Source organism: Petromyzon marinus, unplaced genomic scaffold (assembly GCF_048934315.1).
Source record: "Petromyzon marinus isolate PM22_M1 ecotype Great Lakes invasive population unplaced genomic scaffold, UKy_Petmar_22M1.pri1.0 PM_Scaffold_24, whole genome shotgun sequence".
Taxonomy (NCBI): domain Eukaryota; kingdom Metazoa; phylum Chordata; class Hyperoartia; order Petromyzontiformes; family Petromyzontidae; genus Petromyzon; species Petromyzon marinus.
This window is the reverse complement of record NW_027423213.1, coordinates 1,234,303-1,306,391: the sequence shown is the minus strand read 5'-3', so window position 1 is coordinate 1,306,391 and position 72,089 is coordinate 1,234,303. Positions and strand designations below refer to the sequence as shown.

The window sequence follows — 72,089 nt, the reverse complement described above, 5'->3', positions numbered from 1 at the left end:
GTGCGGCCCGGTTCCTAACAGGCCACGGACCGGTACCGGTCCGCGGCCCGGGGGTTGGGGACCCCTGGTTTAGACCACAGACTCAAAGCGTTGAGAACACGTGGCCGTCCCAGCAACAGGCAGCAGTGAGACAAAGACAACTGTGGACCGGTTTCATCTAATTAGGACTCATTAGTGCAGGACGGTAATCGATAATTTCTCTTGTCATATGCCTCTGGCAGCCCCATATATGGAGATGACCTTTACACTATGGTGACCCCATACACAGTTGTCTAAAGGTAACAGTAATCAAATCTGTAAATGATGATAAAACCAATCACAACAAATATAAATTATGCAGGCTGGAAACAATAGATTTCACAATTGTATCAGTGAAAATAGTATACTTGTTTTTTTTACGGTAAAGTCACGTTTACACGTTCAGATACAAAAACACTCCGCATGTACCCTCCCCGAGCGAATCTAAGTAATTAAAATAAAACAAAAACAGCACCATGCATTACTTCTCTACTTTGTAGTCGCGAAAGTCTAGTGTGACAAGTCTTGATCAAATCGTGTTTATGCATATACACGTGCCTGAGTAAACATTTTAACGATGATAATCCTCTACAATTGAAAAAAAACATCGCATTAAGAAGATCTGTGTGTGGGAATATTTACAAGGCCTAAAAGTTGCACAGCGCATACGACTTAGGGGTCTACAGCTGTACGCACTGCCGTGCAGTTGAAATCCTTTAAATTGTGAGAAAAAATCACACGCGGACCGAGTTATTTATGGTTGGCGCACTGCTTTATGAACCACATATGTATTAGACAGTCACCCACAGAAGTGGATATAACAGAGCTACCTCTAATTACAAATGTAATTTTCTTCTTGATTTCCCTGCATCTGCCCTCATTCCCCTCCACCAAATAAAAAATTATTCTGCACGAGTTATTTTCAATCTCCCCTTTAATTCTCACACTTTGCCTCTCCTCCAACTCCAATGGCTTCTCGTTCACTACCGCTGTCTTTTAAAATACCTGTCGCTGGTCTTTAAACCTCTCCATGGACTTGCCCTACATAATTTTGCCTCTTTCATCTCCTTCCATGTCCTCTCTCGTCCTCTTTGTTCCCAATCTTCTGTCTCTGTCCCTCCTCTTTGTGCCAAACCTCATTTATGGTCCATCTACTTAACCTTCTTCCATTCCTCCCATAAATCCCCACCTCTTCTCCATTGCCCATTCTCTACCTCTTCTCTCCCCTTAAGCCTCCACTCCTTCTCGTCCCTACTCTTCTCCGATCCCATTACTGTCTATCGCTGTCACTTATTCCTCAAACTTTGTACACCCCTGCCATCTAAATCATTCCATTCTGTCACCGTCTTGTGCTTGTTATGTCAAGAGAGAAGGCACTCTATAAATATACACCAAAGCCACCACCGCCACCACCGTCACCACCGCCACCAAGAAAAGGAACAGATTTATTTGTTGGGTCTGGAAGTGGCCAAAGTGCAAGTCGGCCATGAAAAAAATTTACATTTAAAATTACACCGCCACTAATTAAAACATTAAACACAAACACAAAGGTTGTCTGTATAATCTCAACGGACTCTTGAGGCAAGTGCTTTTATCGAGCAACTATGAAAGCTAGCATGGTACACAATGGGGAAGGTGGCCAGCACCATGCCTGGCCGCCTTTATCTCCCGAGTAGTGATGTTTACACACCGCACCAGGTACTCATTGGAGGCTGAGTCGATCTCGGGTTAGCCCAAAACCACTTTAGTTCATCGGTACTGGTGTTGCCAAGTTCATCGCGCAATACGCGAAACACTATACAATTACCGGATAATACGCATACCCACACAGGCGTATGCATGTGTGGGTGGGTTATTTATACAGCAGTATGCAGCATGGCAGTCAGTCGGCACCTTCCGCAATGCACGTTTGTTATTCATGAGGGTGCACATCCTGATGTATTCATTGGCTGATCACCCGAAGCCACCGTGTGAGCTGAGAGTTTCTCGATCTTACCGGGTACTCGATAGAGCTGAGAAATGCACTGCGGTCAATACTCAGTCATCATTTAGACGTAGAGACCCAGAGATGAAGAGAATCCCTAGCAGCCCGTACATATTAATGGATAGCAGTGATGGTCCCAGCTGCTGACTTGTACACCAGGGGTGAAGAATTGAGACAAGGCTGTGGTCCCAAGATAATTTCACTCCTTCCATTTGTTTTGTATTGAGTGGCATCCTGACGGGCACGACACGGTTCAGACGCGGCCACCAGCTCAAAAAACACGTACAGAACAAACCCTGCGCAGAGAAGCATGCAGAGACGCGTGCTCGAAATCACACCAAGACAGAGGAACGCGCAGATGAGAGAACATACACAGAGGTAAGATCCCTCCTCATGTTGACCATGATGAGAAGGAAAGAGCAACACGCAGATGAAAACGTTTCTGGAAGTGACGATGGCTGATGATCAAGAGTAACTTGGAGGGGAGGAGGTGGGAAGCTCATGCACAGGAGGCGCTGGGGCCGATTGTCACAGCGCAGGCGTCACGAGAAGTGACGTTGGTTTGGGGAGGCCTTCATCAAACAGTGGATTTACCACTGGCGATGATGCCCATAATGATGATGAATGCATGGGCAGTCCACTCACATTCGTGCATAATCAGGTGCACGTCCACTTCCCTAGTCACCCCTCCACTAATCTCACTCCCCGAGTCACCCCTCCACTCACCTCACCCCCATTCCCCGAGTCACTCTCACCTCGACTTCTCCACTCTATCGCCAGTCGCCCTGAAGAGGCCCAACTCCGGAGCCTCCCCCAGTGCCACGTTCACTCTCAGCACGAACATCGTGTGGTGCCACCCCCTCCTCTGCTGCATCCCTCCAACTCTTCCTCCGCCATTGCGAGAATCGGCTCCACGAAGGGTCCCACGCTGTCCCCGTCCCTCAATGGACTCGTGTCCTTTGTTGATGAAGGCCATTTAATAAAATAATGACAATTAATTATGCACACACACAGGTCACCAAAGTAGCCTCAATAGACATGTTAGGGCAAGTTGTGGAGCCTTGTGCTGTGGAACACACGAGGGGGTGGTATGTATTTTGTATGTTGAACTTCTTTTGCACGGTACGTAGCCAACCGTGCTAATCGGAGGTGCAGGGGAAGGGCTCGCCAAAATCTGCTGTGGGGATGTGATGTGGCCAACACCATGCACGCGGCCACCTTTGTCTCTCCCAATTGCTGATGTTTATTATAGACACTGCACCAGGTACTCTTTAGAGGGTGAGTCGACCGAGGGAAGGTCGAGGACTGGGTCACACAGACACACACACAGAAAAAGATGCCCTATGTCAAATCCAGAGGCTTCTAAGAAAATGGAGGTGTAAGACGGACACAGCTATTACATGGATGAAGGTGTAATACAGATATTTGTGTTAAGGTGGTGCTGCTCACCTGAGAACAATAACAAAAATCCCAACACTCATTCATCTGTTTAATCTTTGATTGGAAAACGCTGGGCGAGACCTGCGACATTCGAGTGAGCTCACCTACTCGCTCACAAACACACAACACTCAACCCAGTCAATCAACATGTTACACACCCTAAATATGACCCGCCTTGTCCTGGGGAAGACCTGCAACATGCTACTGAGCTCACCTCTTCACTCACCTACTCACCCACTATTGCTATGTCATCCACACACACTCGCTTATCTTAACAGACCTCAATAATTGACATTTAGCTCCTGAAGATATTGCTACATGCAATAAAACGCGAGTGTGTGAGTGATTGAGTGATTGATTGAATGTGTAAGTGAGCGTCTGGTTGCGTGAATGAGTGAGCATGTGAGTGCGTGTGAGTGTGTAAGGTGAACGGTAGTGTATCGGCGAATGTGCTGTGCTACAAATCTGGTGATCCGAGTTCAAATCTCGCTCACCAGTCTTTGGGTCTCTGTGTAAGTTTTTACCTCTCTGTAAGTCTATGGGTCTCTGTGTAAGTCTATACCTCTCTGTAAGTCTATGCGTCTCTGTGAGTCTACGGTTCTGGTAAGTTTACTGGTCTCTGTGTGAGTCCATGGGTCTCAATGTGAGTTCATGGGTATCTGTTATCATCATCTGTGTTTGAATGAGTCGATGGCTCTGTGTGATTGACTCCAAGTCTCTCTGTTCGAGTGAGTTTATGGCTTTCTGTGCGAGTCTATGTCTGCGTGACTTTACCGAAATGACCAAAGAGTAATTCCTGCAGTCACGAAAGTGCCAAATCAAGTTTGAGTCTATATCTCTCTGTGTAAGTGAGTACAACATATCCTTGCTTAACGTGGGGGTTGCGTTGTCGAAAATTGCTGCTTAAAGCTATTTTACGTCAAGCAGAAAACTTTTCTAAAAGGAAAAACGGTAAAGGGGGAGGCTCCGTTTTAGCACAATGTAACTTTTATTATTATTTTTAATTGAGAGTACAGTACACTGTTTTCTATGTTTATTTTAAATGTGTTGTGTACATGTAGAAGATCTATCTTATAATCTTTATTTATACTGGAGGAATCTAAAAAGCCCTTTTTCACAGATTTCCAGTTGGGGTGATACAGAAAGTTACAAGAACAAACGATGCAAAAACACAATCGAAGTGAAAAGTATAGGAAAGGTTAGCAAATCACAAAAAAATAAAAATAAACTATTTTTATCTTACCTAGTAAAGCCCTCTAAGCTATTAGCTTCTATTTCAGAAGCGAACTGGCCACAAATGATAGATGAATGAAGTAGCTTATGACGTGGAAATTTATAGCAGCCAAATAATAATAAAAAAATGTGTTACATTCATCAATATACATACAAAGGACATGAAAGAGAGATATGATGAGTGAAAACTATAAGGGAGTGAGTGAGATGACACTACACACATGCTGGAACAAAGGCTGAGGAAGAGGATGACACGCCACGTAACACAGTGCGCACCGGTACAGCAACAGCTCCCAGCAATACAGAACAACGCTGCCAACACCCACACCACTCATAAGAGCAGTCCGTCATGTGCTACTCGAGTTATAGTGGGTGTGGTGTGCGCTAAGCGAAACACATTACATAAAAGACGAGGATGTACTGCATATAGTCCTCTACGTGAGTGAGTCTATGTCTCTCTGTGTGAGTCTGTGCGAGTGACTCTGTGGTTCTCTGTGTGGGTTAATCAATGGTTCTCTGTTTGAGTGAGTCTATGTGTCTCCATGTGAGTGAGTCTATGGCTCTGTGTCAGTGAGACGTTGGCTCTCTGTGTGAGTGCTCTCTCTGAGTGAGTCTATGGCTCTCTGTGGGAGTAAGTGGGTCTCTAAGGCCACCACCATCTTGCTCCCTGCCCAGTGCGTCCACCTGGTTGAGCTGCAGGAGTCTATTGTCCACCGCTCCAGACTGCACAGATATCCGACGTCCACCTCCAGCACAGACACCGGCAGATTCTTAAACCTGGTAGTGGAAGTAAGAACACGAGAGGGGTAATAGTCAACCACCATTACCACCATCAATACCACCATTACAACCACCAAAATCACCGCTATCGTTAACACCACCATCAATATCACCACCTCCACCACAACGATCACAATCAAAATTACAATCACAATACTCTTTGGTTCTTTCGGTAAAGTCACGTAGGTAGAAAAAATTAATAGATCACGACGTTTCGATCGCAACACAAGCAACCATCATCAGGTGAATAAATATAGCGAGAAAGCTGCTGATAGACGAAGTTATATTGGCTTGAGATAAGCTCAGCCCAAGGGTAAGTGGGCGGGGCTAGAGGTAGAATTTGCATGTAAAAACAACACCACATCGTGGAAAAGGAAAGAGAGACACAGACACCGAGAGACATCCACACACAGAGAGAGGCACACACAAAGAGACACACGAGAGATGCATATAGAGAAAAACACACCGGCAGAGAGAGACACCCACACAGACAGATGCAGAGAGAGATAGACACAGAGAGAATTACATAATTGCCCATGAATTACTATGGTGTGACAATGCCAATTACCAATGTCAAAGGGAACATCAATGAATGGTAAATGTGGGGTAATATCCCCAGAAGAGCATGTAGACTACATTAAAAAATAAAATAATCAGGCAATATAATATCACATATGGGTTCATTTTAAAGTTTACTTATGACAAATAATATTGAAATAATTGTGCTCCATAGATTATCTTAATGGTCAAGTTACATAAACATCACGGAATCACTTAAGCTGACCATTTAAAAAGACATTAATTCCAAGATGTTGAGGAAAGGAAATTGTTTGGAAGTTCATCTCACACCAAGTACATGTTACTATAAATCTAAATCTGCATAGTTCTCAATCAGCAAAGTCGCAAACATGTTTTACCACAAGCAAGGAGTTCAGTGTAAAGCTGTTAAGCAAATTAACCACTGCACACGGTTTTAAAGCGCTCTGCCTCAAAGACAGCACTCTACCAAGTGTCACGACGCAGCTGCACACGCCACATGACAATAGGCGGAGTGAGTGAATCTAAGTAGACACTGACCCTGTCAAAGGGGATCCCATGTCTAGAGTATTTGTGGCTGGTGCTACACATTTCTAACGTGATTAGCCATTTAGCTGATCTATCATTTGTGGACAGGTCGCTTCTGAAAAACAGCCACATAGCTCACTGGGTCTCACCTGGTAAAATAAAAATCGTTTACAGAGTTCGTTCTGCCTCAACGCGTGTTTTCATAACGCCATTTGGATATGGCACGATGGATGTATTAGGGAACACGTTTTATAACGCGGATGCTAAGTGGATATAACGCGATTGAGTTAACAGAACCACGTCGCGCGAGTAGGAATGTGCGGTTGTACGGCTTCCTGGGCACAGCGTCACACGAGGCATTGGGATGCTGCTGGATGCTTCCTGATGCTCCCCACGCGCCTCAGTCTTTGTTCAGCCGACACACGCATCTCACGCTGTTATCACGGACTGTGCTTTACCCTGTATTAGTCATTGTAACGAGGGAGTTTACACAACGCGGTGTTATTCAGCAACGCAACTACCGCGTTATAGAACACTGCAGTAAATATTGTCGCGGTGTGGAAGGAGCAATGAACGTCATCTTGTGGCATGGAAAGGCATCGCAGCCCTAGCGAGCAGCCAGAGACAAAGCCTGCACGCACGGCAAAGTTGTGATTGACCCGGGGACTATTAGCAAGTGACACGTATGGACTAATGGTTACTCTAAATGACGATGTTGACGTTGGTTAACGTGCTACAAATATACTGAACGCACATCGCATTAGTTCTGACTAATAGCGGACTTTTTTAAAAGTTATCGTTTACAATGGTTAATTTGTATATCATGCCAAGTGAGTAATTTGCGTGTGGACCCTGACAGCGGCACTCAATGTCCAACTCTTGCGAATGCTCTCAGGGGATCTTTACCGTGCGCTGCGTTCACTCACTCAGCCCCAATCTCCCTATCGTGAACTCACCACTCACCCACTCACTCACCTCACCCTTCAACTCACTCACCCTCCTCACCTATTAATTCTCCTCATTAACTCACTCACCCTGCAATCCACTCCCTCACCCCCCCCCCTCCATCACCCGGCACTCACCGCCTGTCCGTGACCACCTCTCCCGTGCCTACAACCACAAACACCACCACCACCTCTCCCGTGCCTACAACCACAAACACCACCACCACCTCTCCCGTGCCTACAACCACAAACACCACCACCACCTCTCCCGTGCCTACAACCACAAACACCACCACCACCTCTCCCGTGCCTACAACCACAAACACCACCACCACCACCTCTCCCGTGCCTACAACCACAAACACCACCACCACCACCTCCTGCTGCTGCTGCTGTCGCGGTCTCCGCGTGGCGCCGCGGGCCCAGGGGGAGGCCTCGCGGCCCAAGAGCGGCGCCACGGCTCCCCCCTCCCGCTCCTGGCCCCTCCCCCTCGTCCCTCCTGGCTCCTCCCCCTAGTCCCTCCTGGCCCCTCCCCCTCGTCCCTCCTGGCCCCTCCCCCTCGTCCCTCCTGGCCCCTCCCCCTCGTCCATCCTGGCCCCTCCCCCTCGTCCCTCCTGGCCCCTCCCCCTCGTCCCTCCTGGCCCCTCCCCCTCGTCCATCCTGGCCCCTCCCCCTAGTCCCTCCTGGCCCCTCTCCCTCGTCCTTCCTGGCCCCTCCCCCTCGTCCCTCCTGGCCCCTCCCCCTCGTCAATCCTCCTCCCGTTCGCGACGTGGAGTGAACTCAGCCCCGCCCCCCCCGCCCCCACCGCCCCCCCCCCTGCGCAGCCCCGCTGCCCATTGCAAGAATGGCGGGAAGCGGTCGCGGGGCCTACCGCGCGTCGCCTCTCGCGTGATTGGCTCGCTTCGCGTCACGTGGGGAATTGCGGAAGAGGAGTATGGGGGAGGAGCTGCGCAGTTAGGGGCGGGGCCGTGGAGTCACGTGGTTGGCAATGATTGACAATAAGAGGGCAGGGATGGCTGTACGTCAACGCGTACGTCACATCCGGTAAAGAAGTTATATAAATAACGCCCCTTCGTGACGTGCCTCACACTTGCTTCTGTCCCGCGTGCCATCAACGAGCTGAGCATGGCGCTGCTGATCGTTGGCGTTCTGGTCTTGGCCATGCTTGGGATGGAGATCTTCATTTATCTTCGTTTTACGCTTTCCATCTCAGACTTTCACCGCGAGACCACGACGCTGCAAACGGAGAGGATGGGCCAGCAGAATGTGGAGCTCTGTCAGGGGAACAAGACGCCCCATCTGAAGCTACAGCAGCAGGAGGAGTTGATGGAGAACCGAGAGGCTCTCCAGAGAGAAAACAGGGGCCTGGTTCAACAGCTTAAAGAGCGCCAGTTGGAGCTGGAGTCCACGAGAGTGCCTTACTGCGAGCGTGCGTCTCTCCGTGCGGATTTTCTCCGAGACTGCAATGCAGCACAGCGGCAAATGTCGCTGCGCTGTAAAAAGGAAGGTCTCCGTAGGTCGCTGCGCATCCACCTGAGGGAGTTGAACTTCCTGAATCCACAGAGAGGGCAGGAGCAGTTTAGGCTGCGCGGGAAGCTGGCGCGTCACGAGGAAAAGTGGCACGGCGAAGTGCAGATGCGCAAAGAGTGCCGGCATCTCAGTAGACAGCTGAAAGAGCTGAAATGCGCCATTTCTCAAATTTACAAAGATGCCACCACCACCAACGCCACTGCCACCGCCGCTGCCACAGCTGCCACCACCGCCACCAAGCCCAAGAAATGAAGAGATGTATTAATTGGGTCCGAAAATGGCTGAAACGCAAGTCAACCATTTAAAAACATTGGGGCAATTTAGAAAATGACACCGCCCCAATTAAAACATTATTCACAAAGACAAACGTTCCCCGTATAGATTCAAGAGACTATTGGGGCAAGTGCTATTAGCAAGGAGCAGCACCTAAGAAGGCCTCCACAATACAATCACAAGCACAAACACAAAGGTCCCCCATGTAGCCTCAACACACTGTTGGGGAAAGTGTTGTACAATATATATTTATCTATGTTTAACTTATTTTGCATCACATGTAGTCAACCATACCAATGGGAGATGTTGTTAATGAATAGTACAACTTTTGGATTCCATTACAGAGAATCGTTAGTGAGTCGAACAATTCATAAGTCTGAATAAAATAGTGTACTGTATTTAAATTCACATACTGGAAGTGTTGTAAAATGTATTACGGTTTAACAAAAATTTTGAAGCATTGTTAAAGTCATAACACGGAATATTATACATTTGCAAATAATACTGTAATAAATACTGTATGGTAAACAAAAAATAAAGTTACGTAAATAGGACAAAAAATATGTTTTTAATGTCACTTACCTTGAGTCTGGATGTGGGACCGTTTGTCGGGAGGGGGCATAATGAGTCCCCATAACTGCACACGGGAGGGTTGGGGGTGAACGCCCGCAAGCACACACACACAACAGCGACAGTCATCCCCCCGAATAGCCTAACCAGAATGTTGGGGCAAGTGCTGTTAGCCAGCAGCGCCTATGAAGGCTGGAATGTCGCACGAGGGGGTGCGTGGACAGCACCACGCCCGGCTGCCTTTGTCTCGCCAGTGGTGATATTTACACACCACACCAGGCACTTATTTGAGGCTGAGTCGATCGACGGAAAGCCCAGCAACCATTAATATAATCGTTAAAGGTGTTGGTCGTGAGTGGGAATCGAACTGGGATCGGTAGGATGGTAGACAGTGTTCACCATTGCACTATCTCTCCCCACACACACACTCACAGGGGTATATGCGTCCGTGCACACACGCACAACAAGAAGACAATAATCGCCGTTTGCCCCTAAGTGGCAGTGACATCACCACAGCGCTTTTGTGCGGTGCTTGGTGCATTTTGAGGTCACTTGAAGTGTCGAAGGATGGCTGGCAGGAAGTCATGAATAGACACAGGTACCATGGGTTGACTTAAGGTGATGACGGGCAGATGCAAAAGCCGTGCTCCCCACTGTGCCAAATTTCAGTGTTTCAGTCGTATAGCACTCTGCTCATTGTTATGAGTGTCGCTCCGCTGCCCTACGTTATTGCTGGAGGGCAACTGCCTCCACCTCCCCAGTAGAGTCTTTCATGAACCTCCTCCACATAGGCCTATCGCGACACTGCTGCTACCAGTCATCAGCAAGTTCAATCAGCTCCACATCCTTCTGTACCACATCAGTCCATCTCTACTGTAGCCCATGCCGCGCCTGTTTAGCATGATCTATCCGCCCAAATTGAAGCTGCTTGGGGATGCGGTGACAGTGCATATAGACTTCATGACCCAGCCAATGGAGCCTGACTTGCCGGAAGAGCCCACTGATGAGCCTTTGTCCAGATATTTCAGGAAATTTTGGCCTCCTCACAAAGTCCAGTCTGGTTAAACCCTGGATAGATCGTAGGCAGGCTAGACCAAATGTTTCAAACCATTGCAGATAATCCTATAGAGAGAAATAAGGGAAGGCATAACTGTGGTCCAGAAGACATGAAGGTTTGTATGGAGTAACAGATCAGGTAGCTTCCATACAATGTTACACACCTGATGAAAATATAATGCCGCTCGAAGGAATCGAAGTGAGACCTCGGCTCCCAAAACAGAGTTGGTCATGAGCACACTGCCCAAGTACGGAAATATCTCCACTCTCTCCACAACTGCCTCAAAATACCTGGGAAATTGAGGGAGGGGAGCATTTTGATGATGTAAAATACCCAGGGAGGTGATTTGATTTTGTGGGGCTGATGGTAACGGCCCATATTTTAGTAGCATGTTCCGTGTTTAGATGGAGTGTCTCCAACTCCTTAGAGTGGGCAGTAATCACCAGATCATCCGCATTCATAATATGGTTTAACTATAGAGAGCCATACCATGACTGGACTCGTGCATCGATCAGCCTCCCATTATATCTATACCAGATATAAATTCTACTGGTACATCCATGGAAATCGTCTCATTACTAAGTAGTCAAAGAAAATGTTAAGTCGTGTAGGGGCCAGAGGACATCCATGTCGCACATTACTCACATATTCTATCATCCCTTAACTCCATTATATCGATTTCCCATGAGACACAGCAGTTGTTTTTCTATTGTTTATATATGCTTTTCATTACTGTAACTCTGTGTTTTTATTTAGCTTTTGTTATTTTGGTGATCCAGGTCTCTCTTGCAAATGAGAATCATCCTAGTCTCTTTAGTTCTCGCCTGTTTTAACTAAATAAATTACTACTTACTCCATTATGAACTCACTCACTTCCCTTACTTTATGACTCACATAAATACGTCCTCTCCTTCCTCATGAGTCATATATTGACCTGATAACCCAGGCAACCACCTGAGCATTCACTGTGCCAACATCACTCACGCACTATTTCACAATCTCACCAATGACCTACTCATCCCATCACTCACTACCTTACTCACCATCCGCTTCCCTCATTGACCCACTGGTAAAATGGAAATACGCAGTCTAACACTCACGTGTTTAAAGAAGCTCCTTCGCAGGTTAGATTGTCTAGATGATTTATTTCACGATAACGTATTTACAACGCAAAAGTACGACTCACATGAACCTTCCCTCGTACAGTACCCTGCATCTGTTTCCACCCATCAACGCTGACACCACTATATCCTTTGCCATCTAAGAGAAAGGAAGTAGAGACGGTTGAGTCTGCTGGAAGAATGTACCAAGGAAACTGCTGGAAGCTGCCAGGGCGAGGCTGAGTGGGTAGAAAAGGGAGAGCGAGTCCCGCAATTGGGGCGCTAGCTCGGAGACTGAAGGACGACTGCAGGTGGATGACATCGGGGCCGACTGTTGTACATGGTGGAAACCATTAAGAAAGATTGTTCGAGATGAATGTAGTGGAAAACACTGGGGCTGCAGATAGTCATACCCTTGTGAAGCGTGTGAGTTGCACTCTCTTCTCAAAAATGGAACCTGCAAAGAAGCTTCTGGTGGCAGTGGTGGGATACAGTCTACAAGTTCAAGAAGGAAGACCCGCCGAAGAGCTCCTGCAGAGAACGAGTTATCAACCCTAAGCGCTCCAGGTTTTTCAGACTCGGCAAATGGCGGGAGTGAGAGCCGGACCCCGTTGGCAGCCAAGTTCCCGATGGAAGTGGATGCTCCGCCAAAGACCCAAGAACCAGCATCGCCGAACAAAGAAAATTGGCGGCAGCTGTTGGACAGGTTGGACCACCTTACCTCAGTGGTGGATCGACTGATAATTTCGATGATGAAGAAAAGAGAAGAGGAAGGAACTGGTAGTGCGCGGCTGAAGCCAGATCCATCTCCACCATGGACCGCAATGGCGAGGAGAAAGCGCCATAGGGCAGCAGCCATCGCTTCCCCCCGTCGAGCAGCAGGCGGGAACCAATCAAATGACTCAACCACAACTAGAAGCTGTTCAACAGACCTTGACCACCATGCATAAAAATACGGGAGGCGATTGTATTGCATTCATCAAAAGATTTGAAGCAGCTGTTAGAGTAAGCCGATTGATTGACGATGAAGTGCTACGACTGCTGCCTACGGTGTTGGATGACAGAGCACTATTGGCCTTCTTTATGATCCCGGAAAATCAACCTGCCACAACCCAACAAGGTTGTCAAGGGATGGCCGATTTTTCTGTCCTGCGTCCAGCGCAAGGCAGCAATTTTCATCCTGGAGAAGAGGAGATAGCGAGCCACTGATGGCTTATAGAAGTACCTTGCATGCGGTTGCAGATGTGGCATTTCCAAGGATGGACATGACAACCTGAGACGTGCTAGTGGCGGAGCGGCTACAAACTCTCCTCTATCAAAGTGGCATTACATTGCCGATTTTGCCAGAGAGTGAGCAAACTTCAATGTAGTTTGCTAAATGCCTCTGGGCACACACAGATCCCAGGGCACCATGTGAAGTAGCAGCCCATGTGACAAGGGTGATGGAGAATGGAGGAGCAGGAGGACCAATGGAGCCAACAGGGACAGCAACAACAGGGACCGCCGCAATGCCCAGCATGGAGGGTGATCTGCAGGCGACCTTGGAAGAGATGGCTGTGGCCATCCAGGGGTTCAACGATTCAAGGTGTCAACTACAGCATCAGCGACCATGGCACAACCACGGAGGAATTCAGGACCATGCGGTGATGTACTGCTACCACTGCGGGAGGTCGGGCCACATCGCGAGAGGTTGCCGAGGGGAAGTCATCCCGAGACAACCAAGAAACACCCAGGCGTGTCGCCTGTACACCCAGCCAGATCACACGTGCACCTCATTTCCAAAACCCTCATCACCAACATCACTAGCACACCACTCGATCACATCGACCTGGAGTGAAACAACAGGGAAAATTCGGCCAACATCTCGGGCTAAGTGGAAAAAGTTAGTGAGATCGGTCGTAGCAGCAGCGACAGGAGCAGCATGGTGTAAACCGACCCTCCCTGACTCGCCGAGACAGGTGATGTCAATAAACACAGCAACGATAGAAAATGATGTACCACCCACAGATCATGATCTTGGGCTGATAAGGACCGAATGAATCCGATTGCAAAAACAGGATGAAATTATACAGTCATTGGCTGCACAGGCAGCTGAATGTGCTCAAACTGGTCAAAATGGGGAGCCATTCATCCCATGGCGAGGACTCCTGATGAGGTGGGACATGAAGATGCAGCGTTGTTGCCTAGTGGTGCAAAAACCCTTGCAAAAACAGTTGCTACTAGAAGTGCACGCCAAACAACAAATCCACTTGGGCCACCGAAACACATTGCTCACACTGCAGGCTCGATATTTTTGGCCAGTGATGTGAAAAGATGTACGCGAGCGGGTAATCATTGTCAGGAGTGTGCAAAAAGGAAACCTGCTCCCCATCCTATACAGCCTCCACTGCAGTCGATCGCAGTGGTGAGGGTAAACGAACTAGTAGCGTTGGATATCCTGGGTGCATTTCCTAAAACAGCAAGGATAAAATAAATATTTGCTCGAGGGGATGGAGTATTGCACACACTGGCTCGTTGCATGGCCGATACATGACCAAACGGCTGCAATAATAGCAGAAGCCTTTCTCCATGGCTATGTATTGGACAAGGGCCCCACTGAGAAACGTCTAGCAGGCCAGGGTCAGAATTTTTCTACTAACCTGTTGCGAGAGGTTTGTAATATCGTGGGCACTAAGAAAAATTCGAACGCCACCATACCACCTGCATTGTGATGGACAAGTAGATAGGCTTAACCGCACGCTGTCCGCAATGTTGTGCCATGTTGTAAATGGTGATCAGATGGACTGGGACTTGCACATCCCAGGGGTCCTAGGGGCATATTGTAGAGTGCCACATGCATCGGCCGGGCTCTTCCCCTTCTTTTTGATGTATGGGAGAGACCCTGAGCCACCTATTGAGAACCAACTGGTGGCTTTCCCTGATAAAGTTGTGTCGTCACCAGCCTCCCTCAGACTGCCACTAAAAAAGCTCTGTGAAGCTCGTGAAGCCGCGATAGCAGAGTCAGGCAGATCGCAAATAGCAAACAAACGGTTGCGGAAATGAACAGAGACGCCTGTACCCTTTGAACAGGGTGATCGGGCCTGGTTACACTGTCCTGAGGTCCGGGTTAGAAAATCCGCCAAACTACACCATCCTTGGCAAAGCCCAGTGGAATTGTTAAAATCCTCTGCCCGCAAAGTGTTCGCATCCAAATGGGACGCCAGAGATGGGTGGTTAATCCGAGTCGCCCTAAACCATATAGAGAACTGACGTCACAAGGGATCGTTCAGGCTCACAAAGCGGTGTCCAGGGGCGTCGTGATGAATGCCAGGGAGGGGAGCATCCTCCTCACAGAAATACTGCCCCCGCACTCTCCTCTCAGGATCGACCGGAATGAAGATGGCCACGATGAGGGAGGCCGACGGACTAATTTAGAGAGGTGCCGAGAAGGAGTGTCACCGGGTCGAATGTGCTGCTCGACCACACCTACAGTACATATTGATGGCTTGTTGTAAATGTAGGGCTAATGATGTTGCGTATTGTTTGCCTAAGAATGTACACCTTCAATAGGGCAGCCCACGTAAGAGTTTGGTGATGATACTGAATGGTCAAGTTGGGTTGTAATGCCTTCCCCCCCTTGATTCAAGCGCCTATGTTAAGCAATAACCCAGAGGTTAAATGTGTTGTACTCCATGCCCACATCACTGAATCCCGTGTGCGATCCCATTGATTCCCACATAGAGTTCCCTATTACTGGTAGGAACGAAGTTGTAAACTGAGTGTACCAGCCTGCAATAGATGAGTGTACCAGCTTGCAATAGATTAATGCGTCCGTCCGTCCCCTTTCAATACTTTAACGAAGTGAAATCTCGTGCTATTGGGGTGTAAAAATAAAATTGCGCAAAATTCCAATGTTCCTACCAGCCCACCCTGCAGGGACCTGTTAAATTAGAGTTTTAGCCGGGACAGGTATTTTTATGGGCAGAAGAGGGTGATGTAGGGTACTGTACATGGCAAAAGTTATAGTGGTGTCAGTGGAGATGGGTGGAAACAGGTGTATGGTACCGTACGAGGGAAGGTTCGAGGTAGAAGACGGTAAAGTTTGCTGGAATAATCTTAAATTAAAGCTTTCATGAATGCAGGGATTCATACTCTTTGGTGGAGACGATAGCACAGAGTGGTGTACCTCCTTTATGATTCTGATATTTCCATCCTACCTGCCTATGTCAGCTGTTATTTCCGACTCTTTATGTCTCTCTCTATGCCTCTCTCTTAGCTCTCTCATGCTTACATGTCCTTTGGATTGCACTCTCATGCCTTTGGATTCCACCACTCTTCGATATTACTTTAACATGCTAATCTCTCACATTAACATGGCCACTTTGATGCCCTCTACGAGGAGGCCGCTCTCCGTTCTTACATTTACATGCTAATTTCTCACATTAACATCACTGGCCCCGCCCACTTATTTATGGCCCTTGGGCTACACCCATTTCAAACTATTTTAAACATTCTGCCTCAACAGCAGATCATGCTTTGCCATCTCATGACGGACGCTTGTGTTGCACCCAAAACGTCGTGATTTATTTTATTTTATACCTACGTGACTTTACCGAAAGAACCAAAGAGTATGGAAGATACCAAGTCAGCTTCATCCCCATGGTGGTGTTTAGGCGAAAGTTTATCTATGAGTATATATAGGCTGGCTAACAGGTATGAAGTTACTCCTTGGTGGTAATATACAACAAAAACAATAATAAATGTATAACCATTGTCATGGGTGAAGTCTTCCCATACTGGATCAGTCATGGAGATTGTTTCACCATACGCCATCATGCTTCTCAACGTGGGTTGATAACGAAAAGGCTCATGGCCAGTTTGTTTGATGTTAACTATAACCGAGAATCAAACTCAAGTGGACTGATTCATAGTGCAATGCACAAACCATTGTGACACCGTTCCACTCGTATGTACAAGTTAACAGGGAAATTAAAAAAACTATGCCATGTTTTTTGTTTACTGTCAATAAAATGAGAAATTAACATTGCCACGTTGGTCAACCCGTCGTCTGAAAATTACGAGATGTACAAGTCAAAAGTCTTAGGTATAATGCAGACAAGGGTTTTGGTAGTTGGACGATTTCAGAATGGGTTGCAGGTGACAATCCTAATCAAATGCCATTTTCAAGATCGTGTGCATAGGTCTGTTGTAGACAAAAACAACGGCCTGCTGATAAAGCATGTCCTGCATTCTTACATGTGTAAAGAAGCTCCTTCGCAGGTTTCATTTTCTAGATGATTTATTCCCGACAATAACATATTTACAAGGTGAGAGTACGACTCACACGTTGCACAAGGCTATGACTATCTGCAGTCCCGGTGGTTTCTAATAGAGTAGATTAATCTCGAACAGTCTTTCTTGATGGTTTCCACCATGTTGATTTCCAACAGTCGGCCCCGATGTCGTCCACCTGCAGTTGTTCTTCAGTCCCCAAGGCATCACCCCATTTGCGGGCCATGCTCCCCCTTATATACCCGCACGGCCACGCCCTGGTAACTTCCAGCAGTTTTCCCCGGTAGATTCTCTCAGCAGACTCTATTGTCTTCTACTTCACTTCTCTTGGATGGCAAAGTTTATAGTGGGGGCAGTGGAGATGGGTTGAAACAGGTACAGGTTACTGTACGGGGGAAGGTTCGTGTGAGTCATACTCTTGCGTTGTAAATACGTTATCGTGAAATAAATCATCTATCAAATGGAACCTGCAAAGGAGCTTCTTTACACATGTGAGTGTAAGCCTGAGTACAATCTCACGTGTTGGTGCTGTCGAGTATTTTAATTTTACCAGTGGGTCAATGAGGGAAGGGGATGATGATTTACGTAGTGATAGAATGGGTGGGTCATTCTTGAGAGCATGAAAAAGTGCGTGAGTGAGGTTGACACAGTAAATGATCGGGTGATTGTGTGATCAGGTAAATATATGACTCATGAGGAGAGAGAGGGAGTATTTACGTGAGTCATAGATTTAAGGAAGTGGGTGAGTTCATAATGGAGTGAGTACCAGTTTATTGAGTTGAACAAGGCGAGAACTAAAGCGACCAGGATGAGTCTCATTTGCAAGAGAGACCTGGATCACCCAAATTACCAAAGCTAAATAAAACACAGAGTTACAGTAATTAAAGCAAACATACTATTTTCTTCTTTCGATAAAGCATATATAAACAATAGAAAGACAACTGCCGTCTCATGAAAAATCGACGTAATGGAGCTAAGGGATGATAGAATGTGTGAGTAATGTGCGACATGGATGTCCTCTGCCCCCTACACGACTGAACATTTTCTTTGACTACGTAGTTTGAGACGATTTCCATGGATGTACCAGTAGAATTTATCTGGTATAGATATAATGGGAGGCTGATCGATGCCTGAGCCGGTCATGGTATGGCTCTCTATTGTTAAACCATATTATGAATGCGGATGATCTGGTGATTACTGCCCACTCTAAGGAGAAGTTGGAGACACTACAGCTAAACATGAAGCATGCTACTAAAATATGGGCCGTTACCATCAGCCCCACGAAAACAAATCACCTCCCTGGGTATTTTACATCATAAAAATGCTCCCTTCCTCAATTCCTCATGTATTTGGGGCACCTGAGGAGAGAGTGGAGTGGGCAGTGTGCTGATGATCAAGTCCGTTTTGGGAGCCGAGGTCTCATTTAAAATAATTCGAGCATTATATTTTCATCAACTGCTCAACAGTGTGGAAGCTACCTGGCATGTCACTCCATAAAAATCTTCATGTCTTCTCGGCCACAGTTATACCCTTCCTTATCTCTCTCGAAAGGAACATTAAGGTTAGCTTGCCCACGATCTATTCAGAGTTTAACCAGACTGGACTTTGTAAGCTCACAGATTCCTAGAATATCTGGACAAATGCCCATCTGTGGGCTCCTCCAGCAAGCGAGGCTGCGTTGATTGTGTCATGCAGTCCGTATGCAGTCACGGCATCCCCAAGCAGCTTCAATTTGGCTGGATAGATGGTGCTAAATGGGCGTGGTACGGGGTAGAGAAGAGATGGACTGATGTGGTGCAGAAGGATGTGGAGCTGATTGGACTTATTGATGACTGGTATCAGCAGTGTCATGATCGGCTTCTGTGGAGGAGGTTCATGAAAGGTGCTGCTGGGGAAGTGGAGGCAGTTGCCCTCCAGCAACAGCATAGGGCAGAGGAGCGAGGCTCAAAACAACGAGCAGAGCGCCAAACAACTGACACAAATAAAGTTGGCACAGTGGGGAGCACGGCTGTTGCATCTGCCCATCATCTTCCTAAGTCAATCCATGGCACCTGCGTCTATTACATGACCTCCTGCCAGCCAGCCTTCGACACTTCACGTGGCCTCAAAATGCACCGAGCATGGCACAAGTGCTGTGGTGATGTCACCGCCACTTAGGGGTGAACGACGGTTGTTGCGTTGTTGTTGTGCGTGTGTGCACGGACGCATGTACGCCTGTGAGTCTCGTGTATGGAGAGATAAAGAGAGGCAGCCGGGCAGGGTGCTGGCCATTCACCCCGTGTGCCATTCAGAGCTTCATAGGCGCTTGCCCCAACATTCTGGTAAGGCTATACAGCGGATGATTGTCGCTGTTGTGTGTGTGTATGGACGTTCACCCCCCTCCCACCGCCCCCGTGTGTGCAGGGACTCATTACGCCCCCTCCCGACAAGCAGACCGGCATCCGGACTAAAGGTAAGTGACAATAACAGATTTTTTTTCCACTTAAGTAACTTTATGTTTTGCTCACAATACAGTATTTATTAGAGTGTTGCATGCAAATGTACGATATTTTGTCTTATATATGACTTTGTTGATGTTCTATGGGGTATGTTTGTCTTTCTGAGTAATGTTTTAATTAGGGTGGTGTCATTTTCACAATTTCCCCAATATTTTTAAATGGCCGACTTGCGCTTCAGCAATTTTCGGAACCAATGGCTAAATCTCTTCATCTTCTTGGGCTTGGTGGTGGTGGCAGAAGTGGTGGTGGAAACGGTTGCGGTGGTGGAAGCTGTGGCAGCGGCGGTGGAAGTGGCGTCGGTGGTGGTGGCATCATTGTACATTTGAGACACGGTCCATATTAGCTCTTTCAGCTGGCTACGGAGATGCAGGTTCTCTTCTTGCAGCCTCTTTTCCCCATGCCACATGTCCTCGTGACGCACCAGCTTCCCGCGCAGCCTAAACTGTTCCTGCCCTCTCTGCGGATTCAGGAAGTTCAACTTCCTCAGGTGGGCGTGCAGCGACCTCCGGAGATCTTCGTTTTCACAGCGCAGCGACATTTGCCGCTGTGCTGCATTGCAGTCTCGGAGAAAATCCGCATGCAGAGACTTGCTCTCCCTGCAAGGCACTCTCGTGGGCTCCAGCTCCAACTGGCGCTCTTTAAGCTGTTGAACCAGGCTCCTGATCTCTCTCTGGAGAGTCTCTCGGTTCTCCATGAACTCCTCCAGCTGATGCTGTAGCTCCAGACGGAGCATCTTGCTCTTCTGACAGAGCTCCACATTCTGCAGGCCCATCCTCTCCGTAGACAGCGTCGTGGTCTCATGGTCAAAGTCTGAAATGGAAAGCGTAAAAAGAAGATATATGAAGATCCCCATCCCAAGCATGGCCAAGACCAGAACGCCAACGATCAGCAGCACCATGCTCAGTTCGAGTTGACGGCACGCGGGACAGAAGCAAGTGTGAGACACGTCACGAAGGGGAGTATTATTTATCGTGACGTCATTACCGGATGTGACGTACACTATGACGTAACAGCCATCTCTGCCCACTTATTGTCAATCATTGCCCACCACGTGACTCCACGGCCCTGCCCCTAACCACACAGCTCCTCCCCCATACTCTTCTTCCGCCTTCCCCACGTGACGCGAGCCAATCACGCGAGAGGCGGCGCGCGGTCGGCCCCGCGTCCGCTTCCCGCCATTCTTGCAATGGGCGGCGGGGCCGCTCAGGGTGGGGCGCGGGGCGCGGGGGCGAGTTCACTCCACGTCGCGAGTCGGGAGGAGGGACGAGGGGGAGGGGCCAGGAGGGACGAGGGGGAGGGGCCAGGAGGGACGAGGGGGAGGGGCCAGGAGCGGGAGGGGGGGGGAGCTGAGAGCTGCGAAAGTTTGGGGTACCACTACTTGAAAAATATACTGTACCACAGAAATGAGTTTATGTTTAGTTCGATTTAGAACATCTTTCCAATGGTTGCTTAATTTGAAACCAACTTCTCGGTTGAAATTGTGTCTGTGTTTGTAGATCTGAATTGCCTCGTGAACAAATCTCTGATAAAAACCCGTGGGTTTGCAAAGAACCTTGGTATCGGAGAAAATTATATCGTGATCACCCACATGGTTGTAACAGTGATCAGCAAAGAATTCGTTTTGCTGTGTTTCAAATCTGATTTGTGCTCGCGAATTCGGTCAGAGACATGTCGCTTTGTCTCCCCGATATAGCAATCACCGCAGGTACAACTCAATTTGTAAACCCCGGGGTACTGTAAGTCAGGAATGACATCCTTCACGGATGGGATCAGATCACGAATTTTGTGTACTGTATTGAACCGGACCTGGATCTTGTGTTTGTTTAGAATTTTTGAAATCTTTTTAGTAACGCCTGCTATATATGGTAGTGTGATGGTTTTGGCCGGAGTATCAAGTGGTTGTTTCTGTATGGAGGGAGAAACAGCTTGGCGGATGGTACGGTCAGAGTAACCATTCCTTTTGAGGGCCAGGTGTACATGTTTTAATTCACTGGTCAGGTGGTGTTGGTCCGAAATGCAATGAGCCCTATGGTATGAAGTTTTGATGAGAGAATTCTTTTGGGCTGGGTGGTGGTGGGAATCAGGTTTCAAGTAGGAATCTGTGTGGGTGGGTTTCCTGTAGACAGAATGCCCCAATGAGCCATCAGGTCTCCTCTCAAACAGAACATCTAAGAATGGTAGCTTTAACTTTAACATAGCCTTTTCTGTGACCAGTCACAAGCTAATCACTCAGCCATTTCAATGCAAAATTATATGTTAATTCCTTTGTCAAGGCGCTTTGTTTCTTCTCACACAGCTTAAAGATCGCGATCTCAGCGTGGCTTTCTCACTCCAGCGCTGTCCTCCAGACAGTCTCGTCCCCTTCACCTGATGAAGGCCGCTTGTATTGTGGCCGAAACGTCGTGAGAATATTATTGTGTTATTTTATTTTATCAATTTATTATTTTATTCTCATTCTACGTGACTTTACCGAAAGAACCAAAGAAAATGGTAGCTTACCATCTTTCTCCACTTCCATGGTCTTGTTCTTCTGACAGAGCTCCACATTCTGCAGGCCCATCCTCTCCGTTTGCAGCGTCGTGGTCTCGCGGTAAAAGTATGAGATGGAAAGCTTAAAACGAAGATAAATGAAGATCTCCATCCCAAGCATGGCCAAGAGCGGAACGCCAACGGTCAACAGCGCCATGCTGAGCTCGTGTTGACGGCACGCGGGACGGAAGGAAGTGTGAGGCACGTCACGAAGGGGCGTGTCCTATATCACCGGATGTGACGTACAGCCATCCCTGCCCACTTATTGGCAATCATTGCCCACCACGTGACTCCACGGCCCCGCCCCTTACCGCGCAGCTCCTCCCCCATACTCTTCTTCCGCCTTCCCCACGTGACGCGAAGCGAGCCAATCACGCGAGAGGCGGCGCGCGGTAGGCCCCGCGACCGCTTCCCGACATTCTTGCAATGGGCAGCGGGGCCGCGCAGGGGGGGGCGGTGGGGGCGGGGGGGGCGGGGCTGAGTTCACTCCACGTCGCGAACGGGAGGAGGATTGACGAGGGGGAGGGGCCAGGAGGGACGAGGGGGAGGGGCCAGGAAGGACGAGGGGGAGGGGCCTGGAGGGACGAGGGGGAGGGGCCAGGAGCGGGAGGGGGGGAGCCGTGGCGCCACTCTTGGGCCGCGAGGCCTCCCCCTGGACCCGCGGCGCCACGCGGAGACCGCGACAGCAGCAGTAGCAGGTGGTGGTGGTGGTGTTTGTGGTTGTAGGCACGGGAGAGGTGGTGGTGTTTGTGGTTGTAGGCACGGGAGAGGTGGTGGTGGTGTTTGTGGTTGTAGGCACGGGAGAGGTGGTGGTGGTGTTTGTGGTTGTAGGCACGGGAGAGGTGGTGGTGGTGTTTGTGGTTGTAGGCACGGGAGAGGTGGTGGTGGTGTTTGTGGTTGTAGGCACGGGAGAGGTGGTGGTGGTGTTTGTGGTTGTAGGCACGGGAGAGGTGGTGGTGGTGTTTGTGGTTGTAGGCACGGGAGAGGTGGTCACGGACAGGCGGTGAGTGCCGGGTGATGGAGGGGGGGGTGAGGGAGTGGATTGCAGGGTGAGTGAGTTAATGAGGAGAATTAATAGGTGAGGAGGGTGAGTGAGTTGAAGGGTGAGGTGAGTGAGTGGGTGAGTGGTGAGTTCACGACAGGGAGATTGGGGCTGAGTGAGTGAACGCAGCGCACGGTAAAGATCCCCTGAGAGCATTCGCAAGAGTTGGACATTGAGTGCCGCTGTCAGGGTCCACACGCAAATTACTCACTTGGCATGATATACAAATTAACCATTGTAAACGATAACTTTAAAAAAGTCCGCTATTTGTCAGAGCTAATGCGATGTGCGTTTTGCATATTTGTAGCACGTTATAACCATCGTCAACATCGTCATTTAGAGTAACCATTAGTCCATACGTGTCACTTGCTAATAGTCCCCGGGTCAATCACAACTTTGCCGTGCGTGCAGGCTTTGTCTCTGGCTGCTCGCTAGGGCTGCGATGCCTTTCCATGCCACAAGATGACGTTCATTGCTCCTTCCACACCGCGACAATATTTACTGCAGTGTTCTATAACGCGGCAGTTGCGTTGCTGAATAACACCGCGTTGTGTAAACTCCCTCGTTACAATGACTAATACAGGGTAAAGCACAGTCCGTGATAACAGCGTGAGATGCGTGTGTCGGCTGAACAAAGACTGAGGCGCGTGGGGAGCATCAGGAAGCATCCAGCAGCATCCCAATGCCTCGTGTGACGCTGTGCCCAGGCAGCCGTACAACCGCACATTCCTACTCGCGCGACGTGGTTCTGTTGACTCAATCGCGTTATATCCATTTAGCATCTGCGTTATAAAACGTGTTCCCTATTACATCCATCGTGCCATATCCAAATGGCGTTATGAAAACACGCGTTGAGGCAGAACGAACTCTATAAACTATTTTTATTTTACCAGGTGAGACCCACTGAGCTATGTGGCTGTTTTCCAGAAGCGACCTTTCCACAAATGATAGATCAGCTAAATGGCTAATCACGTTAGAAATGTGTAGCACCAGCCACAAATACTCTAGACATGGGATCCCCTTTGACAGGGTCAGTGTCTACTTAGATTCACTCACTCCGCCTATTGTCATGCGGCATCCGCAGCTGCGTCGCGACACTTGGTAGAGTGCTGTCTTTGAGGCAGAGAGCTTTACAACCGTGTGCAGTGGTTAATTTGCTTAACAGCTTTACACCGAACTCCTTGCTTGTGGTAAAACATGTTTGCGACTTTGCTGATCGAGAACTATGCAGATTTAGATTTATAGTAACATGTACTTAGTGTGAGATGAACTTCCAAACAATTTCCTTTGCTCAACATCTTGCAATTAATGTCTTTTTAAATGGTCAGCTTAAGTGATTCCGTGATGGTTATGTAACTTGACCATTAAGATAATCTATGGAGCACAATTATTTCAGTATTATTTGTCATAAGTAAACTTTAAACTGAACCCATATGTGATATTATATTGATTGATTATTTTATTTTTTAATGTAGTCTACATGCTCTTCTGGGGATATTACCCCACATTTACCATTCATTGATGTTCCCTTTGACATTGGTAATTGGCATTGTCACACCATAGTAATTCATGGGCAATTATGTAATTCCCTCTGTGTCTATCTCTCTCTGCATCTGTCTGTGTGGGTGTCTCTCTCTGCCGGTGTGTTTTTCTCTATATGCGTCTCTCGTGTGTCTCTTTGTGTGTGCCTCTCTCTGTGTGTGGATGTCTCTCGGTGTCTGTGTCTCTCTTTCCTTTTCCACGATGTGGTGTTGTATTTACATGCAAATTCTACCTCTAGCCCCGCCCACTTACCCTTGGGCTGAGCTTATCTCAAGCCAATATAACTTTGTGTTTCAGCAGCTTTCTCGCTATATTTTTTCACCTGATGATGGTTGCTTGTGTTGCGATCGAAACGTCGTGATCTATTATTTTTTTCTACCTACGTGACTTTACCTAAAGAACCAAAGAGTATTGTGATTTTGATAGTGATCGTTGTGGTGGAGGTGGTGATATTGATGGTGGTGTTAACGATAGCGGTGATTTTGGTGGTTGTAATGGTGGTATTGATGGTGGTAATGGTGGTTGACTATTACCCCTCTCGTGTCCTTACTTCCACAACCAGGTTTAAGAATCTGCTGGTGTCTGTGCTGGAGGTGGACGTCGGATATCTGTGCGGTCTGGAGCGGTGGACAATAGACTCCTGCAGCTCAACCAGGTGGACGCACTGGGCAGGGGGCAAGATGGTTGTGGCCTTAGAGACCCACTTACTCCCACAGAGAGCCATAGACTCACTCACAGAGTACACTCACACAGAGAGCCAAAGTCTCACTGACACAGAGCCATAGGCTCACTCACATGGAGACACATAGACTCACTCACACAGAGAACCATTGATTAACTCATTGGTTTTTTCGGTAAAGTCACGTATGTAGAAATACCATAAAATTATATTAAAATAAATCAATCACGACGTTTCGACCGCAACACAAGCGATCTTCATCAGGTGTAAAAACAAATAGCACATAGGGTGACATCAGCGCAACACATAGAGAGCGTTAAACTGCACGGAGGTAAATACAACAAGAAGATGAGAGACGAGAATTCAAAAAACCTAAGAAAAATTTACGTGATGCAAAACCAGTCGGCCAACGACACAGTTAGACACCTGCCTGGCAGACCACGAATTTCAGAAGAGTGCTAAATTTCGTGTTCATCCTCTGGGTTGAACATACCAGCATAGACAGAGTGAACAAATACGAGGTATAAGATAGCAGAAATACATATACAGGGACACAAGAGGTAAGAAGAGGAAAGACGGACAGAGAAGCAAGAAAAAAGGGGCCGGAGGGATGAACAGACAGAGGCTTAAAATAAGTAGTAGAGGTGGGGGGAGGGGCGGAAGAAAGCAAGGGGCACCCCACCCACCCCACCCACCCCACCCACCCATCCCACCCATCCCCACCCATCCCCACCCATCCCCACCTCACCCACCCACCCCACCCCACCCACCCACCCCACCCCACCCACCCCACCCCACCCCTCCCACCCCTCCCACCGATCCTCCCCCCAACCCTCCCCTCAACGCTCCTTTCACTCCTCCCGTCACCCCTCCACCCCTCTCCTTTCTGCTGCGTCAGGGCCAGAGGCTGAGAGCACGGGAGAGGAGGCTACACGGGGAACTGGGCCGCGTCAGGGGCGAGAGACGCGGGGCGACTCGACACTTCACAGCGTGGGTGAGTGTGGGGAGTTCGTGGTGCATGGGGGACGGTGGGTGGTGTGGTCCAGAATATAAACCACCTGTGTAGGATACACGGGGGATTTTTGATTGGTGCTTAAATGTGTGTGTGTGGAAAATGGTGTAGTGTGTGAGTGTGTGTGCGGTGGGGGGTAGGGAGGTAAATGTGTGTGTAACGCAAATTAGTATCTGGGGCGGTGTGTAAACATCACACATTGGGGAGACAAAGGCGGTCCGGCGTGGTTCTGACCACTTACCATTTCGTGTACTATGCCAGCCTTCATAGGAGCTCAATAACAGCACTTGCCCCACCAGTCTGTGGAGCTCCATGGGGGATGTTTGTGTTGGAGCTCGTGCTGTAGGTGTAGACGACGCACGACCGTGGATCCTCTGTAGGGAGCGCGCGTCTGCTGTGGGTCGCATGGAGCTGCACAAGCGGACACCGCCGCAGCGATTCCCATACCGAGTCACGAGATAGGCGCTGGGAAACACCACCATGGTGTGCTTGCCTTGTATGGTCAGTCGTGTGACTGATTATTATAATATATTAATTCACACCTGTGCACCGTGTCATGGCAGTTTCTCTGTTTTCCTTCATTGCATTTTTATTTCAGAAATATTTCACCTGCAAAATAGATTGAGTTTGAATATCTCATGCGAAAGGGTGCCCAGGGCATGTGGGGTCGTCCAATTGCACAGTGTTTAGCGCACATCACTACACACCCATGGACTAAATCCAGAGGCGAGTGACAAATGAATCAGTTCTGCCCCCCTCGCTTCACCAACCCGCACTAGTCAGCATGGTGAAATATGGTAAAAAATCAACACGACCGACAGGGCATAGGGTGCCCATTATCCAGAAGTGCTTTACTTTATGATCACATCCACATCTAATGTGGATTTGGTTATTTTTCTTTAGTTTTCTTTGTTGCATAAATACAACTTGACAAGATGTGTACTGCTTCATTCTGGTACATTTACTGTTTTTCAGTGCATTTCAGCACTGGGTGTGTTTGTTGGATTTATTGTTTGTCACGTGAGGTTAAACACTAACAAAATATTTTATGAACCAGGCAAAGTTCACTAAGCTATTAGATTTTTCATTGAACTGACAGATGCTGTAACCTGGTCCCTTGGGTACCCAGGCCTTCCTATAGTATAACTCCAGGAATCGGCAGATTTTTATTTTATTGTACCAAGTAAGGTCCACTGAGCTATATAGCTGTTTTTCAAAAGCAACCTGGCCACAAATCGTAGCTCAACGAAGTGGCTTATCACGTGGAAATTTGTAGCAGCCAAATACTGTAAACGCATATTTCTAAATGTGGAGGGAAAAAAACTCGAGGATCCAGAGAAAAACCCACGCCACCACGGGGAGAATATGCAAACTCCAAATATCCAGGCGTCGGGGTTGGAATCGAACCGACGACCTCCTGCATTCCAGGCGAAGGGGATAACTTGTTGCCACCACTGAGCCCCTTGTTAATCTGATGTGGTATACTGGTACAGCCCCTGGTGGCCTCGGAAACTTTACTGACCTTTGCACCATTGTGTAGTCGGTTAAATTGAGTCGCAGACATACTCTTTGGAGGCAACAAATTTATTTATACCAACACGAAGGGGTAACTTCCCTTTTACCAGATAACAACCTATGGTGGTGGACCACCAGGCTATCTGCGCTAACACTCTGGGATAGCTACAATGAGCAGGACTCCAGCTTGAGTCCTGCCCATGTGTTGGTGACTCTTCACGGACGTTGAATGTAGATCTTTCAGAAGACAACAGCAAAGCTGAACCCCGGTCCCTCTGGGGACCCGGTTTATATGCTCACTAGTCGTGGCCGGCTCTGCCCTTGGCCACGACTACCTTCTCGATTCCTATTGCAAGATCTCGCCCTGATACGTGACTACCCACTAGCCCCAACTTGGGGCCCCTGTGTAGACTTTACCCGTCATGTACCTTCCAGGGTCAACCAGAGTGCAATGGCCCACATTAACCTCATTCATGGTTGACACTTTCACACCCCTCCTATAGAGAACAGCACTGCACGCCACACGTGGTGCCACTCAGCGCCATGACTCAGCGCTCACCAAGCCCCACTAGGGCTGGTACTACACCCACATATATGGGGTGTCGGTGATGTAATTACATCGCACGCCGTGCCTCTCAGGCCGGCACTACACAGTGGCATTCCCGATGTCACTACATTACCCCCCCCCCCCCCCCCATTCGTAGCATTCAGCCGTCCTGGCTGTCAACTCCCCCTTAAAACTAACCAAGTGAATAAGTTCTAGATTTGAAGCTTTCGTGACTGCAAGGATCCATACTCTTTGGTTCTATTCGGTAAAGTCACGTAGGTAAAAAAAAAAACAACAAAAATCATGACGTTTCTTCCACAACACAAGTGGCCTTCATCAGGTGAAGGGGACCGTACTGTCATGAGGACAGCGTTAGAGTGAAGACAGTCCATCCCAGGTCGCGTCCTTTTAAGCTGTGTGGGAGGAAACAAAATGCTTTGACAAAGGAATTAGCATAAAATGACCGTAACGCACAAGAGGACCGGCACGGAGGGGGGGAGGGGGTGTGAATTGGAACGTAGAGGACCGGCATGGGGCGGGGGGGGGAGTTTACAAATGTAGGTGTGAAGTGAAATAAGCTTCTATGAAAGTTTGGTATATCACTATTTGGATAAATACCATTGAAAATTAGTTTAATGTTTGGTATGATTTAGAACATCTTTCCAATGGTTGCTTAAGTGAATAAGGTGAAAAAAGCGAGTAAAAGTGACTAAACGCTATGTGTGCCTCAATAACAATAACAAATAGCATATAAATAACCAAGCCCACCTATACAATATATACACTAGCTGCAAATGTACAGAACAACACGAGAAAATATAAAACGCGAATGCACGGAATCCCCTCCATCACCAACAACTCCCATCCTCACCGTGTAACAATACCCATAAGCACAACAAAGGCTAGGTTCAGCCAATAACCGATATGGCCTACTGAGTGTGACAAGCAACTGATGGTGTGGGAGCGTGTGTGCATGGGTGTCACAAAATCCGAAGAGTTTTTGAGCGAGTCCTCGTGGCTGGGCCTCCAGTGGAGGTGGGCTCACTCTCCCTGGAGGTCCCAGGGGGAATATGCAACTGTCCAGTCGAATCCGGCTCCTCACGAAGAGCAGTAGGCCGGGTCGACGGGTTCTCCTCTCTCGAATCAAGTGAAGACAGCGCAGGCGGCGGCTCGGGGGACATCAGGCGCGCGGCACCTGAGGGAGGAAGCACACGACTCCGCTGAGGACCAACCTCAACGTGCACACATGCCAGCTCGCCGGACACATCTGTCCCTCGGCGCCCACAGTGTGGAGATGGAACAAACTCACAGGGAGCAATAAAGGGCTTAGGGCAAGAGGAGTGTACAAATCAACTCCGCCGCCCCAAGCGGATCTGGACACACTGCGGTCGAATGACCCGAATCACATCAACCAGCCCTCTCCAGGGTTTGAGCAATTTGGGCGATGTACCCACCGGTACCTGTGGACAGTGCAACCAAGCTCTGTCCCCAGGTGCCCATTCATGTTTTTGAAGTACGGAAGCCCCTCAGCCATTCATTGGCCAATCGGCACGAATCAGAATTTACCCTGGAAGTCTCCCGCACTTCTGAATGCTTTTGAAGGGTACAGCACACGGAGTCAGAGATTTAAGATTTAGCCTTGTTGGGTGCGGCTTGTAACTGAACATGAATCAGGGGGTCGTGTTCTCGCTGACCTGATGACTCAACATGGAGGTCAGAGTTCTGTGCAGCCACCTCAACCATACCATCCATCTGCGGATTGTGCGGTGACATGCGTACTTTCTTGGTTCACAACTAATGCACACCTCTTGCAATAATTTTGAAGAAAATGTTTTGCCCTGATTGTTCAGAAGACGTTCGGGAGCACTCTTGTCCATTATGTAGTGGGTAATAAACTGGAGGAAGCTTACTCTGAGGCAACACATTTATTATAACATTAACAGGTTATTACACAATGGGGTAATGGCCCCTTTCACCCGATACTCTATGGAGGTAGTCCCTCCAGACTAGCTTGCCTCTCACTGGCTATCACGACATCTATACTGCTGGGGCTTGAGTCTTCGCTTGAGTCTTCACTGGTTATCAGCTGGAGCTTTCACTGGTACAAGCTCGAGCCGACCCTAGCCAGGGGTTCGGCTCTGCCCATTGGGCTCTACTCTTCAGGGCTCCAGGATGCTCTTCAGTCTTCGGCCGGACAACAACTGCTGGGACCGCTCAGGGACCTGACTTATATATAGGCTCCTGGCTCACTCCGCCCCTGGCCACGCCTTCCTTCTAGGACCGTCTCCGAGGGTCTGGAGAATGACATCATCTCCCCAGCCCCCTTCCCGGGATCTGGGGTCCCGACCGTTGGTCACGATGCTCCCCTAGGGATTGCCTTGGCCAACGGCCCGTCATCATTAATCCAGCAGGTTCAGCCTCCCCTCTGCTCCCTACTGACACAAGCTAGTACTGCCGGCTATGATTAGTGGCGATCATGTTCAACCATGCCACTACAATTACATAGCCATTGAGGAATGCCTCAGTGATCTTTGCCGCCAACTGTTTGGGAAGCGGCCAGGCCACAGGCCATCATGAGAAATACTCGACTCCCACCAGAAAATATTTATTCCCACGAGCGGCTTCTACCGCGTGTACTGCACACACCCCTTCAACAAATTAGCAGCATCCTCAGCCATGCCAGGCCAGAAGAAATCCGACTTACGTGTGGCCAATGCTAGTTTATGCACACCCAAGTGCAACAGACGCTCGTGCACCGCCCAAATGACCTTACCCCGCAGGGCGGTGGGCACAACAATGTTGGAACATCGCATCTCTCCGTCCCAATGCATGAGCAATCCACCTCTGAGAATGAAAGAGGCGACACCCCATCGATCCTCTCCCCCATCAGTCTCTCTGACTCCGCATCGCAATTTAAGCAGGGAAGCGTCCTCAACCTGGAGGCGCCCCCATTCTTCGTGGTCCAATCCAATGACAGCATCACGCGCCACTGGATCCCCAGCTCCCTCAGATGTTACAACCTCGGCCGATGCCGTAAGGGTAGGGGGCGAGTGTTCGTTGCGCGGCTTACAGCGACCGGAGCCCGAAAAACTTGCGCAACTCTCGTTCGTGGGTAATCGCGAGAGGGCGTCCGCGTTCGTGTGATGGGAGCCTTTGCGATAGGTAACCTGAAAAGAGTAGTCACGGAGGACCTCCAACCAGCGTGAAAGTTCGCCAGATGGCTGGTCAACCTGCAGCGCGTACTGCAGCACCGCGTGGTCCGAGCGCACCTCAAAGTCTCTCCCATACAAATATGGAAGATACTGTTGCAAGAAAAACACGATAGCTAACAGTTATCAGCGTGTGACACAGTACCGCTGTTCAGCCGGAGACAGCACTCTGCTTCCTTATGCGATAACACTCTCGATGCCATTGACAACTAGAGACAGAACAGCTCCAATGCCAGTGTTACTAGCATCTGTATCAAGGACAAACGGCAAGGAAAAGTCGGGGTAGTGGAGGGGAGGGGCGTTCACCAAGCCATCTTGGAGTGCAACAAATGCGGCCTCCTCATGGGTGGTGCCGATGTCACAAGTCGAGTAGACTGAAGTGCTGTGACAAAAGGGCCATTGCCTGAATCGTCTCTTACTATAAACATTTCATTTCAAAGCGGTGTTATCGAAGAAGTTTTTTTGGAAGATAAATAACATCGCGATGGGGGGAGGGGGAGATAGCGGGATTGAGGGGGAGCGATTAGGGGGGTTATAGAGGTGGGTGTTGAGTAAAATAGTATCAGTGTCTTGTGCTTGAGCCTAGGGGCTATGCCAAGGGGCTAGGACATTGAGAACACGGATTCGAATGAACGTCTCATCTTGCCACATGCTTTTTTTACTATCTCCATCAGTAACAAAATCAATCTACAAAGCAACGCTGCTTCTAAAATGGGTATAGTACTCTGAAGCATGTAAAAATGGTAATGTACTGTCAATCGTACTTTAACAGGAGCATTGTCTCTTTAAAGGTCACGGTTTTTGTTGTTGACATGAACTCTATTGGCTTCCACCTCCCTGTTCACAGAGATCGTCAATAGAGGCTGAAGTCTGTTACTCGCGCACAGTCAGTCGAGGGAGTGATAGCCCTCACTGTGCCCTTCAGCCCGTGGCGTTGCCTATGGGACTCATTGTCCCGTAACATCCCGAGTTCACAATGTCGATTAAAGCGACACCTTTGTTTAATAACGATCCATGAAATTAGTGGGACTTTATATAGTGTGACAGTCTTGTCTTTGGTAATACTGTACTCATGTTTGTTTCTGTTGCCTGGTTTTTAATTGGTAAAGCTGTGATCGTGTTTGATCCCTCCACTGGTATCCGATTAATTTCTGCATCAAGCACAATATCCCCTTTGCTGTCTTCAAGTTCCACCATGGACACGCTCCTGCTTGCCTCTCCCATCATCTTATTCCCCTCCCAATGTTCTCCTATATCGTCCCTACCATCTCGCTTTACTCCCCTTCACTCATTCTCCGCCCAGCAACCAAGGCTTCCTGTTGGAACTTCTAATCAACCTTTACTCATTCGGAGGTCACTCATTCCCTTTTCTTTTGATGCAATTATTTGGGCCTGTCACTTACCATCCACAGATTTCTCCTGTGATCATCACTTTATGTTCTCTCTTTAGAAATGTAGGCTGAATGTACACCTCCTTGTTCCCAATGATGATTGTATCTCACTGATGTGCACATCACCTTGACAGAGGCTCTTTTTAAAGGCACTCTAATTGATTATTTCTCATTTCACAGCCTCAACTACACTACTCAGCAGATTATACCCCACTTTGTTCGTCAAGACTTGCTTGAGGCAAATATAAGTATGGTCCAACAACTTCTATGACTGACACGGCACGAGTAAGACTGCCTGCAGTCCAACCAAAAAGGCTGCATCATTGAAAGCTGGTTTCAAGCCTGCCCTCCACGTGTGTTAAAAGATCTTACTCACCCATGTGATGATAGTTGAGCCTCTGGGTGTCAGCATTTCTGCTCTGATATTGCAAGTGTTGGATACTAGTGATTTCTTTCATTTTTCTTAGGGTACCTCTCACTTTATACTCAAATGGCTCAATGCAGAAGGTGTAGGTTCTTTGGTTGCTGTGGCTTGCATGAGCTCTTCAAAGGGATATGACGAAGAGCGATTCTGCATTTGGGAGCATAATTACTTCTAGCATGCTAGTTTCCGCCTTCAACTGCTGAGGAGCTTGCCACTGGCATTTGTAATTGCGCAGGAAATATTAAAGTAGGCTCCCCTGAGCTGACTGAAGTTTGCAAAGTCATCCTTTATTTGACTGAGAGTTATTATTCAACTGCTGCAGCTTTTCCATCAGGCCCCCTCTGTTCATGCCAGATCTGAGTTTTGCATTGCCTTCTTAGGCCCTTGTAGCAGTTTTTACGTTCGTTTTTCAATTAAACACCACGTTTAATCACTAATCCATTCATTTCCAATATTGCAACAGGTTGTTGGGCTGGTCTTGGCGGCGTTGTTTACATAATCTTGAAATTGTCCCAAACTGTTGGTTCCTCATTAGACAGGAGCGTGCATTACCACTGCCCACCTCCACATTACAACCATCCCCACCATAAGAATTATATCCAGTATGAGCTGGAGAAGCTTTTGTTGAACTTCGAGAGTACTACTAAGAAATGGGGTTTACGTTCATCCCCACATAAAACAAAGCACCTGCCTGGGTATTCTGTCATCGTATTCTCCCATCCCTCCACTCCCCATGAGCAGTGGGGCAGTTTTGGACAGAGCAGAACAATTTTCCATACCTGGAAAGGGTGCATGTGACTAGCTCCAGTTTGGCAGCAGAGGTCATGCTCCGAATCGGTTGAACATAATTATCTCAGCTGCGTAACACACTGTGAATGCTACATTGCCTGTCGCTCCATGTAAAGCTCTGGGTCTTCTCAGCCAGATATCCCCTCCCTTCTCTACATTTGAGAAATTTGGATCCCTTTTAAAGGAACATCCACACTGGTTTTGCATATTCAAGTTGTCTACGATCCACCGTGGGCTTAACAAACTAGATTATGTGAGCAGCTTAGATCCTTGAATGATCTGGACAAATGCCCATCAGTGAGATACTAAGGCAGGTGAGGCAGCATTGGCTGGGTCATGTAGCCCAAATGCCCAGTCACTGTGTACCCAAACAGCTTCTGTTTGTCCAGATATAAGGGGCTTATCGCTATAGGCAAGAGTTTGACTGCAGTGTAACAGAAGGATGGTGGAGCTGTTTGGGCTTGCCAACAGCTCGACCAGTGGTTTCAAGATCAGCGTCTCTGGAGGAGTTTTGTGAAGGATGTCCGCCTCCAGCAATAACGGAGGGCGGAGGAGTGATGCTCACAACAACGAGCGGAGTGCAGAATGAGTAAAATGCAGCAAGGTGGAACAGTAGGGAGCACAGGTGGTAGATCTGCCAGTCATCCCTGTCACTCAACCCATGACACCTTTATCTATCCTGTAACCTACTGCCCATGAGCCTTCGGCAGTCCACATGACCTCAATGTGCACTTAGCCTGGCACAAACACTTTTTTGACGTCACCAATTTTGAGTGGCGAATGGCTTTTATTGTTATTGTGTTTATGTATCCACCCCTTCATGTGTCGTACTGGCCTTCTTAGGTGCTCGCTAGCAGAACTAATCCCAATAATGTAAAAAACGATATGGGAGATTTTTCTCATTTGTATCTTGTATGTTTGTGTACATCGCCTATGTGTGTTTGTGGCGAGCCATGCTGCACAACAAACTCAGCCACAGTTATCAATAGCACGTGATATCTACACTGGTTTTGGGTCCTCTAGGTTGTGTCTGCATTAAATGAGTGCCTGGTACAATGGGTAATCAGTATAACCTATGAGACAAACGTGGCCAGGTGTGGTGCTGGCCATTTCTACCCCACTTTGCGTGCAGGTCTTCAAAGGGGCTCACTAACAGCACTTGACCCACCAGTCTGTGGAGCTACATGGGGGATGTTTGTGTTGAAGCTCGTTCTGTCGGCGTAGAAGACGCTCGACAGTTTATCCTCTGTAGGGAGCACGCGTCTGCTGTGTGTAGCGTGGAGCTGCACGATAGTGAAACCAATAGAGTTGTTGCGCCTTGGGCGTAAACATCAATGTATGTCCATTTGCCAGGTGTTATTTTTTTCATTTCCTGTGGAGATGTGTGCTGTATGAGAGAAAAAGCGACTAAGCCCACGCCCTCACCCCCTTCTCCCTATTGCATTATCTCCTCGTACTATTTGACTACTCATAAAATCATACGTATATAGTGACACCCCAGGGATAAATTAATATTGCTTGTTATAGCACCTTCTTGTAGAAAGAACGCTGGTTAAGTCAGACCGGCCTGTATATGTACAGTATAGATATTTAGTTTGCAGCAATGCAATACACACAGCTCAATACACAAAGAGTTAAATGTATAAATATCTCATACTAAAGAATGGATTACTTGGGTTTACAAACATGATGTACAAAACTCGTTATAGTCTCATGCTCTGCATGCTGTTGTAAATGCACGTGGTGCATACTCACTGACCAGATGCTTCGTTATTATTGATACTAATAAAAAATGTTAAATTAAGAATTTTCTTCATCAATTTCTCACGTTAAACAAATATAGGGAGGCGTTCATCCAGCGGTAGAGAGACAATGGCTGCTGATTATGATGTAACGTGCCGCTAATTTTGAAGAATTTCTAAGAGACAGTGCAAGTGGAGATTCAAAGGCATAGGAAGGTGGTTGCACAGACACCTGGACCACTGCTGTCCTGTATAAGTGATTTATTTAACATAATGAACATTACAGTAACATTGACGTTGCCTCATGTGTGTACTTTAAGTTTTGGCTTCCCCACACAAACACACTACCTCCACAAAAGGTCATGTTTACTCATTTCTGTGAAGCGTATTCAAGTTTAATTTATTAGGTATAGCCCTGTGAGCCATGCGGCTCTTAAGTCGGGTGCAAACGCAACAAACAAAATATGAATCTACATTGCAGAAAACTATTGAACCACAACCAGACCAAAATAAAGCTACAAAAACAATGTAACAGCAGTAATCATAGGAACTGTGATTTTAAAATTAACAAACGATAAACATAACATGTACGACAAAACCTGCAGCCATAGCTGGCAGCACGACACTCCCAGTGTATGATGTGTGAGTGAGTCAGCAGCAGCGTGAGTGAGTGTATGATGTGCGAGTCAACGTATGATGTGTGAGTCAGCGTATGATGATCGAGTCAGTATTAGGTTGAGCGAGTACATGATGTGTGAGCCAGCGCATGATGAGTGAGTCAGTGTATGATGTGTGAGCGAGTCAGCGGCAGAGTGAGTGTATGATGTGCGAGTGAGCCAGCACACGATGAGTGAACCTGTGTATGATGAGTGAATGGGTCAGTGGTTGTTCGAGTGTATGATGTGTGAGTGAGTAAGCGCATGATGAGCGAGTCAGTGCATGATGTGTGAGCGAGTCAGTGCATGATGTGTGAGTGAGTCAGTGCATGATGTGTGAGTGAGTCAGTGCATGACGTGAATGAGTCAGTGTATGATGTATGAGAAAGTCAGTGTCGGCTCCCTCTGCCCGCGCTGTCGCCCCCCCCTCCCCCCGGCTCCGTCGCCCCCCCCCCCCGGCTCCCCCGCCCCGTCGGCCTCCTGGCTCCATCGGCTCCCTCCGTCGGCTCCCCCGGCCCCCTCACAAATGGCCCCGCCAGCCGCTGCTGGGAGCGCGGTATGTGACGTCATACCACTGCTAGACAACCTCAGAGCACCCTCTACCCATACATTGAGAGCATGGGAGTGCCCACTACATAGGGACTACCCAAGATCAAACCTGGCTCCCACCCTCTAATCGTCACTCAACTAGAGGTGACGCTATCCCGATCATTGCACATTACAACGCAATTTGCCGTCTGCGTGGCATCACGATGGTCGAGGCAGTGAGCACGTGGTGTCACGCAGCTGCTTAATCTGCTAAACCTGTGTGGTGTTTTGAATTAGGTTTACATTTTACTTTTCTTTATCGTAGTGTTGTGTTCATGTGAATGTTCAAATGCTTGCACTGAAGAGTGTTTTGAGATGCCTAAAGTGTTTCGATGCAATTGTATGTATTTCTATATATTCCAATGACAATTTTTAAGCTTTCATTACAATTTAAATAACTCAATGTATTCACAATCAAATACCTAAAGTCACAATTGTACCTAACCGAGACCTCTCAGATTTTAGTAGCAACATTTTATTTTTATAATTATTATTCTTTCCCGTACCTGTCTAAAATTACACGACTATGCTTACAGGTGACACATGATTTGTTTTCATTTTCTTCAGGTGACTCGATGCATTTGTCGTGATGGCATCAAAAGTTTCTGCATGTGAGAGCATTAAAACTAACAAAGTGAATCTGCAGAAATACCTCCAGGCGAAGTCTTCAGAAGTGCTTGACTATTCCTATCAAACAGGGATAGTCCTGGACAGTGTATATGCGTCCCTCAAAAGCGAGAATAACCCCATGGCACGAACACGGGACCTGGTTGACCTGGTGCTCAACAATGGAGAAGAAGTGTGCATGAGATTCCTTAAAGATGTGCTGGTGCCACTGAGATCCGAGATCCCTCTCTTGGGTCAGTGGATATCACAGCATGAGCAGCAGCTCAACGTGATGGGTGTCGATCTGAGCACAACTGCGGGTAAAGCCATCCCTGGAGCAGCTTCTCGTGAGTGATGCTAAACTTCACGTAACCATTCGCATGTCTCTGGCAAGTTTAAGCGAAGGAATTGCTTTGAACTGATATGAACTGTCATTTGATATTCGCAAACTGCACAACTCTTGCATAACAACATCCCTCTCAGGAGGAGGACATTCATATTCCATTCCATAGCAGGGTATGTACAAGGGATCAGAAATTTGGAGGAAAGGATGGATGGATAATGGAAATGTGTGTCAGTATCAAAACATTGCATCCACACTGTACCCCAACATTCCTGAATTTCTGTCCTATCCTACACCTCCCTTTCCTTGCAAATGACTTAAACATGGTGATTTTCTCTCACCTCTTCAGACACAGGCATTTTATTTGAGCTGGAAGAATATAATGAGCTATGAAGCTCTCTTTCAAGTGTCAAGCCCAATATGTTTGGCCATGGCAGCAAACCCATCAGCTGCCTTGGTCTCCATGACTTGGTACAATCTGGATTCCACCAAGGCCATTTCGTTGAAACTGTTTCCCTATTGAGGGTGAATGACCACCTCTCTTAAATTATGGAAGCTGCTTCTAGTTCTTGACTTTTGGGCTGCTTTGGATACCACACACCACTCCATCCTATTGAATCGGCATGGCTACGCAGGCATCTCTCACACTTCCCCATTGCTTCTGCTTCCCCTCTAAAAGTGAGCCCTATTTTTGCAAGCAAGGACTGCCTTCTGTTCAGAAGTCCCAATTATATGGTGTTCCACGTGGCTCGGTCCTTGGCTATCTGCTCTTCTCAGTATAATGTCTCCTCCTTTGTGGACATTGTTTACTCCTAATTTTTTTATATTGACTAGCTATGACTGCTATTCTCTTTGGTTCTATTCAGTAAAGTCACGTAGGTAAAAAATAAAACAACAAAAATCACGACGTTTCGGCCACAACACAAGTGGCCTTCATCAGGTGAAGGGACCAGGCTGTCTCGAGGACAGCGCTGGAGTGAAACACAGCCACGCTCAGACCGCGACCTTTAAGCTGTGTGCGAGGAAACAAGGTGCCTTGACAAAGGAATTAGCATAAAAATTTGCATTTGATTGGCCGACTTAGCATGATGAACGGCGTAGAGGTGGTGTACATGCGGGTGCACATGCCGGTTGGCGCGGAGGGGGAGTTTACCTATTGATGGTGTGAAAAGGAAATTTTTAAGAGCTCATTGCATTTCGGACCAACACCACCTGACCCGTGAATTAAAACATGTACACCTGGCCCTCAAAAGGAATGGATACTCTGACCGTACCATCCGCCAAGCTGTTTCTCCCTCCATACAGAAACAACCACTTGATACTCCGGTGAAAACCATCACACTACCATATATAGCAGGCGTTACTAAAAAGATTTCCAAAATTCTAAACAAACACAAGATCCAGGTCCGGTTCAATACAGTACACAAAATTCGTGATCTGATCCCATCCGTGAAGGATGTCATTCCTGACTTACAGTACCCCGGGGTTTACAAATTGAGTTTTACCTGCGGTGCTTGCTATATCGGGGAGACAAAGCGACATGTCTCTGACCGAATTCGCGAGCACAAATCAGATTTGAAACACGGCAGAACGAATTATTCTGCCGTAGCTGATCACTGTTACAACGCTGTGGGTGATCACGATATAATTTTCTCCGATACCAAGGTTCTTTGCAAACCCACGGGTTTTTATCAGAAATTTGTTTACGAGGCAATTCAGATCTACAAACACAGACACAATTTCAACCGAGAAGATGGTTTCAAATTAAGCAACCATTGGAAAGATGTTGTAAATCGAACCAAACATTAATCTAATTTTCAATGGTACAGTATATTTTTCAAGTAGTGGTACCCCAAACTTTCGCAGCTCTTAAAAATTCCTTTTTCACACCATCAATAGGTAAACTCCCCCTCCCCCCCCACGCCAACCGGAATGTGCACCCGCATGTAAACCACCTCTACACCGTTCATCATGCTAAGTCGGCCAATCAAATGCTAATTTTTATGCTAATTCCTTTGTCAAGGCACCTTGTTCCCTTGCACACAGCTTAAAGGTCGCGGTCTGAGCGTGGCTGTGTTTCACTCCAGCGCTGTCCTCGAGACAGCCTGGTCCCTTCACCTGATGAAGGCCGCTTGTGTTGTGGCCGAAACGTCGTGATTTTTGTTGTTTTATTTTTTACTAACGTGACTTTACCGAATAGAACCAGAATATGGATCCTTGCAGTCACGAAAGCTTTAAATCTAGAAATGACTGCTATTTCTAATGACACCCCGCCTTTTAATGCCATTGACTCATGAAACGGAACCTACTCTCTCCTCTTAACTCTTGAAAAATGTTGATACTCCTACTGATACTCCTGCTGTTATGGAGTGACTCATGCAGAAAGCTATGGCTGCAAAGTTTGGTAGTACATGTTACGTGTATCTTTTATTGTAAAATTTAAATTAGTTCCTATGATCACTGTTACATTGCTTTTATAGCTTTATTTTAGTGATTTCTAAAACGTTTTGGTTTAGCCATATTTATTTGTTGTAGTACAGAGTTAGACTGATAACTTTAATCTAAATTGTCTTATGGTTGTAATTGTTTGGCTCGCATCCCACTGGGATGTTTGCACACAGCATTGATATACGGTGCTTTTTCCGGAAGACTTTGCTGTTTTTTCCTGGATTTTTCTGTTTGCGCGTAGTCACTTTAAGATGTTTCTTGTTCCTGGTTTTGTTTGTTGCAGTTGCACCCGATTCAAGAGCCGAATGGCTCACAGGGCTATACAAAATAAATGAAACTGAAACTGGATTGGTTATACTTCACTCCAGATTCAACGTCAAATTTGTAGACCTCGTCATTTGTAAAAAAGTCCACGGGAGATAATGACTCCGAATATATGATTCCCGAGAAATTAAAATAAGATCAGATACAGAGGGATCAGGCTACTCATGGTCACCATTGCCCAAGTGGTGAGAGACTGGGTTCAATGTTTCCTTGGAAAGCTGATGGAAGTTGTTGAGCAAATTTGTCATTGGAAATCGACACTCTCCACAATGTAGTGGCTGCCACAGTGTTTGCTGATGATGCAGTAGCCAGATTAGTTGAAGTTCAAGTGAACCTACGATGTATCACGTGGGATGCTACGAGTGTTGTGATTCATGTGTCTGTTCTTGTGGAAGTGACAGCACTTCATCTTCTCTGCTGCTAGGACCGTGGCTGGTGTACTGCACTCCACCAGTGTAGCCCCCGTGCTACGTGATGTAGGCCAGCTTGAGATGGGAGAGGAAACACAGCCCCAATACCAGTGAAATATAAAAAAAATCAACATCCTAGACAAAAAAAAAATCGATAATTGTAGGATAAGGCAAGCAGTGCATTTTACACACAGATTGATAGAATTAGGTTGTGATGATGCTGATGTACACGGTAATGCTAAATGTGGTACTATCTTTTTCACAGGCAAAACAAACAAGACACATGGTGGTAGCATTTTTGTTATGATAAAACATATTTTTTTACAAAAGGTACAGTGTTTATAAAAATTGCATTTGGAGAATACACATCGTGAAAACTTCCACACAATAATTCATGATGTACATGATGTTGCTGCATTATCCATGGTGAATGAATTCGCTACGCTTTTTTTACATAGTTTATTTTAAACATATTTGTCTGCTATAGGAATATGTTTTTTATTGTAAGTGAAACTGATCTGCTCGTTAAATTATTTGTGTCATTTAGATAAGCCTGGTGATGATTTCAGAGAATTATTGCTGAAGCTGACATCATTAACACGAAACTACGACGCACGACCTGGAGAACCTGCAGTGTTTTTGCTGGAGAGGATGGTGAAGCCAATTCTGGTTCCCTACTACCGCCATCAAGAAACCAAGGAGCACGAGTTACTAGCGAGAGGCAAGCAGCACGAGGAGCTGATGAAGAGAGCACAGAGAGAAGGGATTACTTACAAGAAGCTCTTTGATCACATTGGAAAAAAAACACACCCCCGACTGGTTATTGTAGTGGGGACTCCAGGCAGCGGTAAAACCATGTTGAGCAAATTCATTGTGCACAGCTTGCTGTCAGGTGAGAAAGTATTTGCACGACGCTTTGAGCACATCGTGCTCATAAGGTTCAGGGAGATAAATGATATTGGAGAGGTGTCACTGGCAGAGCTGTTTTCTAAGCTGCACTCATGTTTGGGAAACAAAGCGGATGAGGTTTTCGCAAACCAAGAGAGAACCCATTTTGTTATGGACGGGTTGGACGAGTTTGGAAAGCGCCTTGACTATGCCAATGCGTGCACTGATCCACGTAAGACGGCAACAGTAGAAGCCATCATTGCTGCCCTAGTGAATGGAAATCTCTTGCCCAAGGCCTCGGTCTTGATAACGACCAGACCCATTGCCATGGAACAACTGAGTCAAGTGAATGTTGATCGAGCTGTTGAAATCACTGGGTTTTCCAACAAAGATAAAATAGCATTTTTTAACAAATTTTACCAAGATAGAAGTCTAGCAGAAAGGGCACTCAAGCTCCTGCAGGAAAATGAAACAGTGAATACATTGTCCCAGAACCCTTCATTCTGCCATATAGCAGCCATTACACTGAAGGAACATTTACAAAAGTCTGAACATTCTGAGATTATCCTCAAATCAATGACCGACCTCTTCACACAATACGTGTTTGGGCTCATAGTACACCATGGACGTGGCAGCTGCTGTGCCAAGGAAATTGTATCGTCTCTTGGCAATATGGCTCTGAAGGGGGTTCAGCAAAACATCCAGATGTTCAGCCAAAAAGATCTAGAAGAGTTTGTTGTTAGTTCTTCTGAACTAGGAAGTACATTCATCAACAAAGTGTTCACATGTGAGGGCATTAAACAAGGGAGTTGTTATTCATTTTCACACTTGACAATGCAGGAATTCTTTGCAGCGATAGCTCTGCATCTGTCACATTCAACATGGCCAGTGAATGACGTCATCAAGGCTATTAAGGACAGCAAAGATGGGAGGTTTGATGTGTTTCAGAGGTTTTTTTGTGGACTGGCATCAAGCACTCCATGGAAGTTCTTTGAGGGTATCTTGGATCCTCCATCTGCAGATTATCAAAAGGAAATAATCGAGTGGCTCAATCGCAGCATGAAGAATCGGATGGTTGACAAACACAGGCTCAACAGTCTCCTGCACTGCGTGCACGAGCTGCACGACCGCAAGTCCCTGAGTGATGTCACTCGGTCCATGACTGAGATAGACCTGTCATTCACAAGGCTGTCCCTGCCAGACTGCGCTGCCATCTCCTGGATCCTGCTGCAGCGAGAAGAACCTGTGGAGACACTCAACCTGTTCGGCTGTGGCATCGGCACCGAGGAAATGAAGAGGCTTCAGCGTGGACTGCACAGATGTAAACATCTAGTGTAAGACTGGCACACCTTGCATTCACTACTTCACAAATTGTGTGTGCATAATTGTGCGTGATATCAACTCAGTTTCAATTGAGCACCAGGTGCAGTGTGTAAAACATCGCTACTCGGGAGACAAAAGCAGCCGGGCGTGATACTGGCCACCCACTCCATCATATGCCATGCCGGCTTTCATAGGTGCTCCCTAACGGCACTTTCCCCAGCAGTCTGTTAAGGCTATACGGCAGATCTTTGTCTATAAGAATCCTCACTTATTAACTGTGCATACAGTACAATGTAACTCCATTCTCACGTAAACACTCGGTCTTGCGTAGCCCAAGCATGAACACAAATTTTGACAAATTCTTCCCCTTGCCACTGCCATCATTGTCCTCACTCACTTCACTCCTCTCCCCGCACGCCACGCTCACCCCTCCCTTGATACCTCCCATTAACCCCCAATCTGCACCTGCCTTCACTTTTTCCATAACCCATCCCCCACCCTTGCCCATACCTTCACTCTCCAGCCGCATACCCACTCCCACTCATCCACTGAGGGATGAGGTTCGGTGAGTGAGTGCGTGCCTGCTTGAGTTGGTGGGTGACTTGGTGGGTGGATCGATGAGTGAATATGTGGAGTTAAGTGAGGATGTGAGTGGCGTGTAAGTGGGTTGGTGAATGAGTGAATTAGTGTGTGAGTGGGTTGGTGAATGAGTGAATTAGTGTGAGTGGGTAAGTAAATGTACAGTGAGTAGGTGGGTCCACAGTGAATGCTGCACTCACTGTACGTTAAAGTACAAAAGGAAAAAAAAGTTATGCATATTCATGGATGCTGTAAAGTTTTCCATCATCTTCAGCAACATTTAATTAGCGATAATGATAGCCCTCACACTATATGCAGGGAGTGAGGTGACCTTAGGCCATACTGAGAAAATGTAGCCCTGATTGCGACTGCGGTGGAGAGTGAGGGTAACGGTTTGATCCACGTGTCCGATTCAAGCCCCTGGTTCACAGTGGATCATGGTCAGTGATTGTGCTCACCACTACAGAGACAGCTAATTGGTAATGGGTGTTAATCTTAGTTGTAAAGCATTAAAGAGACAATGATCCCCCAAGTAGCCCATATAAACTGGTGGGGAAAGTGAAGCCAGTGACAGGGAACAAGCACACACTATTACACTGCACTTTAGAGCACAAAGACAATCTCCCCGTGGAGCCTGCATACACTTTTGAGGCAAGTGCTGATCGCACTTCCCTGACCAGCACCGTCCTTGGCTGTCTTTCTCTCCCCATTGCTGATGTTGACACACCACCAGGTACTCATTTAAGGCAGAGTCACCCTACGGGAGTTCCAGGACCAGAATTTTTTTCATCACTCACCACTGATGCTGTTTACGGATATTGAACCCAGGTCACTTCGTTTGTAATGTAATGTGCCAACGACTTTCCCACCATTCCCCTAAACGCATATAAATACACAATCAAAGACACTCGTATATACACACAGACATGTACACACACAAACGTACACATAGTGTACATATAAACTCACACACTCCTACACATGTACAAGTACAGCCTTTGGTCAGTCTACTGCTGGATAAGGCACTCCCACACCATGCAGGTCTTGGGGGTTATTTGACCAGACATCACCAATCTTGTCAGTGTGGGTTGGTGTAGAGCATAGAGATGAATGTTGTTCCATTGCCATAACGCAGCTCCGCAGGCTACAACAACTGTTGTTATACATGTTAGTCTTGGGTAGAAGCACCATCCAGCCTCGAGCCTATTTAGATTTTCAGATTTATTAGACCTTACATGTGTAGTGTTCGATTTCACTCGGACAACTTTTGTCTTTCTTTGAACACCGTTTTATTTACAACTCTCAGCATGTCCTCAATATTTTACAGTATCCATGTCGCCACGGCTCGCTCGTTGTGCTTCACTCGACTCGCTCGCCACCTTTGTCTCTCCACTCCCCCACGATTACTTCGCTTACTCAGCCGCTAACTTCTTCATCTCTGCTCTCCTATATCACCGTCACTATGCTCTCTCCACTGCTAACTGCTTCGTCTCTGTTCAGCTTCGCTATCGCTACGCTCTCTCCACTGCTGGCTGCTTCTCTTCTTCAGCTCTGCTATCGCTACGCTCTCTCCACTGCTGGCTGCTTCTCTTCTTCAGCTCCGCTATCGCTACGCTGTTTCCAAGCTCTGTCTCCAACTCTGTCTCCCAAACTCTGTCTCTCCAACTCTCTGTCTCCAAGCTCTCCACACTTCAATTCCCCGCTGTTCACTCCAAGCTCTCCAACTTCAACAACCTTGCTCCAATTGCCGACCCCCCAATTTATCCCCGCTCTCATTACTCCCCAATTAATTAGTCCATGTCCCAACGACGCTCCGCATCGTTCGAACCTGTTTCTCCTCCAGACCTTTAGGTGCCACTCTAGCCTTGGCAACAGCTCCAGCCAATCACAGCCGTCCTTGGTTCACCCAGCTTAATTGCCCTAATATAACCTGCACTGTATTTGCCTTCGCTACAGGCTGACCCAACATAACCCGTAGTGTCTGTGTTATCATGTAATCACGCTGAACACATCTTTGAATTCAAAGGGAAACCCATGGAGACGCGACCGCTGCACAGGCGTTAGTTCAGGGTTTTGCATATATAGATCTCGCAACCAGTCCGGATCATCTCCATCACCCGGCAACATCTCACTCTGTCCCGTTGCCAAACACGCCTCCCCTTCCGGACCCGGCGCTGCCGTTGCATGCGCCAACGTTGTACCCTCCAGAATGACGACCGATTCGTGTCCCACGTTTACAATTTGTATTAAAGGGTCGCAATTTGCCGGTACAATAGTCAAAGCCCCTACCAAAGTGGGCATCCGTGATACAGCATTTGAGGGCGTCAGCAATATACCCTCCTGTTGCTCGCCGAAAGGCAACTGTTTTTTAAAGCGCAGCGGCACAAGCATCTGCGTGCCAGGCGGAACGCGAACGGTGCGGCTCACCACGGCCTGCACCACGGCATTCGCAACCGCAAGCTTAAAAGACGTTCCCAAAAATTTTAGACATTTTCCCGATGGCAATTCCAAACACCCCTTTCTCTATAGAAATTCTAAGTGGCATCCTTTGCAAATAATCCGTTCCCAACAAACACGGTACCGCCAAGGCCTTGGAAACCAAAATATTCCCCGTAACGCTCACTTCGCCAATTTGATTCGTCGCGACCATACAACCCATAATACCGAGACTGCCACCATTTGCTACTATGCACGGCCCATCAACCGGTTCTAGGGCCTGGGGCAAAGTTGGCAATAAGCAAAAAGTTTGTAACGAGATAAGGGTCGCAGAAGCCCCCGTGTCAACAATAACTCTGACCATCACCCCTTGAATAAGTGCCATCACATCCGACGACCCCGGCGCAGCTCCCAAAACACGATGCACCAACGCGCCCCACACGTCCTGACCGTGCGCAACATACGAATGAGATGTGAATGGGTGAGATGACGCAGATTGGTGATGTGGAAAGAGCGGCCGTGTATTGAATGTATCGCGACTCACCCGGAATCCTCGGTCCTGGGAGAATCCTCGGTTGTAGCTGGTCGGCGCCCTTGGAAGGCCGCCCCTGCGCCACCAGCAGTCGCGGGCAACATGTCCTCTCCGTCCGCACTCGTAGTACATCCATACACCGCGGGGCGACGCAGCATGCCCGCGGGTGGCACCCCGGCCGCCGCTGCAATCGGCGGTGCCTCGCCCACCGCCACCGCGCTCTCGGACGCGGCAGCGCTCAGCAACAGCAGCTGCGCACCCACCACCGCTGGCTCATCGCGGAGGTCCAGGTTGACTTTGATGTTCCTGGCGATCTGTAGAGACATGTCATCGTCGTTGTTGCTGTCAGGAAGCGAAAGGACGACTCGTAGCTCCTTGGCCAACTGCAAAAGCTTCTCCTGCAGCAAGGAATCCAGGGCCTCCTGGTCCATCGCCAGGTATGCTACTTGAGCGAGGGCCAACAGCGTGCTGCGGAATGCAAGAGGGGATTCCGTGCCCTCCCGCTTCCTTTGCTGGAATCTACGTTTGGCGACTGACCGCGGCTCGTACACCTTGCTCATTGCCGCGAATGCCCCGTCCAGTGTTGACCTGACGGTGGCAGGGAATCCATTAAATGTCGCCAAGGTATCATCATCGAGGGCCGTCGGCAGTGCCCGCAGGGCGGCACCCTCAGTCCACTCCAGAGATTGATAAGCCGCTCGGAACCGTCTTGTAAATGCCGTCCAATCCCCAACTTTGGCCTCGAACCGCTGCACATGAAGTCGCCGTGCTGTTCCCAACGGTGGAGCTTCATCGTCGTCGGATTTCTCCAATCGCTCCGACCCCGCGGCAACATCTGCTAGTCGACTTGACACCATCGGTTGCACCTGGTCCGATGTCACAAAGCGGTTAAACGCCTCCGTCAATGTCGCCATCCTGGCCTCCCACTGGGCCATGAGGACTCTCCAATCACCCGACGGTGCGGGGGTCTCGGCCTCGCTCGAACCGCTGTCTCATTCTCTAGACTCTCGTTCAACCAGGCCCTCCGGAGGAGTATCGGCCACTTGGCAGGACACGGGCAGCACGTCCTCGTCGTTGCTGTCGTCGGATGAGTCCACCGGAACGTTCTTCTTCTTGGCCGCCTTCCTTGACATCTCGGCATGGTTCGTAGTCACTCTGACACCCAATGTAGTGTTCGATTTCACTCGGACAACTTTTGTCTTTCTTCGAACACCGCTTTATTTACAACTTTCAGCATGTCCTCAATATTTTACAGTATCCATGTCGTCACGGCTCGCTCACCGTGCTTAACTCGACTCGCTCGCCACCTTTGTCTCTCCACTCCCCATGATTACTTCGCTTACTCTGCCGCTAACTTCTTCGTCTCCGCTCTCCGCTATCACCGTCACTATGCTCACTCCACTGCTAATTGCTTCGTCTCTGTTCACCGCTATCACCATCACTATGCTCTCTCCACTGCTAACTGCTTCGTCTCTGTTCAGCTTCGCTATCGCTATGCTCTCTCCACTGCTGGCTGCTTCTCTTCTTCAGCTCCGCCATCGCTACGCTCTCTCCACTGCTGGCTGCTTCTCTTCTTCAGCTCCGCTATCGCTATGCTGTTTCCAAGCTCCGTCTCCAACTCTGTCTCTCAAACTCTGTCTCTCCAACTCTGTCTCCAAGCTCTCCACACTTCAATTCCCTGCTGTTGACTCCAACTTCAATTCCCCACTGTTCACTCCAAGCTCTCCAACTTTAACAACCTCGCTCCAATTGCCGACCCCCCAATTTATCCCCGCTCTCATTACTCCCCAATTAATTAGTCCGCGTCCCAACCACGCTCCTCGTCGTTCGCACCTGCTTCTCCTCCAGACCTTTAGGCGCGACTCTAGCCTTGGCAACAGCTCCAGCCAATCACAGCCGTCCTTGGCTCACCCAGCTTAATTGCCCTAATATAACCTGCACTGTATTTGTCTTCGCTACAAGCTGACCCAACATAACCCGTACTGTCTGTGTTATGTAATCACGCTGTTTCCACTATGCACCTTCCTACTCCACTACACATGTACACTAATATACACACTCTCATATATGAATATACACACACTCACTCACATGTACACACTTTACACACCCCTGTTTGAGTCTGCAGTTTTAATGTGACAGTATTTTTTACGTGAAAATTAATGCAAGGAATCTTCATATAATAAGGATTCACATTCATGAGGCGCAATTCATCCAGTGATATGAGTGCGCCATGGACAAATTAGTGAATATACGCATGTATGTGCGTTATTTACTTTCGTTACTGTATGTGTATGTAGGTGTGTAGACGAGGAGCAGTAGTGTCGTGATTAGCGCTACGCTACGCTATGAACCCGGCGTCCCGGGTTCGATTCCCGCTCACGACCAACACCGGTGACGATTATCTGAACTGGACCTGGGCCTCCCTCTAGGTCGACTCAGCCTCAAATGAGGACCTGGTGCGGTGTGTAAACATTGCCACTAAGGAGACAAAGGCGGTCGGGCGTGGTGTATGTCACTGTTGTATATGTTGGTTGTGAAAATTTTGATGAAAATAATAAAAATTAAATGAAATTTGGAATTTACGTAATTATCCGCAATTATGTTAGGTGATGCAATTATGCGCATAAATTATGCTAATTCGAGATATAATCATATTCATTAATGCTCGTGTGTGTGATTATGCTAATGCAATCCGTTATTATGATTAGGCCCCGCCTCGCTGACGAGGGTCGGATTATCAATCGGAATAATACAATTCTTCGTATGAAGTTATGCAGGTGCTGTGAGCATGCCAGAGTCAGCTCGGCTTCCTTGTTTAACTTCGTATTATCGATCGGTATAATAAATTATTCTCGTTTTAACATTTTTCTGAGTGTATTAGTGTGTTTATGTCAGGTCTCCAAATTGAGATCTCAACGCAGAATACAGTTCTTATAAATAAGATTATTACGCACGAAATCAGGAAGGACACACGCAACCACTTCTGCGTTAATCAATTTTATTCTAAACAAAACTTTAACTTAAGGATATGCGAACTCTCAAGCTCGGAATTTTCAACACAGCATCAACACAGTAAACATCAACGATTGCGTTGTTTCACTTTGACAACTGCACATATCATTAATTCCACTGCGTAACGCGAGCTTAATTGGTGATAGGGAGAGTCGTTAAAACATGCAGGCACGCTATTCTACACAAAAACCTTAACACTCTAATATGGAAATTTTTGTACTTGAAATTGTCAGCATAGTACTACAGGCAATGTTCATTTCATTGATCCATCTCTTCAACCCTCAATAATCACGTTGTTAATTGGGTAACGGAACAATTGATTGCTTCCTCTGGGTACCACGAGCATATGGAAAATACGAATAGAAAGTCCTTAGGAGTTCATCCGACGATATTCATGCGAAAAGGCAGTCAAAACAATTATTATTCTCAAAGGCAAAAGTATGCGTCAATGGATTCATCGGCAAGATTATGCCATTAAAAGAAAACGAACGACTGAGATACTTCTAAATGACCGTATCCACGTAACTCAATAGGCAGCAATGTTCTTCACGATCAGCACCTTGGAATGTCACTCTTCTTGATTGTCCCGATATGCGTGTTGTGTGTCTTCGTGAAACAGACGCAGGGTGATGCGTCGTGAGGGTGAGAGTGTAGGGGGAGGGTTATACGAACTGCTTTGTTCTCTTGCTCGGGGCGTCGGCTTGGCTGCTCGTGCTGGCAGATACGGTCTCTTTCCACTGATGTAGTAGCTGCGCCGCACGTGCTCTCTGTGGAGATGCTCGAACGCACTCTTTGCTGGTTCGCTGACTCTTTTGCTCATGGGCGGCTGGTCAGGCTCTTTCCAATGCTGGATGAGCCAAGTCAGCACACGCTTGGCTGCTGGCCGCTGGCACTCAATGTAGAATGAAAGTCTTTTAGCGATACTTCTTTCAGCTCTGAACTCACACTCGGTGGCACATCGCTACTCTGCCAGCCTCGCATCCTCGGTTGATCGCGGGGCCCCCTTGGAGCCTGCCGCTCGCCACCCTCTTCTGGCGCTTGCCGAGCTGTTGTCTTGTTGAACTGTCGAGTGTGCTATTGTCGCTCACTCTCAAAACTTGAAAATTGTATTTGCACACCTCTTACACAACTCTGATAGCTTAGTACGATACAGCTTATCGCAATCCTCGATTCTGCAAGCGACTCAAAACATCAGGATGAATGTATAATAACTTTCAGCGATACTCTGTCTGCCCATGCCGAACTCAGCACCTAACATCCCCTCGCCCCTCTTCTCTGCGGGACACAGCACCCATTGCTAATGTCTCGAGGCCATGCCTCGGAGCTGGCTTGATGTCTTCTTCCGAACGCTGTCTCGCTGTCCTTTGCGGAGCTTAAATGTGAAATTCCCTCTCCTCTCTCCGCGTCTCTTGCGAGAGAGAGAAAAAAACAGATGCCCTCCCCGTCCGCTGTCTCACCGCGGTCGCGCGCGTGATTGCCCCCCTCCCCTCTTGGTGACCCCGGGCGGCTGTGTTACATCAAACAGGTTTGTTTGTAAATTGTCCTTTGGCAATCTGGAGATTTTGCAGATAGTCGCTAACCTCTCTTTGCCCCGGAGTTTATTATGTATTTATTTAAACGACCTTTTTACGATCTCCCGTTGCTGTTTGCTGGTCCTTGTCGTAGCGGTGTTTATTTATTTATTTCAGTTACTATTTTTAAAATATCGGCAAATATTATTATTGATTTTAATTGTGGAAAAATGGCCGTATACAACACCACCCACCACACCCCTCGCGTGCCGTTCCGGCCTTCATAGGTGCTCGCTAACAGCACTTGCCCCTACAGTCTGTTAAGGCTACACGGGGGATCTTTGTCTTTTTTGTAAGATGAGGTCTTGCAAAACAACACCCTTATGAACACAAACACGTTTCAGATTATAAAGGTACAGTGCAGTATGAATGAATGGATGATTGTGAGTAAACTCCTTTTTGTGAATGCCACCTATGATATATAAAATGTCTAACACAGAAGCATTGAACAATGAGCAGCTTTGCTCATGAACGTGTGTGCTCTGGTCATGTTCACCACCATTGTGGGTGTCCCTCACTCACCGCGTGTTTGGCTCCGCGGTTCCCGTGGGCTCAGTGAGTCAGCGCTGTCCCTTCTCCCGTCCACCCGGGTTTAGGCTGAGTGAGAACGAGATCAGAGACAGCGGACTCCGACTTTTAGCCGACGGGATGTTGGGGAGAGAAGGGAGGTTGGAGACGTTAGTGTGAGTAATTTCCTGATGCACACACACTCATATAGGTACACCTAAACAAATATATACACATATACGGACACAAAACACAAATATACTCACTATACCATAATAATGTATTTAAACGTCGATTATAACTTATTTTATATGCACTCATCAATTAAGTTATTAGCCACACTTATTACAACACTGTTAACCACTTAAATAACAATACAATTACATATTGACTTAAAGCTTTCGTGACTGCAGGAATTCATACTCTTTAGGTCTTTCGGTAAAGTCATGTAGATAGAAAATAATATTTGATTATTTTTCTATCTACGTGACTTTACCGAAAGACCCAAAGAATAACAATACAATTACCATTGTCACATTACCTACTATAACCAATGATATTTTTCAAATATATTGTGTTAATACAGTAGATCATCGATTATCCAGCAGCATCGGAGGGGAGGGGTACTGGATTTTCAAAAAACACCAGATGATCACATCATTATTTAAAATAGCTTGTTTTTGCACATTCTTGAATAAGATTATGTTTTTAGGTGTTCTGCATATATATTGACTGTTTCAAATAGTTTACGATATAAAAATCGCTTAACTAAATATACAAAGACAAAATAAATATCTTGCTGTAAATAGTGACTATTTACTGTACCGCACTCAGCACTCCAATATCGAAGACTCTGCATGGGGTGATGTGCGTACAACGCTCTTGTTCAGCAACTTGTGTTAGACATCGACTTGTGTTTGACAACTTGTGTTTGACAACAACTTGTGTTTGACAACAACTTGTGTTAGACATCGACTTGTGTTTGACAACTTGTGTTTGACAACTTGTGTTTGACAACAACAACATGTGTTTGACAACAACATGTTTTTGACAACGCCAGCTTGTGTTTGACAACAACTACTTGTGTTTGACAACAACAACTTGTGGTTGACAACAACAACTTGTGTTTGTGTTTGACAATCGCCGGACTGATGCAGCCTTCAGACCGGTGCTCTGGCGAACGCCGAACTGCACGCAATTTTCGCCGGATCAAGCTGTATATTTACTCTTTCTATTACTGTAGTTGTTAGTCATGAAAATGTATATAAGTGCAGTATTTTCATTGTTTAAGTTATTGTATGTAGTGTATAATGTACTGTATATATTTTTTGATGCGGAAATGGGAGGATGTTCTGAGGAAATTAGGAATGAGAGGCTACTGGAACAGTTGTAGTGGAAATGCCGATATGCAGGCCAGGTGCTAAGTTACCTTGTGCCAGACAGTTGTCACTGGGGGTTTACTTTAATTACATTGTGATGAGATGTTAAATGAAACGCTTTCATATGTGACCGCTTACAGAATGATGCAATATCGAAGATAAATCATGATTATTTGATCTATATATACATACACAGAGATTCTACAGATAACTTTTAGCAGACTTTTGGTCTATACTGTTCGGGAACACCTAATGAAGACCAGAACGGCACATGAGGGGTGGGAGGCCAGCACCACACTCAGCCAACTGATGTTTACTTACTACACCAGGTACTAATTTATGGCTGAGTCGACCTATGTGAGGTCCGCGGCCGTTTTAGATATTCATCAATGAAGTTAGCCGTAAGCGGCAATCGAGCCATGTTTGTGGCTCACTGTGCTAACCACTGCACCACTACTTCCCACGTGCATGCACACAAATATGCATGCACTAAGATACACATGTACCAAACACGCATAGAGATGGACTTACACAAATGCACACATAGTAGACATTCACACACACATCACATTCAACCCAAAAATCTAAACAGCAGTTGCTATTTACAAGCTCCTATTAAAGTTGACACGAGGTTAATTTGTGCAGTCTCCACAAACACGACCCTCAACCACTATCCCATCAACCACCACCACCTCTCACCATCCCTCACCATCCCCCACTCTGTGCCCCGACCCTCCACCTATCCCCTCTGCCCCGACTAACCACCTCTTCTCTTCCTGCAGTCTGTATCTTTGTTCACTGACGGACAAGTCGGGTTCCTCTCTCAGTGTCATCCTCAAGGCCAACACAGGTTTGAAGATTCTCAGGTAAGCTCTGCTGTTCGTTTCTCACTTGTGCTCTGTGCACTAACTGCTAATTATTGGTGCAACGCGTTGTGAAGTAAACATTTGAATGTGAACACATTTAATCTTGCTGTCCTGCTTAATCGAGTCCACTTTAAAAAATGTTTACTGTAATCTTAACACATTTGTTTAGTTTAACACATAGGTTAAAGCAATATTCATATTCACAACATTGTTAGCAGATACATTAATTGAAAACATCTTCCTGTGTTCTCGATGAAAATGTACTTCACTTGTGTGTGATCCTCTCTTGTAACTTTGTGTTTATATAAACACAAACACTTCATATTATAAAGGTACAGTGCAGTATAATTGAATGGATGATCGTGAGTAAACTGATATTTGTGAATGCCACCTATTATATATAAAATGTCTAACAGAAGCATTAAACAATGAGCAGCTTTGCTCGTGAACGTGTGTGCTGTGATCACGTGCACCGCCATTGTGAGTGTCCCTCACTCACCGCGTGTTTCACTCCGCGGTTCCCGTGGGCTCAGTGAGTCAGCGCTGTCCCTTCTCCCGTCCACCCGGGTTTAGGCTGCGTCGCAACGAGATCGGAGACAGCGGCCTCCGACTTTTAGCAGACGGTATGTTGGAGAGAGAAGGGAGGTTGGAGACGTTAGCGTGAGTAATGTCCTGATGCACACACACTTATATAAGTACACCTAAACAAATATATACACATATACAGACACAAAACACCAAGATATTCAGTATAGCATAATAATGTTGTATTTTAACGTCGATTATAACTTAATTTTTTATGCACTTATCAATTAAGTTATTAGCCACACTTATTACAGCACTGTTAACCACTATTAAATAACAATACAATTACAATTGTCACATAACCAACTCTAACCAATGATATTGTTTTAAATTATATTATGTTAATATATTAGATCATCGATTATCCGGCAGCCAGATTTTCAAACACAACCAGATAATCGCATAATTATTTAAAATAGCTTATTTTTGCATATTCTTAAATACGATTATATTTTGATTTAAAGCTTTCGTGACTGCAGTAATTCATATTTTTAGCTCTTTCAGTAAAGTCACGTTGAAGGGAAACAATAAAATAATAAAATATATATAAAACAATATATTTTATTGCTTTATATATTTTATTATTTATTGTTTCCCTTCAACGTGACTTTACCGAAAGAGCTAAAAATACGATTATATTTTTAGGTGTTCTGTATATATATTTCATGTTATTAAATAGTTTGCGATCTAAAAATCGCTAAAAGTAAATATACAAAGACAAAATGAATATCCTACTGTAAAAAGTGACTATTTACTCTTCTTGGTTCTTTCGGTAAAGTCACGTAGAATGGAAATAATAAAATAATAAAAATAAAACATTATAAAATTATCACGACGTTTTGGCCACAACATTTACTAACCGCACTCACCACTCCAATATCAAAGACTCTGCATGGGGTGATGTGTGTACTATGCTCTTGTTAAACAACTTGTGTTTGACAACAACAACTTGTGTTTGTCAATAGTTGGACTGATGCAGCCTTCAGACCGGTGCTCTGGTGAATGCCGAATTCCACTCTATGACTAGTTATTAGTCATGAAACATTTATATACGTGCAGTATTTTCATTGTTTAAGTTGTTGTATGTAGTGTGTAATGAACTGTATATATTGTTTGACACTGAAATAAAGCATAGCTGCTTGTTTTGTCACGCACTTTGTGCCGATCGCCGGACTGGTTCAGCCTTTGGAGCGGTTTTACCGGTTTCATCGGATGTTGGAACCCAGATAGGCACGCTCTTGATATAATCAATGATCATCTGTATTTAATGTCATAGATTACAATTAAGAATTTTATATAATGAACGGCTGCAATCTTGACATTAATTGCCCACCCATACGTTTACATTAATAACACCACAACCTGACTCTTATTAAAGCCATAAATCACCAATGGCTCTTATTCGCCAACCCGATACATTTGAACATTATTTGATCCTTACCCAATATACAGTTTAAACTAGCCTTTGCCTCGTGATGGGTTACGTGGACATCTGTGAAAAAGAGCTTTTTAGTTTTTCAGATTCTCAAATATAAATAAATATTCAGATTTATATTCTGGCTCCTCTGCCTGTATCTAGTGGCCTTGCATGGACAAACGCGATTTTTAATACAAAATATTGCAGACCTCGCCAAATGCGGTGGGTTATGTTCCTGTAAAATGCCGTGTTGGACAAAGCCACATTAAACAATTAATAGACAAATAGGATTGCGTTCCTGGGTCCGAAATGATTACTCCCTCTGTTTAGCTGATTCTACGAGATTTCCACCCTTATTGTACTAAAAGGTGTTGAGCTTCTCTCCATTTCTTGTGAGTGTGTACACTTTTATTTTCCAGTTTCACCCCACTCAGTGCCTCTTCTCTCCCTGTAGTCTGATAGAGTGCTCACTGACGGACAAATCGATCCCAGCTCTCCATGACATCATGATCACCAACAAAGCATTGAGGAAGCTCGGGTAAGTTATGCAGCTTGTGTCTCATACGCGCTCTGATTGTTGCTACAAACAAAACAACTTAGATTCGTCAGTAACACTGTGGCCTTAGCAGGAGAAAATATGGAAAAGGCAACGTTTTGGAAATGGACCTTCACAGCATGTTTGTGTGCTATGAGAGCCATTGCCAGAAGTGGAGAGTAGTGGAGTGTATTCCAGTGCATTTAATATTCTCTTTGGTTCTTTCGGTAAAGTCATGTAAAAAATAAAATCAAATAATAATAGAATAGACGTTCCGATTGCAACACAAGCAACCATCATCAGGTAAGAATGAAAAAAAATAGCAAACTTAGAAACACAATGCAACACAACACAGAACCGAACAGCACAACAGCCAACACCCCACCTGGCTGACCCCGCTCCTCCAAATAAATCACAATATTCATTATCAGACCAATGAACATGACCAAACGACTGGAAATGCGCCTGATCTTAAATCTGCAAGATAAGCAGGCTTTAGCCTGGAGTGCTGAGACGGGTGACCACCGCACATGACCACAGGAGTTATAGGCAGCAGAGCTAAGTTGCAGACAACAGACTGCAGTGTGCAGCACAATCCACCGTTGTACTTCACTACGATCCTAGATCTGCAGTCCTTGCCATCACAGGCCTGCACTGACCCGCGTGGTAAAGTATGGTGAAGCAGCTCTCATGGCATGGGGAGACCTTCATCCAGCATGGTTGTTGTGGGGGCTGCGTGGGTCTTTGTGTGAACCCGCGTCAGCGTGAACCTCTCTCTGTGCTGCAGGGTGGATGGCAATCGCTTCAGTGAGGAAGGGAAGCAGGAGTTGAGGAACAGATGGACTCACCGAGGAGGCCTGGATATTTAGATATAAGCTGAGAGGCCGTGCTGGCCCTGCAGCAGATGGAGCTGGTCCACGCACGACTTGAACAGCAGCCCGGCTCATTTTACCTCCACCGCTCCGATCGTCGACCCTGACTCTGAGACGACAATGAGCTGGGAGCTTTCTCTGTGAGCTCCACATGGAGCCAAGGGTGAACGCGACTCCAAGATGCTGATGAGTGTGGTGATTCCAATAATGTGTAATAATGTGTAAGTGGATTTATGAATATGTGGTATAGGGAAGCGATGTTGGTGGCATGCGGAAGGGGTGTCGGTGGCTTTTAAATGGTCTGGCAGCTCAACCTTTTGTTTCACTGAGTAGGAATGTTTTTCATTAATGTGCGTACATAGGGGTGTGTATCACACTCATGCAGATATCCTCGTCTATTTATGTATAGCTTCAATATTCACCCTCTATCTTTTTATATTCATGTATTTTAACTTTCAGTTGCGCTATGATCGGTCTAAAATAATCTTCCAAGCCGACTTCAGATATAAGAAATTTATTAACGATTGTTTTAAAGTTGTTTTACTCTGAATTCTCTTTCATTGCTCTAATTGATTAGTTTTCAATTTTGGTGCCTCGGATCACACTTGCAATTGAAACTATCCAGGTTAAAAACCTGGCTAAACAAATACACTTGATATTTCTTATCTTTGATAATACACATCTGTATACCAAATAACAGCACTTCAACAGCCTCGAAATGCTTAACAACGTATCAATAATTCAATTTTAATGTATACATTTATTGGTAGACTGTCATTGTCTGGATGTGGTCTGGGAATGTTTATTGCTGTTGTTTTACTGCCTTTCCCAAGCTTGGGAACTGATGCAATTTGAACATGCATACTTTTAGGTATTTGTTTAAGTAACGCCATGGTGGTGTGATGTCATCTTCCTCGCCTGGTATGCAAGAGTTCAGGGGTTGGATTTCGACCCTGACACCTGCTGTATAGTTGGAGTCTGCATGTTCTCTCCGTGGTCACTTGTTTTTTTTTCCTCTGGGTTCTCCAGTTTTTCTCTCCATATTTAGAAACATCCATTTAGATGTATTTGCTGCTATAAATTTTCACGTGATAATCCACTTCCTCGAGCTATTATTAGTGGCTTGCTTCTGAAAAATTAGATAATAGCTCTGGGCCTTTCCTGGTAAGATAAAAAAAGAGTTTAGTTTCATTTGTATATTTTAAGTGATTTGTTCACCTTTACTTTACTGTGCACTCTTATCGTGTTGTATTGTATTGGTTGTTGTAACTTTTGTCCTGTCTCTACTGCACTCATTGCATTACTCCAGTATAAATGTTCAGATTCTGCTATTAGGTGTAGATTTATATGTATATACTCAGCCTTAACTGAGTATCCATCGCAGTGTGTAAACATCAGCACTGGGGAGACAAAGGTGGCCGAGCGTGGCACTGGCCACACCACACCCTCGTGTGCCATGTCAGCCTGAATAGGTGCTAACTAACTGGACTTTCCCCAACAGCTTGTGGAGGCTACATGGGGAATCTGTGTATGTTTCCTCGTGTGTGTGTGTGTGTACTGTATATGGGGGATCTGTGTTGTACTTGTGTGTGGGGGTAGCCGTGGTTTAGATGGTGATGATGAAACACGGGAACAGAGAAGAGACTCTCAGTGACTCCACTCCTCCGCTCCCAGTGTCAGCGCGTTGAGCTTTTGATGCAGGAGGTTTAGGAAATGTCCATTTGTCTGACTCCACTTGCTTCTCTTGCTTGTCAAGCATTCTAACTTCTCGCATGGACTACGTGCTGGAGAATACAAACTCGGTGTAACTCATAAGAGGACTCTCCTGGTTACTCATGCGGCGTTGCCATTTAAATATTTCAATGTTATTGAATAGTTTTGATATTGTACCCAATGCTATCATCGACCGTACTAATGGTGTCACGAGACTAATAACATAATGTTTGGATATCTCACGGTGCAGTGCAAGCATTTGTGTTCGATAGCGGCCCACAAAAGTGGATATCACAGAGCTACCAGTCAAATGCATTCCACTAACACTCGGTTTCAGACAGACCCATAAACTGAGATATCCGCAGACTCACATTTAGATATAAAGACTCATATAGACACAAAAAGACAAACAGAGAAATGTACTCACACTGAGCTAGAGACTTACAGGGATGCATAGACTCACACAAGGCACACAGTCTCGCTTCGACAAACACACTCACAAAGAGACTCATATCAACTCAAAGCTACAGACTCACGAAAACGTCCAGAGAATCATACAGAGAGCCCACCCCCCCCAACTAGCACCGCCCACTCTACCACTAGGGATGCCCATGCCATCATGAGACCCGCACACTCCCCAACGAGGCCTGCCTACTCCCTCACTTAGCCCAACCCACTTCATCACTAACCCAGCCCACTACCATTAAGATCTGCCAATTTCACAGCTTGCCACGCCCACTATACCACTAATCCCTCCCACTATTATCCCACTCCTAGTTAATTTTCTGATCTTTAACCGTCTGGACCACTGTTATTCTCGTCGTCTTGGTCTCCCTGAATCAACCCTCACTCTCCTCCACAAATACAAAATTCTTCCACACAAGTTATTTTCAATCTGCCATTTATTCTTTTACATTTTGCCTCTCCTACTTCAACTTCACTGGCTTCCCGTTCACTACCGCTGCCTTTTAAAATGCCTGATGCTCATCTTCAAATCTCTCTAGGGCCTTGCCCCCCCTCATCTTGCCCCTCATCTCCTTCCATGTGCCCTCTCGTCCTCTCCGTTCCCAATCTTCCCTGTCCCTCCATCTCCCTACGCCCAATCCTTCTCTCTGGACACCTCCACTGGAATAACCTTCCCCAGCACATTAAGCAGCCCCCCTCCTTAACCTCATTCTGTTCCTCTCTTAAAGCCTCACCGCTTCTCCATTTCCCATTCTCTACCCCTCCCTCCCCTATCATTTTGTCTTCTGTTTTCAGATGGCTGATGTAGATGCAGAGTAACAACTACAATTTCACATTCAGGTGGTCAAGCCAGATAACCACGTCAAGAGTAGCGCAGTGTGTCATTGTCATGTGGATCAGACATTGCTTCATTGTATGTTGATTGGTCTGTTCTGGATGACCACAGTTGAACACTGGAGAGTTTTTAATTTTCCATTTGTGCATCAGGTATCTGCATCTGCCATGGTTTGTGCAGTGGATGCGGTTTAGGGTGGACCATGAGCCTCTTGGACGATCAAACCCAGGGATCTGCCTTGGGCCTTTCACAAGGTGTTCGTTAACATCTCGCCACCAGATGAAGTGAACACCACTACGGTGTGCTCGGGATGGGTGTTCAGTCGTGATCATTTTAATCCATTCTATCTCACACCTGCCCACCGTGTCATGGCAGTTTTTCTGTTTTTCCTGCATTGCATTTTTTATTTTAGAAAATATTTAATCTGGAAAATCCATTGCGATAGAATATCTTACGTGCAACGGTGCAAAGGAATATCAGGTGGAGCAGTTGCAGTGCTTAGATGCACCACACGACAAACCCATGGCCTGAAAGCAGTCGAGCGAAGAAGAATCAGTCCTGCCCCCCCTCGCTTCACCAACCCATACAGGGCGTAATGGTGAAATATAGAAAAAAAAGCATTATACTCTTTGGTTCTATTCGGTAAAGTCACGTAGGTAAAAAAGAAAATAACAAAAATCACGACGTTTCGGCCACAACACAAGTGGCCTTTCAGGTGAAGGGACCGTGCTGTCATGAGGACAGCGTTGGAGTGAAGACAGCCAAGCCCAGGTCGCGTCCTTTAAGCTATGTGGGAGGAAGCAAAACGCTTGACAAAGGAATTAGCATAAAAATGAGCATGATGTACGTAGGAGGTGCATGGGCCATGATGGACCAGGAGCGGGTGGGGACCATGACGGACCAGCAGCGGGGGGGGGGGGGGGGGGTGAGTGGGTGGAGTGAGTGGGTGGAGTGAGTGGGTGGAGAGAAATAAGCAGCTGTGAAAGTTTGGGATACCACTACTTGAAAAAAAAATACTGTACCATTGAAAATTAGTTTAATGTTTGTCTCTAACCGAATTCGCGAGCACAAATCAGATCTGAAACACGGCAGAACGAATTCTGCCGTAGCTGACCACTGTTACAACGCTGTGGGTGATCACGATATAGTTTTCTCCGATACCAAGGTTCTCTGCAAACCCACGGGTTTTTATCAGAGATTTGTCCACGAGGCAATTCAGATTTACAAACAGACACAATTTCAACCGAGAGGATGATTTCAAATTAAGCAATCATTGGAAAGATGTTCTAAATCAAACCACACATTAAACTAATTTTCAATGGTACAGTATTTTTTTCTTCAAGTAGTGGTATTCCAAACTTTCACAGCTGCATATTTCACTCCACACACTCACTCCACTCACTCCGCTCACTCACTCCACTCACTCCACTCACTCCACTCACTCACTCCACTCACTCACTCCACTCATTCCACTCACTCCACTCACTCACTCCACTCACTCCCTCCACTCACTCCACTCACTCACTCCACTCACTCACTCCACTCACTCCACTCACTCACTCCACTCACTCCACTCACTCCATTCACTAACTCCACTCACTCTACCCCCCCCCCCCCCTCGCTGCTGGTCCGTCATGGTCCCCACCCGCTCCTGGTCCATCATGGCCCATGCACCTCCTACGTACATCATGCTCATTTTTATGCTAATTTCTTTGTCAAGCGTTTTGCTTCCTCCCACATAGCTTAAAGGACGCGACCTGGGCTTGGCTGTTTTCACTCCAACGCTGTCCTCATGACAGCACGGTCCCTTCACTTGATGAAGGCAACTTGTGTTGTGGCCGCAACGTCGTGATTTTTGTTATTTTCTTTTTTACCTACGTGACTTTACCGAATAGAACCAAAGAGTATGGATCCTTGCAGTCACGAAAGCTTCAAATCTAGAATTGATAACCTCTACGGGGAGGGCTTTCACCTATCTGTTAGCGCTTTCAACAGACAACGGGACAATGAGTCAAAGCTCATCGAGACGCTGACCTTCCTCAAAAGATGCCGCGACAACAAGGTAATACCCATCGCTTTCACACTAACATCTGCTGCTGTATCCTCACCGAATTCTAAACAGATTCTGTTTAAGGCCAGCCTATCTTTTATCTCAGAGAGGATAAGACTACTCCGTTTTGACTCGATACTTTAGACAGGACTCTCCTACAAGCTCATTTAACGCTAACACAAAAAATGTCACCTGCTGATTTGAACCACGTAGACAACATGACTGCTTCTTCTGCCGATTCACTTTCAGTCAAATACAAAGCTAACCTGATTTCTAAATTCAACCACCTATCGAAGAAGAACCCAGTCCCACATATAACAAAACTAGATGTTAACAAAATCGTCATTAATCAGAGTAGCACCCCGATTTCGGACAATCTGAAAACAGTACTGGCTAGAGGGCTAAATTTTGCTGTCACCCCGAAACATATTCCTGTAGATATCATCTCTCAGGTCGATGCGGCCCTTAAAGGCATAGGACACATCCAAGCAGACGTTGCGAGAGCTGAAATATCCACTATTCCTAAGAATGCTAAGAAATGTTGATTTAAAGCTTTCGTGACTGCAGTAATTCATATTCTTAGCTCTTTCGGTAAAGTCACGTTGATGGGAAATAATAAAATATATAAAACAAGAAAAAAATGCTCACGACGTTTCGACCATAACACAAACCGTCGTCATCAGGTGTGTCGGTTTGCATACATTTATTTATTTTTAAACGGTGTATTTTAAACGGTGTTCTTTGTAAGCCATCTGGCTACCATGAGAGATTCGTTCATGAGGCTATCCACATATACAAGCACAGAGACAATTTCAACCGAGAAAATGGATTCTGGCTTAGCAATCATTGGAAAGATTTGATAAACCATTTCAGGTCTTAATTGATTGTTCACGCTTAGTGGCTTTCAGACAGCATACATTAAATTTTCGTCTCCCCCCCCCCCCCTCTTTTCAGAACCTAGATGGACTAGTCCTTCTAAATAAACTGCCAAATCGCTGCGCGTGGCGCTGACGTTTTTTATAAATATATAAATGCACCGTTTAAAAATAAATCAATTTATGCAAAGCGACACACCTGATGACGACCGTTTGTGTTATGGTCGAAACGTGATAATTTTTTATTGTTTTATATATTTTTTATTATTTTATTATTTCCCTTCAACGTGACTTTACCGAAAGAGCTAAGAATAATGCTAAGAAACCCATTGGCAACACAAGCAAAAATGAACGCTCTGAACTCGCGAATTTAAAAACCAGAAGTGATATAGTCATCCTCTCAGCCGACAAAGGCAACGCTACTGTAATTATGGATAAAGATTCGTACAACAACAAAATCCAGAACCTACTCAACGATGGAAGTTACTCAAACATTAAAAATGACCCTACTAATAGCCTAACTATAAAAACCAACAAGATCATCACAAGTTCGACCTCCCTAATCGAACCAACTAAACGTCCCTCCTTAAAACCTTCTGCTGCAAGACCCCCTAGATTCTATGGTCTCCCCAAGATTCATAAAGAAGGCACTCCACTACAACCCATCGTATCCACGATCAACTCCCCTACCTATAAGCTAGCATGTTTTCTGTCAGATACCTTGCTACCTTTCACTGGCAAGACCTCCTCAGCAGTACTTAACTCAGCTTATTTGGTCTCTATGGTCAAAGACGTACTGTCCCCTGACGATATCCTTGTCAAGCTTCGATGTGGTCTCCCTGTTCACCAAGGTCCCGGTACCTGATACCATTGAAATAATTGAAAATTTGGTCCAACATGGACTAGACCCCGATACACCTGCGCTGATTAGACACTGCCTCACCAATTCCTACCTACTTTACTTGGAATGGCAGCTTCTACAAACAAAATGAGGGTACCCCCATGGGTTCTCCCTTATCACCAGTGATAGCCAATGTTTTCATGGAGAAATTTGAATCAGACGCCATCCAGACTTCCACCCTCAGACCTTCCCTGTGGAAGAGATATGTGGATGACACTTTCGTCATTTGGCCACATGGCCTCCCAGCTTTGAACCTTTTCCTACACCACATCAATTCTAGACATCCCGCCATCAAATTCACCATGGAAGTGGAGAAAGATGGCAAGCTACCATTCTTGGATGTTCTGTTTGAGAGGAGACCTGATGGCTCACTGGGGCATTCTGTCTACAGGAAACCCACCCACACAGATTCCTACTTGAAACCTGATTCCCACCACCACCCAGCTCAAAATAATTCTCTCATCAAAACGTTATACCACAGGGCACATTGCATTTCGGACCAACACCACCTGACCAGTGAATTAAAACATGTACACCTGGCCCTCAAGAGAAACGGATACTCTGACCATACCATCCGCCAAGCTGTTTCTCCCTCCATACAGAAACAACCACTTGATACTCCGGTCAAAACCATCACTCTACCATATATAGCAGGCGTTACTAAAAAGATCTCCAAAATTCCAAACAAACACAAGATCCTGGTCCGGTTCAATACAGTGCACAAAATCTGTGACCTGATCCCATCCGTGAAGGATGTCGTTCCTGACATACAGTACCCCGCGGTTTACAAATTGAGCTGCACTTGTGGTGATTGCTATATCGGGGAGACGAAGCAACATGTCTGACAGAATTCGTGAGCACAAATCAGATTTGAAACACGGCAAAACGAATTATTCTGCCGTAGCTGACCACTGTTACAATGATGTGGGTGATCACGATATAGTTTTCTCCGATACCAAGGTTCTCTGCAAACCCACGGGTTTTTATCAGAGATTTGTCCACGAGGCAATTCAGATTTACAAACACAGACACAATTTCAACAAAGAGGATGGTTTCAAATTAAGCAATCATTTGAAAGATGTTCTAAATCACTCACTCCACTCACTCACTCCATCCACTCACTCACTCCATCCACTCACTCACTCCATCCACTCACTCACTCCATCCACTCACTCACTCCACTCACTCACTCCACTCCACTCACTCCACTCACTCACTCACTCTACTCCCCCCCCCCCCCCCCCCGCTGCTGGTCCATCATGGCCCATGCACCTCCTACGTAGATCATGCTCATTTTTATGCTAATTCCTTTGTCAAGCGTTTTGCTTCCTCCCACACAGCTTAAATGATGCGACCTGGGCTTGGCTGTTTTCACTCCAACGCTGTCCTCATGACAGCACGGTCCCTTCACCTGATGAAGGCAACTTGTGTTGTGGCCGAAACGTCGTGATTTTTGTTATTTTCTTTTTTACCTACGTGACTTTACCGAATTGAACCAAAGAGTATGGATCCTTGCAGTCACGAAAGCTTCAAATCTAGAAAAAAGCATTACTACAGATAATACATAGGAAGGCCTTTATCTAGCAGTACAGCAAGTGGGTCTGTGAATTCCATCTGGTTGCAGAACTGTGAGTGTTATTCTCTCATGTGCAAGGTGGAGTTTCTCCCGGTACTCCGGTTCCCTCCCACACAAAGCCAAACACCTGTTTCATGGACATGGTCAGCCGTCCCAGGGCAGGCTTAAAAAAAATAGTCTTGGGATGCCGGTGATGTTATCGCAGATAGATGGACAACATTGTTATTATCATTATATTTGAAATTCTCTCTCTCTGCTAAGAGCACTCTTTCCCTCTCCTCCACACAAAAAGCTGAGACAAAGAACCCCTAATAGCCATACAGGCTCTAGAGTCAAGTGCTCTTTGGGACAATGGCTCAGCCTATTTCTTATCTCGTAACACCCATGTCCCCAAAATGCAGCTCTCCCCTGAGCGCCGTCTTCAGCAAATACACTCGGCTCCACATTCTCCTTTACTGCATCAATCCATCTCTTTTCCAGCCTGTGTGATGTCCGTTTATAACTCTCTATCTGCCCCAACATAAGCTACTTGGGCATGTGGAGGCTGGGTATGTTGGCTAGATGACCCAGTCAACTCAAGCATTGCCCGTCGGAAGAGCTCACGTGATGTGAGCTCACAATTCAGCCTGGTTAAACCCAGGATGGATGGGCATAAGTAGGAGAGGGGGACGATGCCAACCCCAACTGCAAGCGATGATGAAATTATTTATTACAACTTTCATCAGCTGGCTGAAACCAGGCCACTGTCGGTTTTAATGGGGTCCGAGATGGACACCCACCACCAGAGTGGAAGACTCTCGAGCGCATCTTCCTGTGACCAAGCCACCATTACCTGACTCCCGATAATGGGGAGGTGAGCCCACCGTTACTTGAGATTCGCAGCTTCCCACACCGCATTCATTGTTTTATTCAAAAGAAGAGCCACTCCCTGTTTTGCAGTTTCCAATCCCATGTTTAGGACTGTCCATGCCTCAGTGGTTGGTACTATGCAACCTACGACTAAAACTAAAACGGACATCCAGAATGCAATGAGAAGAGGACGAGGCACTCGAGAAAGGGAGACGAGGAAGTATGAAGAGGAAATCTTCAGCAGAATCAGGGGGGAAAAATTAAAACCCTTGGTATAGCAGGGAGAGAGATCGCGGAGACACGGACTTTGGAGACAACTCGGTGTTTATTTACCAGCTTCACATTCCCTATTGCCGTACTAAAACTGGAGGAAGGGCCTTTGCTATTGATGCCCCTAGGGTCTGGAATGCTATTGCCAATAAACTGCAACTTGAATCACTACCTATGAGATCTTCACTATGAACTTATTATTGGTACTTACAGCACACACGGCGTCGCTAGGCAACCGTGCGCGAGGAAAGGGGGGGGGGGGTAGAGATGGTGTTTCTTCATTTGAGTTTAGAAAAAAGTTGATTTGCAACTTGCAGCAACAAAAACATCCTCGTCAACATAATGACTCATTCCTATTGGGTTCCAGTTATGGTGGTTGCTTTGGTGACGGTGGTTACTACGATGATTGCTGTGGTGATGGTGGTTTGCTGCTAGAGTGAATGTGGTTTCTATGCTGTGATTGCAACTATGTTGATGGTGATTGCTGTTGTAGTTGCCATATTGGTGGCTGTGGTGATGGTGGTTGTTGCTAGACTGATTGTGGTTGCTACGCTATGGTTGCTGACAGTGATGGTGGTAACTACGGTGATTACTGTGATGGTGGTTGCTGCTATGGCGATGGAAGTTGCTATAATCATGGCGGTCTCTACGGTGACCATCGCGGTGATGTTGGTTGCCGCGATTGCTACGGCGGTTGTCGTGGAGATGCACGCAGTAGTCCTGGCAGTGGAGCAGATCCAGGAGCTCCTGGGCGAAGGACTCCTGGGTGCGAGTCCAGGACAAGACGCGAGACTCGCCGCTGGAGAACTCCGCCTTGAGAGATTCACAGTTACGCGATCAGAGCTGCCTCAACGCATCCAGGGGGTCCTGAGAGAGACACGGAGACTCGTGAACTCGCACAAAGACGCATGCTAAGACTCGCAAATAAACTCACCTCATGATTCACAGACTCGCACAGAGACACGGAGGCTTAAACAGAGACTCACACAGACTCACAGCTTCACGAGCAGCGCTGCCACTCGCTCACAACTCGCCCACCCGCTAACCCACTCACTTACCCTCCCACTCACCCACCAGCCAGTTACCCATTCACCATCCAGCAATTTACCTACCCCTTCACCACCCACCCACTCAACCGCCTGCTCACCCACTCGCTCACCCAGCCGCTCACCTCCTAAACCACCCACCACTCATACACCTACCCGCTTGCTCGCTCACCCACTCACCACCGGCTCACCAACTCGCTCGCCGATTTGCTCACCACTCACTCGTCCACCCACTCACTCGGTCACCCACGCTCTCAACCACTCACTCACCATCCACCCATTCCTTCATTCACACGCTCACCAACCACCTACTCACCCGCCCATCCACTCACCAACCCACCCGCTCACCTACCCACCCACCCGCTCACTTACCCGCTCACTCACCCACTCACACACCTGCCATCTGCTTACTCACACACCTGCCATCTGCTTACCCACCCACCCACTCACCCACCCACTCACACACCTGCCACCTGCTCAACCACCCACTCACTCACACATCCACCCAATCACTCACCACCCACCCACACCCACCTGCTCACCCACCCATCCATCCACACATTCACCCGCTCACCCATCCACACATTCATCCACTCACCCACCCACACCCATCTGCTCACTCACCCGCTCTTGGGAGGATAGACTTTTAGTTAGTAAAACATCTGTAAACAAATCAGGATTACTTGTTTTACAGATGATAAAATAGATCAGTAGACAGGGGCTGTACGCATTTCTACGTTGTAATTTATATTCTGCACAAAGGCGACTCCACAGCAGCTGTGGCGAGGCAAGGCCGGCGATCACGAGAGCCAGATGACAGCAGATAACTCGAGAGAAGCACGTGTTATCGTCTAGCTGTGGGTGTGCTCAACTGCGCGTGTGTTTGTGGCTAAATGTGGATCAGTGTGTTATTAAATTACGAGGCTGCAATAAGATCCTTGTATGTATGTCGACCTTCTGTTGCACCGTGCTTAGCCAACCGTGATAATCGGACATTACTCAATTGTATTTTACATCGAGCAATCAGCACCCCTACGTGCAGAGCAAAGCCGCTTGCAGGTGAAATGCTGAGTCGCCTCCTTATTGTGCAAAAAAAAAGTTGCCACTGGGGGTGCCCTTTAGAAGTGCAAAGGGGATTGCATTCCTCGCAAACCACGTGGCCCAGCTTTGCCCATGAGAGGCAGTCGCGCCGTGCAGGCGTCCCAGTGTCAGCGCTGTCACCACCGTCACCACCGTCATCATCGTCACCACCCACACCATTGTTACCACCGTCACCACTTTCACCATCATTACCACCGTCACCAACGTCACCACCCACACCATCGTTACCACCATCACCCTCCACGTGTAGGATTCACGGCATTTGAAGGGACAGGGAGTCATCTTAGATGAAAAACCATACATAGGTGTGCAGCATGCATGCACCCACCCTCTCCAACTTATCTAGACCAACAGCTCAGAAAAACTGAATTTGTGACCAAGTTGTCGTTTAGACCGGCGGTCCCCAACTTTTTTGGCACCAGGGACCAATTTCGTGGAAGACAATTTTTTCACGGACTGGGGGGGGGGGGGTGGTCATCATTGGGCCTTTCCCCCTTTTCAAAGAAGCTCTCCAGCGACGTTTCTTTTTTGCTCATTTTGGCGAGGGTTAGCTTGTGGGCTTCATACCAAAACTGTGACTGAGACAAGTGCGCAGTGCGGGAAAGAGGCGCGGATGGAAGTGGTAAATACAATAATGGGCAGGCCACGCGCAGACTAAAATAAGTTACGGATTCCGACTTCTCATAAGGAGCGCGCAACCTAGATCCCTGGCATGCGCAGTTGACAGTAGGGTTCGCGCTCCTATGAGAATCTAATGCCGCCGCTGATCTGACAGGAGGCGGATCTCAGACGATAATGCAAGCGATGGGGAGCGGCTGTAAATACAGATGAAGCTTCACTCGCTCACCCACCGTTCGCCTCCTGCTGTGCGGCCCGGTTCTTAACAGGCCACGGACCGGTACCGGTCCGCGGCCCGGGGGTTGGGGACCCCTGGTTTAGACCACAGACTCAAAGCGTTGAGAACACGTGGCCGTCCCAGCAACAGGCAGCAGTGAGACAAAGACAACTGTGGACCGGTTTCGTCTAATTAGGACTCATTAGTGCAGGACGGTAATCAATACTTTATCTTGCCATATGCCTCTGGCAGCCCCATATATGGAGATGACCTTTACACTATGGTAACCCCATAGACAGTTGTCTAAAGCTAACAGTAATCAAATCTGTAAATTATGAGAAAACCAATCACAACAAATATAAATTATGCAGGCTGGAAACAATAGATTTCACAATGGTATCAGTGAAAATAGTATACTTGTTTTTTTACGGTAAAGTCACGTTTACACGTTCAGATACAAAAACACTCCGCATGTACCCTCCCCGAGCGAATCTAAGTAATTAAAATAAAACAAAAACAGCACCATGCATTACTTCTCTAGTTTCTAGTCGCGAAAGTCTAGTGTAACAAGTCTTGATCAAATCGTGTTTATGCATATACACGTGCCTGAGTAAACATTTTAACGATGATAATCCTCTACAATTGAAAAAAACATCGCATTAAGAAGATCTGTGTGTGGGAATATTTACAAGGCCTAAAAGTTGCACAGCACATACGACTTAGGGGTCTACAGCTGTACGCACTGCCGTGCAGTTGAAATCCTTTAAATTGTGAGAAAAAATCACACGCGGACAGAGTTATTTGTGGTTGGCGCACTGCTTTATGAACCACATATGTATTGGACAGTCACCCACAGAAGTGGATATAACAGAGCTACCTCTAATTACAAATGTAATTTTCTTCTTGATTTCCCTGCATCTGCCCTCATTCCCCTCCACCAAATAAAAAAATATTCTGCACGAGTTATTTTCAATCTCCCCTTTAATTCTCACACTTTGCCTCTCCTCCTTCAACTCCAATGGCTTCTCGTTCACTACCGCTGTCTTTTAAAATACCTGTCGCTGGTCTTTAAACCTCTCCATGGACTTGCCCTACCTAATTTTGCCTCTCTCATCTCCTTCCATGTCCTCTCTCGTCCTCTTTGTTCCCAATCTTCTGTCTCTGTCCCTCCTCTTTGTGCCAAATCTCATTTATGGTCCCTCTACTTAACTTCTTCCATTCCTCCCTTAAAGCCCCACCTCTTCTCCATTGCCCATTCTCTACCTCTTCTCTCCCCTTAAGCGTCCACTCCTTCTCGTCCCTACTCTTCTCCGATCCCATTACTGTCTATCGCTGTCACTTATTCCTCAAACTTTGTACACCCCTGCCTCTAAATCATTCCATTCTGTCACCGCCTTGTGCTTGTTATGTCAAGAGAGAAGGCACTCTATAAATATACACCAAAGCCACCACCGCCACCACCGCCACCACCGCCACCACCGCCACCAAGAAAAGGAACAGATGTATTTG

At 46.8% G+C, this 72,089-nt stretch overlaps 2 protein-coding genes across 5 annotated transcripts; one reads left to right on the top strand and one right to left on the bottom strand.

Moving 5' to 3' along the window:
* Positions 1-18,019: 18,019 nt before the first annotated feature.
* LOC142922989 (uncharacterized) lies at positions 18,020-22,518 on the bottom strand. Its single transcript, XM_076063922.1, has 2 exons — positions 22,263-22,518; positions 18,020-20,573 (listed from the first exon to the last, which is right to left on the bottom strand). The coding sequence occupies exons 1-2, from the start codon at positions 22,447-22,449 to the stop codon at positions 19,918-19,920; spliced, it is 843 nt and encodes a 280-aa protein (XP_075920037.1). The 5' UTR covers positions 22,450-22,518; the 3' UTR covers positions 18,020-19,917.
* Positions 22,519-22,923: 405 nt separating this feature from the next.
* LOC142922981 (NACHT, LRR and PYD domains-containing protein 3-like) lies at positions 22,924-59,879 on the top strand. Of its 4 annotated transcripts, none has more exons than XM_076063914.1 (10): positions 22,924-22,990; positions 25,439-25,531; positions 26,454-26,549; positions 41,825-41,889; positions 42,107-43,781; positions 52,500-52,586; positions 54,572-54,655; positions 55,229-55,315; positions 57,112-57,195; positions 57,980-59,879. In XM_076063914.1, the coding sequence occupies exons 5-10, from the start codon at positions 42,211-42,213 to the stop codon at positions 58,059-58,061; spliced, it is 1,995 nt and encodes a 664-aa protein (XP_075920029.1). In that variant the 5' UTR covers positions 22,924-22,990; positions 25,439-25,531; positions 26,454-26,549; positions 41,825-41,889; positions 42,107-42,210; the 3' UTR covers positions 58,062-59,879. The 4 variants fall into 4 exon arrangements, with proteins under 4 accessions (XP_075920029.1, XP_075920030.1, XP_075920028.1 ...); XM_076063913.1 differs by lacking the exon at positions 41,825-41,889 and adding an exon at positions 37,996-38,381 and having other exon boundaries at positions 22,926-22,990; XM_076063915.1 differs by lacking the exon at positions 41,825-41,889 and having other exon boundaries at positions 22,925-22,990.
* Positions 59,880-72,089: the final 12,210 nt, after the last annotated feature.

Excerpts from the sequence above, each read along its gene's own strand:
- LOC142922981 (XM_076063913.1), top strand. The coding sequence starts at position 38,018 with ATGGCATCAAAAGTTTCTGCATGTGAGAGCATTAAAACTAACAAAGTG. Across the intron at positions 43,782-52,499 it reads CACAGATGTAAACATCTAGT|GCTGAGTGAGAACGAGATCA; the intron begins GTAAGACTGGCA and ends ACCCGGGTTTAG. Across the intron at positions 55,316-57,111 it reads GGGAGGTTGGAGACGTTAGC|TCTGATAGAGTGCTCACTGA; the intron begins GTGAGTAATGTC and ends CTCTCCCTGTAG.
- LOC142922989 (XM_076063922.1), bottom strand. The coding sequence starts at position 22,449 with ATGGCGCTGTTGACCGTTGGCGTTCCGCTCTTGGCCATGCTTGGGATG. Across the intron at positions 20,574-22,262 it reads CATGGAAGTGGAGAAAGATG|ACTTTGACCATGAGACCACG; the intron begins GTAAGCTACCAT and ends TTTCCATTTCAG.